Source organism: Lygodium microphyllum, chromosome 3, assembly GCF_053477565.2.
Source record: "Lygodium microphyllum isolate KBCC chromosome 3, Lygodium_microphyllum_v1.1.10, whole genome shotgun sequence".
NCBI lineage: Eukaryota > Viridiplantae > Streptophyta > Polypodiopsida > Schizaeales > Lygodiaceae > Lygodium > Lygodium microphyllum.
The window spans coordinates 18,290,340-18,362,428 of record NC_141137.1 but is presented as its reverse complement, the minus strand read 5'-3'; the positions used below and the strand labels follow the sequence as shown (position 1 = coordinate 18,362,428).

The window sequence follows — 72,089 nt, the reverse complement described above, 5'->3', positions numbered from 1 at the left end:
TCCTTCTACAATTGCAAAGCCACCGATAGAGACCCCTACGGCCACGCCTATAACCAAGCCTAGGGAGAAGGGTTGTGATATCTCACCCCATGCTCAAATTGCTAGAACCAAGCCCACCAAGACCATTCACAAGGCCAAGGAGTCCACGCTCATATGGGTGCCAAAATGACAAGGGCCACCTCCTTGTAAACCACAAAAGCGTGCTTCTAAATGCAAAAACTATCAGTCACAGCCTAAGAGGTAGCTCAGACACTATCGATGTAGGTGCACGACCATGCGGCGATGGATCCCCAAAGATATCTTGTGAGCATAAGGATACTATGAGGGCAACCCCTGGATATGGGTGCCTAAGAGTGGACATTCAAGGGGCTCAACTCTAAGCAACCTCACTCCAACTAGAGAGGCTTGCACATATGGAGCCCAGGCTGCTAAGCAAGCTAAACCAACACCGGTTGTGATTAATGAATCCCAACTCATTTATCATCCAAAGCTAGATGCTCCAGAATTATCCAAGTCAAAGGAGCTGAGCACCGCCATGTCGGCTGAGATAGAATGCAGAACACCTCCTATGCCACTGGAGCCCCCTACAGCATCTCAAAGTGCTTCTGAGTGCAAAGTCCCATGTGTGACACCATCAATGGAGTCACCACTGTCCATCCCAATTGCACCATCACCACCATCAGGTCTTAGGCCTTCATATGAAAGACGATCTTTCCTTTTAGTGGCCAAGGATCTTGCTGAGACCTTGAGAGATGACGTAGTGACATGCATCAAGGTGTTAGATAACACCTTCACCACATTCTCTAGGAGCTATGAGAGGCTTGACCTAGGACTTCTCGATGAACTCCTTGCTTCTTATGTTCGTGTGTTGCCATGCACTTGGGAAGACTACGAATTTATGACCATCAAATTCCCCAAAATTGCCACCGAATTAATCACTAATGGAGAAATCTCAAAAGAGCAAGCCATTCTCAGAAGACTAATTACCTCGTACCGCAAGCCTGCTCGCTCTGCACCCTGAACAAGAACTAGAGGAGCTCACGCAGCTTGCCAGCTCTGATTCTTCGTTCTTACAATTGTGGTATGCCTTGCGACTCCAATGGGAGAAAAAAGGCTGCTGCATCATGACCAATGCCGAGCAAAGAAGGGCAATCAAAACAATTAAACACGACTCTACTTATGTAGCACCTCTTTTGTTTAGGGTTTTGGCCATTACACACAACATACACTCAGATGACCATGTGTTAAGCCCACCCTTACATTGACCAATTCCTTATGGAAGAGGAATTGCACGTTGCTAGCTGCCTCAACTCCGGGGACATCTTTCATGATGTCTTGACCTATATCACCCAAGCTTCCATACGACCATGTGAACTTGATCATCATGCCCAGCTTGAATATAACCCTAACCTCTATACTTGGCTGTTGACCAAGTAACTCACCCCACAAAGTCCATGTGAGTCCTCCTTCTTCCCTTGCTAATCCTAGGAAGGATTCCTTTAAAACTTAAGGAAGGGGGGGGAGCAAACTGAGAGCCAAGTGATGTAGCAAGGTGTAGTGATGGATGAAAATGATCAACTAAATTTAAATAGGAAAGAATGCAAGGAGGAAATAGATGTTGCTTTTGAATTATTTCCAAGTTTTATACCTTTGAAGCAGCACGAAAAATTGTCACACGCATTCTTTCTTGGGTTTTTGTTAGTGATGAGTCAATTCATAACGCTAATATTGGCATGGTGTAATGACATGCACCTACCATGGCAGGACAAGAAAAGGGGGGTAAACTTCCATTCACTGAAGAGGAGCTGACAAAGTATGGGATCAGTGTTGAGACACATGCATTTAGCCAGTTCATGTTCAAATGTACCCTGAATTTAGACAATGCCATCTTGGAAGAGCCGTCAGTGAAGGAGTTGGTGGATAAATGCAACCTCCGAAAGTATGTGGAAAAGGTCGAATAGGCTGTAGATTACAGCATGTGCGCTCACTTTTTAAGGAGCTTTGATGAAGGTAGGAGCTGTGTCACGGCCACAGTAAGGACTAGTGACCAGGAAAGAAGGGTGCAAGTGCCCCTTAATGCAGCTATTGTCGAGAAAGCCCTGGGGCTTGTGTCCAAGAAGGAGAGGCACCCAAGAAGAGATGTATATACCATGATGGGAGTCAAAAAACATGACGTGCATACAGTGGATGGAATCAATTTGGCTGATATTCTAGACCCCGCAACAAAGATGCAAGCTAAAATGGTCCATGCCCTTTTCTCAGGACAGAGATACAACGCTTTAATGAACAGAATCAGGGTGCCATTACTAGAGAGCATCGCTGCAGGAGTTCTAGAGGAGGTGGATTGGAATGGTTTTGTGTAGAAAACTATCAAGAGTTCAGTCGCGCTCCTAGCTCCAGCCACAGCACCAGTTGGTGGGGAGTCTCTTGCTTCTATTTCATGATCCACAAGGAAAAAGCGTGCCTCGAAAGCCTCCACAATTAGATATGGCGGTGTCTTGACGGCAATCATCCATGAGGCTATCAAGGATGCTGGTGTAGATGAAGAGCAAGCTGTGCATCAAAGTCACCTCACCACAAGGAAGAAGGCTTGAGTGAAAGGACAATAAGCGACAAAGGAGATCCGGAGGTACCACCTACTCAAGCAACTAAACCACAGGAGCAAAAGAAGAGTGACAAGAGCCATAAGGAGAAGAAAGAAAGACTGATCAAAGAAGAGCGAGCCAAGATGAAGAGGGCTCAAAGAGAGCCAAGAAGGGTGGAGGAGGAACGAAGGAAAAAATAAGAGGAAGAACTCGAAAAAATTAGAGAAGAATCAAAGAGGGAAGAAGAAGAGAGGTAAAGAAGGGCAGAGGAGGAAGCCGAAGAACTAAGAATGAAAGAACTTGCTGAATTGGCAGAGGCCACTCATAGATCTATCAAAGAAACCCATGGGGGAGGAGAGATCGACCCTTTGAGTCCCCACCATGAAGCTGAAGCAAGTGGCAGTGTGAAAACGGCCCCAGTAGTTGTAGGCAAGGGCAAGTCACTGCTGCACCCCGTGCCTTGCTTCTTTGTGCCAATACCAACCGACACCACAACCACAACCACCCTGCAACCCACACCCTCTCTAGACACAGCCCAATTGATGAACATGATGTAGCTACTTGTCAGTAAAGTGGTTGAAATTGTACCAAAAGCTGGAGCAAAAAGGCCCACTACCATAGATGCCGAGTCTAGGCAAGATCCAAAACAACATAAGCTAGAGGCATCAACCACTACAGCCCCTACTCCCATGCCATCTGGTGCCGATTATGACGCTTATGTGGCTGAGCTTCTAGCACAATTGGACAAGGCAAAAGAAGAAAATAAGATAGTCCTGGTGGAGTTAGAGAAAGAAAAGGAAACTTCGGCAACCTTAAGGCTAGAAGTTTCAAAGCAAGGAGCCGACCGAAGAAGGGAAGTGAAAACTCTACAAGATCAATTGGAAGCAAAGACCAAGGAAGCCGAGGACAATGAGAGCTGCCTAAGACAAAGGCTGGAAGATGAAGAGCAAAACCTGGTGGCAAAATAGCAAACCTTGAAGTTACTAGTGCAGCAGTATGCTGACTTGCAACAACAAAGAGCTGCCGAACTGGAAAGGTACAGACAGATAGAAGATCAGGAGGGTGAGCCAAGTGAGCAACAAGAAGATGCCATAGCTTTTCAGCTATAGTATGAACTTGAAGAACAAGATATATTGGAGAGGGAAATAGAGTTCCTAGAACAGGAAAGGCCGGGAGTTCCCGCAACAGAAGCACAAAGGCTGCAAAATGAGGCACAACGACTACAAGATGCATTGGAGATTACCAAGGGAGACATAAAGGCCCTCATGGCCATGGCCTTCACCCAAAGAAGATTGCACTTTGCAGATATCCAAAGCCACAAGCAGCTTGTGCAAGAAAATTCAGAGCTATTTGCTGAGGCAGAAAAAAGATTCAGCATTGCAAACCAGGCAAAAGAAATTGCTGAAGAACAGCTGACTCGAAAATCTAGGAAAGAAACCAACTTTGGTTCTTAATGAATGAGCAGCAGGTTGTGACAACCTTGGCAAGTGAGCTGGAGGAGGGAAGAAAGAAGAGAGCCAGTGAGTGGGAAAGAAACAATCTTGAAAGGGTTAGGGATTTAACAGAATGCTTGGCAGTCACTGAGTGCGAGAGAGTGCTTGCGGAGTCCAGGGCAGAAGCTGCTGATGTATGTGCCAACACAAAAGGCAAGCCTTCCTCAGCACAGTACTACACGTCACCCATGCAGAGGGCAATGATTCAGTGGAGAAGGTAAGAAGGAAGCTAGAACTGACCACCCGAGCACTAAAGTATGGCCTTCAAGAACGGGAGCTTCCAACAGGCACATGAATCACAAAAGAGCAGCAATTTCACTACCTACGTCGTGTCGGCCTCTCCACTGTTGAGCTTAAGGAACTTGGGTTTGAAGAGCATGAGCAGCCACCACCACCACCACAAGCAGTTCCATCAGTTGTCGAACAAAAATCGAAGAGGGTCCGAACTTTGAGCAGGATGCTTAAGAAGAGCAACAAAGAATGCCTAGTCTACCTCTACCAGACCTCCCACCTGAATAGCCCGAAGATGCCCATATGCCCGAGTGCATTGTGGTAGCCAAAAGAAGAAGATAAGAACTAGCAGAGGAAGCCTAATACAGAGCATGATCACTACCAAGACAATTCCCTGAAGAGCCTGTGCCACTACGGGGGGATCCCCATCCTATCGATTGGCCTCAAGAATTGGTCATATGGCATCAACGGGAGTTCCAGACGAGGCCGTTTGAACTTTCATTTGCTTATCCACGCTCTCTAGACCGCGCTTTGCCTCTAGGTATTCTAGCCAAGATCAAGGATCTGGCTAATGGTCTTGCAAACGGGTGGATAGAGGAAAGAAGCCTCATAATAACCAAATGGAGGCAAGAGCCTGAAGACTACTGGTAAGACAAGGTAAACAAGGTTCCCAAAACTGTCCAAGGCTACGAGGCACAGTCGAAGTGATGGAAAATGATTTAGGATACCAATTTTGATGCTGCCTGGACCGCCTTCTGCAGCTCGCTTCCTGAAGAACGCAACAACCCCATCTACATGCCCTACCCCCGTAGCCATGGAGTTGACTATGATCGAAATATTCATGGCGATTTTGACTTTCCTAAGATATATAATGTTAATGCCCGAAGCACCGAGGAATGCCTAGTCTTTAGGTTAGAGGATCTCCTCCCATCTATCAACCGCTTCCTCTCGCAGATTTTTCTTCTTGCCCAGATCCAACCTTCTTAACTACCTGTAATTATCTTAGGCTTATAAAGTTCCTACTAATGCAGAGACCCACAACCGAGGAAGCCCACCTCCCTCCACTCTTTTTTGACATCAACTTAGGGATAGATAGTAGAGCCATGACTAGACTAATGATGAGGGCAACCTTGCTTCCCTCCTTTTGCCTAGAAATCTTAGAGGATATGAGTGATACCTGCTTCACGAGGTGCAATCATCCTTTCTTGTCATCCACACCTCTAAAGGCCCGGGCTAGTATTAAAGAATATCTACAAAGTCATGCATTCCTATCCCAATGCTTACGACCGCCTTGTAATCCAGCTGAAGGTGATAGGCATTAGCCAAGACATCTTCCTTGTATGCAATCCTTCAAAAAAAAAAAGAGAGAAGAAGAAGAAGAAAAAGAAAAAAAAGAAAAGAAAAAAGCATGAGGGCTCACTTCACTCACTACACCTAGGGTTTACACCTAGCCCCTCCCCCACTTCACGCTTAGGGCACATCAAGGGCAGGACTTCCAGACCTGTCACGCTAAGTTTTGCACTGCACCTCCAACAACACACGAACTGGGTCCTCAAGTGTGGGACATTACCAAGGGCTTACCCAAGGTTAGACAATCTCCCAGTTCCACTACACAGGCACTTACACCACACCGTGAGACAGACACACCCCTTAGGGAGTGCACAACTTTTTGTTGGAGGCTATGATCGTGACTCAGTGAATGGCTACCCAGCTAAAGAAGATCATCCACAACATCCGCTAATGACCAAGAATTTTTCCCTGAGTCGGATAGGACAACACTATAGCAACTTAAGGAGCTTTTGCATACTTTGATGGTTGGATGGACCAACATGCTTGATGTAGCCAACCATCTGCCTGTTGATGGCTACTATGACTGAACCAAATCAAGCAGAAGGAAAACTCAGTGATGGACCCACCATTGGCATAGATTTTGGAACGTCATGCAGTCACAATGCAAAGGAATTCTCATACATCTTCATGTGTACTTCTTCTCAATATGGAAACTTTGCTTCATCCACACATTGTTACGAGAAACCAGTCCGCGATCTTCTAACTACGTAATATCTAAGTATGCATGAGCACTCACATAATATCTGCACCAAAATATATACATAGTTTGGGTCCTTAAGTGCAGGACAATACTCTCAGCTTGCTTAGAGTTACACCTATCTCCCCAACTAATTGAACTATGTCTTGTGCACGATAGAGAAGACTAGCACTACCCCTAAGGAGAGACCACCTATGAGAGGTTTTCAATCGCAGGTATTGATGACTCCAACGAAAGTGTTGTTCACTCTTCATCAACACCCACTCTAAATTCTTATCCTTTGTCATCCTGCAAGCCCACCAAGAATCATCATGTGCACAATCCCCAACAAACCAACACTTGTGTTGGCCATTAGTGCAATCCCCAACAAAGAACAGCCCTATCACCAAATCCAACAACCCTACCACCAGCTACCTAGGCCCCCAACAACCTTCCTCCACACCACCACCAACACTCCTCCACGGCAACCACCCATGTCCCTTCCACCCACGTCTTCAGTGCATGCCAAAGCCTACTACCTATGACGGTGAGTGGCATGGGACTGGCACTCGTCTAGGAGGGGGGTAATGTTAACCGGTAGACGAACAAGGTAGAAAATCTGGAAAAGCTAAAGCATAAGACAAAGGCCAAGGCAAAGTGAAACTGAAGACAAAGGTGCACAAGGAAAATCTAGAAACACAAGAAGTGCAGAAAATTCCTAAATAAGGGAGAAAGGTGCACAAGGAAAAGCACAAGTCAATACTTTTGTAAAAGAGCGCAAGCGCATCATGATTTAATTTAAGGAGCGCCGACCTCTCACCCGTGCAATTTGTAAAGGTAGATGGGCGGTAGGAAGGAAGCTAGGAAGATAGGAGGACAATGGAAAAAAGGGCCTAGGCCACGACCGGCCATGTAAAAAAGGCAATAAGGGGATGATCGCCCAAAAGGGATTTATGGTTTTGTATATAAAGTTGAAAAGTGAATGAGAAGCTCATTCTTGTGTGTGGCCAAAGCTTCTTCTTCTTCTTCTCTTGTTTCTTGCCTTCTTGCTTGTGCTTGAGTGAGCGATTGAGGGAGTGTGAGGGAGTGAGGGAGTGAGTGTGTGAGAGTGAGGGATCGTGGAGAAGAAGCTCCCCATCTTCTCTCTTCATCTTCTCTTCTTCTCTTCTCTTCTCTTTTCTTGCGCGGCTATGGAGGATGGAGCTTGATGGAGAGGGCTTGAGCTTGCTTGAGCTTGCCGCAAGGATCGTGGAGCTACCGGAGTGCAAGAGAGAGGAGGGAACTCAATCGAGCATCAAGGTAAGCTCACTACACCCATAAGGTAGGCATTGCGCTTCAGCTATGTGAGATGCAGCCATGGCCGCTCGACTTGAAACACTTGATCAATAAGCGGTCCATAAGTCTCGGGGTAGAGCTCCGTAACTCCCCTTCAAAGATCCTCTAGGGCATCAAGCAAGTGAATAGGGGCTACCTCAAGTCCGTGTTGACATAGCCATTCGTTGGCTTCTTTGTACTCCCCCTCCTTGGTGAATGCAGGCTCCAAGATGGCAAGAATATGAAGCTAGTCTTGCTCATCCTTGAGGCATGGAACATATTTGTTCAAGGGCTTCTATATTGGGGGATAGATTGTGCCACCATGCAACAAGTGAGAAATAGCATCCAAATCGACTAGGTAGTCTTTTAGCTATTCATTTCAATGTGCACAGCCTTAGTTCAGTTTTCCAAAAAGACTAGATCATTGCCCCAATCTTCAATGAGTTGAGTATTACTCATATAAGGTTAGCTGAGTAGCAATAAGTCATAGTCAACTCCTTTCATGACTACAAATGTGACATAGGATTGGACACTAGCGATCTTGAATGGCCAATCCTTTAGCACACCCAAGGGTGCACTTTAGAGCCATTGGTGACTATAAGGTCAAAATAAACAAGCTCAATGAGAGGGTTGCCCCATTTTTTAAGCACTGCCTAATTCACGATACTCGCACTAGTGTATGTATCTATTAGACCTTGTCATGTGGAGTCGCCAAGGGCATTCATAGGCATAACTACGTATTGGTCAACACCCTCCCAAAATGTGGCAACTCCAAGAGCACCAAGGACTAGGGTAGGAGGGGAACTAGACACTTGGTGGAGTGAAGTCTCCTCAATTGGCTAGGTCTCATCACATCCTTTAACCCAAGTCTTGAAAGTTGTCCAAATGGTAGGATTATTCTCGATGAGCATACCCAATAGTATTGAGACACTCATAGAGGCCAAGACAACTAAAAGCCTTGGGTCTACTTCTTGATACTACAATGGCCTTGGAGGACTGTAAGCATGTAGTTGTGCTCCTAGGTTAGTAGTAGGTCTTCCAAATGTGTTAGGATGAATTCATAAGTCCATAGGTAGTGTGCTATCAATTCCATTAGTTGTAAATTATCCCAAGGCTTCATGTAGTATCCTAACTAGGTCTCCCATGCCTAATATCCAAAAGGTCCAAGCCACAAACATTGATCCAGAAGATGAAGAGCTAATTCTTGTTGCATATCTTAGGGTCAAAGTAACTACCAAGCGAGTGCTCATCATTGACGCTCTCATAGATGAAGGTTTAGATTACAACATCTTGACCTTGAGGTATGGACTGAACTCATCCTGACTAATGCAGCTATCAAGCCGTATGGAGAGTCAGCATATTCCCTCTTAGGATGATGCAAAATTCTCTTAACTATTGAGATTGAAAGCATGCCCACAGTGTTTAATGCGCTTCCAAATCGAGAAGATATGGGAAATGAAGTATTGCTTGGAAGACCATTCAAGCATGCAACCACATCCATTGTGGACTACGAAGCACATGATATATATCTAAGCTTACCACACGTGGAGATAGTCATTAATTTCAGCAAAGGGGACCTTGTCTCTTCTCTAGAGAAGGGCAAGAATCTTGTCTCAGAATCACATCAAATGTCTAGAGAGGATAGTCAAAGAGTTCTTAATGAACTACTCAAGACACATGAGAACAAGAGAGAACCACTTAGTAGGAATCCTCTTGGAGCCAAAGGAAAGACCATAGCTACTAGAAACACTACCATAGCTTCTCAAGTTGTTGGGAACAGAATTGCATCTAGAAGGGGGAAGAGATTTAGGGTGAGTAATCAGAAGCGTCGATGGAGAGCTAGCGCAAGGCCGTGATGGGTGCCCAAAGAGTTGCTCCTTGCTTAAGGGTTTTATGTAGGAATTTGTTGGATTTGGTTACCAAAACCACCCATAAAGCCACCTCTAGTGACCACTAACCAAGTCCCATCCAAATCCAAGAGAAAGCAAAAAAGACCCACACACAAATCTAGGTCATGGACCAAGATACTTGAGGAGACAACACTAGATAAGTTAGTGACTGATGAGCTAGTTCCTATGACACTTAAGCCCACAATTCGAAAAGAGCAACCACTTGAAGTTGCTAATAATCCACACGAGAAATTGGTAGTGTCTAAAAAGTCATCGAGCAAGGAGGAAAAGCTAGAGCCAAAGTAGCCACTTCCATGTGAGGCTACTCACGCTGAAATGGAAAGTCCAATGATAGATGAGATAAAGCCCTCAAGTGTTGATAACCAACAACCCTAGGTTGTTGTTGGTTCTTCAAAACAACCAAAGTCTCCTCAAAACCAAGAACCTTTCTCACCCAAACCAAAATAGAAAATCTGGCAGAGCAGTAGCCTAGTGTAGCTACTCAATCTAAGGAAAAGGATCCGCAAGGGAACAAATTTGGAACTACCAAGACCATGAATACTTCCACTCAGTTTGAGGATCCAAGTGCGCAGTCATCTTTGACTGTCATGATTGACCACTCCATTGAATCAAAAGTTACTACTTCCAATTCTGAAATGGAATCCACACAATCACAGCCATTGGCTCTAACCAAGACTATCACTTCATGTGAAGAAAAAGCCTTTAGTACTTTAGTCTCACCCAAGGATAAGAATCTAGTGCAGCGAGCATAATGAACCCATTGATTTACAAGTCATGTTCTTCTCAAACAATAGCTCCAATACACTTGAAACCAGCTCAACGATCGATCATGGGGATGTTAGAAAAGAGGGGGAAATACAAAGATCAATCAAAAGCTACGAGTTCTCAGGAACTAGATGAAATGCTCTTGACTTTACTTGTATATGTTCATGCCAACCTTGGATCTGCTAAGCATTAGAAACTCTTAGAAAAGTCTTTGACATGGTCCGAGCAATCACAAATTTGTTGGATTTACCCAACAACCACTCGTGGGAGAAATTATCAAGAAAATGACCAAGGTAGAGTAGGAGAAGCATCGCTTAATTCTTGTGTTCTACATTGGGAAGCACACATCAAGTTGGGAAGATGTTGCAGCATTGGCCAAGAAAGCAGAAGGACAAAGTGAGTTTGAATGAAAATGGTATTCTAGTTGAGGGTTAGCTACTCGATATGGTAGCCGCCTAATGACTATTATTGAGCAAAGAAAGGCACTTTAGACTTCAATGCAATATCCTACATATGTTGCTCCTACATCTCACCGAGTGCTTGTACTTGTTCGTGATGTCAACATTTCTAAATTGGCTAAACTTGATCCCTTGTGTGACAAACTTCTTTCAAAGGACGAGCTACACAAATCAAGTCAATTAGGACAATGAGACATGATGATTGATGTCACTAGATATATATTTTGTCTCACCCATGACCTGCAACTTCCTGATGACCATGCTTCATTAGAGTACAATCCTAATTTCTATGAATGGTTTATTCCAAGGTTGAGTGCCACATCACCAAATCTTACCTCTACTTCTAGTACTACAATGATTGAATCTTCATCAAATGATGTGAAGCAGAGTGATGTACATAAACCTTCTACTAACCTAGACACAATGGTTAGAAGAGGTATGCTTGCAACTCTAGATCCTAGGCACAACGCCATTGATGTCCCTACTAAATCACCCCACCAATTAGTCCTAATTGAGCCATTTGAACCCCAGGATGCTCCATAGGAGGTTGCTCAAAAACATCTCCAAATTAGCCCTACTAAACTTGACCCCCCTTCTAGCATCAAGCCTTTGCTAGTATGTCGACCATTGAGTATCATGGCTGCTCATTTGGCAAAGAAATTCAATTCCTCTGAAATACAATGCCTACTCCAATTTGAGGCCTTATACACTACTTATGCCAAGTTATTTACAATGATTCATCTAGGCCTTGCTAATGATAAGGTAGTTCAAGTTGCTTCTACATGGCATTCTACTTGGGAGGACAATGAACATCTTTTCAATAAAAGCCTCTTGATTTAAAAGAAATATATTAGGACTCTCCCTCAGGAGCACTTGCTATGCCAATTTATTCCTTCTTATGCTTCTATGACCAAAATCCAAGACCAATCAGTACTTGATGAGCTTGAGTAGAATTGTCATTCCTTAAGTCCATTCTTACACAAGTGGTTTTCTCATTGACTTGAGATTGCTTGCGATGGCAATCGTCTTATGACCAAAGCTAAGCAATGTTGTATAGATAGTACACTTCAAACTAACCCAACTTACTATGAGACTACTTCATTGTGCTCTATCATCCTAGCTTGGAATATCGCCTTACCACGAAATTTGATATATCACCCATTGCTTGATAAGATCCTGATTGAAGAGGAACTACACATTGCCAGTCACTTTGCAGTACCCTCTTTGCTTGGTGATTTGATTACTTACATTTCTAGACTAGATACTAAACCACCTAACTTAGATGCTTTTGCCAAATTGGAGTACAATCAAAATGTCTATGACTGGTGGATCCCAAAAACTACTAACTCTTTGTCCTTTTTAGTCTTAGTTTCTTTGTACATATTTTTTTAAAGCTCAATTTGTTGCACTGACAAGAACAAAAGTCCCTTCGACTTTAGAAATAACTATACATCTTATGCGAGGGCACAAAAAAAGAGAGGTACAAGCTCAAACCCTTTCACTCCTCGTGTGATGGTGAAATTCAAGGAAGAAGAAAGTTGTTCATAATTCTTTCTATCTTTTTCCCTTGAATCCACTGCATGGTACTCTCAAAGTTTCACTAAGTGAATGCATGAAAACAATAGTTGACAAAGTAATGCAATGAACCTCAAGGTATGAAGACAATATCATTGGCAATAGAAGCTTTCCATGAATATCCTAAACTGTAGCAACATGAAATACTTGAAGCTGACACTAGCATCAGAACCTTCCTAAAGATCTCAAGCTCGAGAGGCATGATGTCAAGACATCAAAGGCTAATCAAGACAACAAGTTTATCTTGGAGCCTCACTAAAGAAACACAGAACTTAAAGAACCATCAACAATGAGGTTCCTCTTTCTTCAATGACACCATACCTTTACTACAACATCTAATGGTTATCTACTTCCTTAGGAGCAGTTACAAATTGCTTCATCAATGAGCATGCCAGTCTTCATCAACAATAAGTTTAGGTTCTTCTTCAATAGCAACTTCATCAACAATGCGGGAATGTGCTTAAATGTCCAAGCTCAATGTTCAAATCTTCATTGTACACACCTCAGTGCACCAATCATCTTGTGCACCAAGTTCTATTATTTGCACTCAGCCTTTTGATCTCATACTTCCATTTGTCCTTATAACGTAGCATGCCTTATTGTACATCACTGTTGTTACTGGACTTGCTAAAAGAAAAGAAAAAGAGAAAGATAAAAAAACATAAAAGAAAAAGAAATATGCATGCATGTGCACTGCACTGCACCTAGGGGTCCTCAAGTTCAATACATCCACCAGTGGCTTTGATTAGCTGACTCCGTCTCTAACCCCCCTAGCCCTTTTCCCATTTTCCCACACCCTTACTTAGGGCACATGAACGTTAGGACATACCTAGGGAGTCTTGGCTCACCTTGGTTGACCTGTCTCCCTGAGTCACTCACACATTTCATCCCTTCATTCGATTTACCTAGTTTCATTAATCCTTACTTTTTAAAAAGGTGAAGAAGGTTCTTCAACGTAAAGCCAACAATTGCATCAGTTACCATGTGTGGTTGATCCCATAGAGACCCATGTTCTTCAAGAGCTTATTGGATTGAACACTTGCTCTTGTCCATCCCACATTGATGTCTCCCTAGCATTTTCATCAATAACTACCTTTTCCCTCAACACCCACAATTCTTCCCATCTTCATTAGATCAAGATCCCTTACTTCATCAAGCACTAATCATCACTCATAGAATCCATGAAGTAGTCTTCTAACTATGTATTAGACTATGTATGTGTGTGCACTCACTATAGTATTTGCACAATAACATATTCACAATTTTGGATCCTCAAGTGTGGGACAACACTTCAAGCTTGCTTGGAGTTTGACCCATCTCCCAAATCAAGAACATCATATGTCATGTGCACAAATAGCAGACTAGCACTTTCCCCTAGGAAGTGATTGCACATGAGGTTTACTTTGCAAGTACAATAGTTCATGGAGGGTCATGAGCCATCACTTCTACATCAACATTGAATCTTCCATTTTCAACAATCTCCCATTCAACTTCAAGGGCCATTCTAGCTATCTCCATTAGAAGAACCATTAGTCAAGTATATCTTTCGTACAATCAACATCTATAGGATTTCTCACTAGTAACGACATTAGTTATCATCTACCATAGTGTGAGCAACATAATTTATAACCACCTCCACAGGAAGAAAATCATCCTCTTTAGCAGTAACAAGTTCTTCATCAACAACATTCATTTCTCCTTATCAAGACTACTTCTTCAATCGACTGTTCCTAATATTCCATGTCTTCAATGCAAGCTACAGCATGCTACCTACGACGTGAGTGCCATGGGATTAGCAATTGTCTAGGGGGTAAATAATGTTAACAGTGTTTTGAGAAGACTGCAAAAGTGGAAGTGCTGACTACTATTTTTTGGTGGATATTATTTTTGTGGAGCTTCAGTGCCTTATTTTTGGGCACTGGGATTATATTTAACTTGATGGATATCACCACATTATCATGAATGTATTACTTTGTGAGAGCCGGGCTCACCCCCATGCACATGGTATTCACCACCCATAGTTGTATTTTTCACATCCGCAAGTGTTGCATGGGTTGCATGCATGTATTTGTGATTAGAATACATTAGGCTTGGTCTAATTAGGCTAAGATTGAAGCATGCAATGATGATTGACCAGCCTAGAGCCCACTAAATGCGTAGGATGTCCAAGAAAGGATGCAAACCCTAAACGCAAAAGGGACGCAAACGCTAAATGCAAAACACAAAAGGGGCACAAATCCTAACCATAACCCTAGTTCTTGGTCTATATAAGGATGGGAGGTCTCAGTTGTATTCACCCCTTTTAGCACATCCATGTTGTGGAAGCTCTATCAATGTGACTACTTAAGCTTTCTATTCAATCTTTCTTGTCTATCATCTTACTTCCATTGTGTTAAGAGCGACAAAGAGGGAGAGAATGAGAGGTGTGCTGAGCGAGGGATCGAGGGAAGGTGAAGCTCTTTGCCATTGTCTTGCTCTTCTCGTCTTCTCTACTAGACCTGTTGATGTGCTTGGTTGTGGATGCGAAGGAGTGACATCATTGGATCATGTTGGTCATGGTCATAGAACCATCTTCGAGCCTTCGAGTCATCAAACACACAAAGGTAAGTTAGATGAGTTCACTACAACTCGAGCTAGTCTTGTGTTCTTTCTTTCTTGGGTTGGAGAGGAGGATGCTTGGTTACTTAGAGTGGAGTGTTGAGAGACAAGGTGAGAGATTGTCGCCACAATGAGTTGCAGCTTCTAAAACAATAGACGTCCATCCAAAGTCTCGACTGCTGGTGCATTAGGCTCAACACCATTAGGTTATTGGACTACACATAACATGTCTCTCATTCTCCTCCACTTATTTAGGTCCAAACACCTCATGGCATTGAGTGCTTTGAGCACTTCTAGCATAATGGGTCTTGACCCAACCCAATGATTAGGCTCAATACCATTAGGTTATTGGACTACTCATAATGCATCTCTCATTCTCCTCCACTTATTTAGGTCCAAACACCTCATGACATAGAGTGCTTTGAGCACTTCTAGCATAATAGGCCTTGATCCAATCAAATTTGACTCCACCAAAGAGTAATTAGTCATGTCAAAGACAAAATAGTGCTTTGAGATGTACATGAGGGGGTTTGGCATACAAGGCGGTGGTATTTTGATCCCATCATTATACTCGTCCTCATGTGGTGTGTCCTCACAATGGACATATCATCATATGACGTCTAATCTATACCATCAATCGAAGCATCAATACCCACAAGGCTACAAGAAAAATGGAAATCCATAAAATTCCAACCACGCAGAGAGCACTTGTTTATGCTTCTACTCATGTGACCAATTGAAAAAGTGAGCATAATAGTGTGCCATGCTCCATGCTACATAATATGATATTGGGGTGCTAACATAAGGACCATGAGCTATGGACAGTGCAAGGGTTGCTAATCTAACATTGCCCAAATGATAAGTAGCCACTTATGACTTTATAGCCAAGCAATCCATATCATAGCTAGAGTGTTTGCAAGTCATGTTCATAGGAACACCCATTCACCATATTCAAGATGCATTTCAATGCCTTGTATCTAGATGCTCCATGCACATGCCATGCATTGCAACTGCATGCACTACAACATTGCAAAGATCGAATGAATGACACAATTGAACAAACTCTCACCCTTTGGCCGATGAAATTGGATTGCATGGTTGATTCAACTCAATGGGAATGGCTCTCCAATACTACATGGTACTCCTCATATGGTTCTCAATGCTTGCAACGTGCTCCATGAATAGTGGTAGATTCAAGTCCCACATATGCTTGTAATCTGACATGCTACGCCATCCAAACTTGCTTAGCAAGTAATGTCAAGCTTCACCATGGCAATGAAATCAAACAAAAAACTAGAAAGATGAATTTTCCATGTCAAAAGTGAGACCTTCACTTTAGGGTTACTAGTTTATATTGGGTTAGTTCATGCCATGACATCTTAAATCCCACATGCCCCAAACTAAGGTGAGGGGATTTTAAATTTGAAACACTATCGACATTGGAAAACTCAAAAATTAAGTCATTTAATCACAAGCCATAAAGTGACCACATTAAATGTAACCACCTTTTTAGGGTACTTATGTATATTGGGTTACTTTGATCAAGGTGGATGGTCAAATGTCTCTCAAAGCCCATGTGCCAATCCTAGATTTTTGATCCCCTCTCCTTGAGGGAGATTTGTGTTACATAGTGATGACCTCCCACCCCCTTTTTGTGGCCCCCCTGCTCCCAAAAAAAAGAGAGACTCACCCTCCTTCTTAGTGCAATGCACAATGCAGTGTCGATGCTAAGTCACCATGTTCTTTAAAAATACTTTTTAAAATTTAAAGTTTTAAAACTTATAACTAAACCTTAAAATATTAAGCTTTTGGAAAGAAACATGGCACTGCTCATCAATACTAAAGTCTAACAGTGATTCATTCAAAAAAAAGATGGCTAGAACAATGAGATTTTAACAAGAAATATTGGTTTTGACATCAGTTCAACATGATGATCAAATTGATGTGGCTGCAGATCTCAATGATTTTTTGTATTTAAAAAATCACTTTAATTGAATAAAACTAACATTGTAGTCATTTAAACTTTGATCAGATGTTTAGTACTAGAGTACTTTGTATAGTCTCCTCACATTCAAAATTAAAGAAAAGAATGATAGACTTTCAATCCATAGGCAAGTCCATAGGGCAAAGCTTTTGTATATCAGTTAGTGGAGTGATGCCTTGTATGTGTTAATAATGATGCCTTCTTAATTACGCCCTCTTGATATTGATGTACAAACCAATCACCTTGCTTGTAGCCCTTCACTATACAATAAGATTTATTGACAAGAAATTGAGAGAATAGATCAATTGAAATGTAACGTGTCCGCTCGTCCACTCGTGGGACACGTCTTAGCAGCCCATCGAGAGGAGGGTCTAGAAAGCTCCGCGTGGCACTCGCAAGGAATGCCACAGGGTTTGCGATCTAGGTCTTCCTGAGTCTACCCCAAGTGGAAGTGTCCGACCATTCCCACTTAGGATCAACCTGAAGTCAGGATTCCTTTCCTATCAACAAGGTCTCTAGGAAGTAGCTAGCGTCGAGCTATCTTTGTGTAGGAACATCAGAGTCGAAGCAGATTCATGCTGCACTTGGTTCATGGAGAATGGGAAACGAGAGGGATGCGAAGCTCAACCTCTCTGCCCATAAGGCATAGTCCCATTCCGTTCGCCTAAAACAACATAAATCAGGATTCTAACTCCACTGATGCTAGGTCTTCATAGTCTCGTTATCTCATCTTTTGAGAAAAATTCCCAGCTAATTGGGACCACCCTTCCATAGGACGGACCCAAGTCACGTCCACCGCACTTTCCTCAGTTTGCTTAGTTATCTAATTACTTACCACATTACGTTTGACATGCAAAAGTAGCTTCCTTAATTAATCAATTTAATCACTGGTCCCTTTACGTAACTTAGGCGCTGACACAAAAACAATGTCAAGAAAGTTCATTTTTCTCAAATATCTATTCTTTATTTATCATAATCCCGAAGTACATCAAGTATCATGCCCAAAGGCTATCCCAGCAATCTATAGGATTATTGCTCTAAGTTCCGCCCGTAGACTAGTACACGGGCCTTGAGATCCCATCTCGAGTCACGTCGGCCTCTTGTACGGGATCCATAGGCAAGGAATTTATAGCCAAAGCCTCCCCTAGCACCCAAGCGTCCTCTCGCTCTAAGCAGCACCCACGGAGAGACCTCTTGTGGTGAGTTAGGTCCATATACTCGGTGCGGCTAATGACCCCCTTGGATAGGGCCTGGCAGACAATCGGAGGTAACTGATCTTGCCTCTCCCTCCAGGCTTTTAACCTGAAGCATTAAGTGTTTTTCTTGAATTAGTTCCTTGAACAAAGGAGATCAAATAATGTACCTAAGTGTACAATCACGAACATTTCGGAGGCCGTTTGTACAACCAACTACTAAGGTGTGATTCCTTTTTCCCGGATGCTCCCAATATCTGATCCTGAATCTTTTTCCCGGATGCTCCCAGCGTCCGATCCTGGATCGTTCGTGACTTGGCGAGATCCCAATAATCTCAAACAAGATCATGCAAGCAAATGTTCTTAGTAAGTTAACTTATTTTGACTTGCTCTTCCCCTTGGGTTTTACCTTATGGTATCTTAACCCTAACCCAAAGCATTAACTGGTCAACCAAGGCAATGTACATGCCTTATTCGCAACCCAACCAAGGGTCTTTTATTCATCCAGTTATTTACTCATCTCCCTCCAACCAAGTTCAATTAATACACTTGGCAACGCAAGACTCTTCATCTAGGCCTTCAGGATATAGTCTAGATGTATGTGCCCCTTCCATCTCTCTTAGTGCGGTACTATGCAGAGTTTTCCAATCAAACTTACCCATCATGCACATGGTGCATTTAATATATTAGTATATCCTAAACAACCTTTAACTCTCTTCATGCCTGGCAATGAATACTTAACCCTAATGCACCGGATCTCATGTGATGCGTATATGAAAGTCTAGGTTTCTATCCATCGGTACAATTGCATCCTATGAACGGAAACTAACATTTCATGTGCTTGTTTTAATCATGACTGCGAAGAATGAATTCTAGATGGCTATTCATGCACTGAACTAGTTTAAAAACTATTATTTTATGTGAAATAATGTGAAACCCTTATCATTCTATGTGTCTAAAAGCTATCATTCTATGCTCATAAACTTATGCAAACTCCATGCTCTACCATTTCATGCATGCAACCTATCACTTGGAGTAAACACAAAAATCCTAAGGCTCGTTCTTGTTCCATGCATGTAGCTACCCCTTTATTCCTTCTTCTTGAAATAATACAGAATATGCTTAACCAACATTAATTATAAAGCTTGGGATATCAAAAGAACCTGGGTTTGATTCGTGATCATAGGGACATTTGTTGCGTTGGTCGCTCCGCTCGCCTCTCCCACATTATCGGTACCATTGGTAGCTTTGGCACTTACAATTCCCGCAACTCTCTTTTTGGGAGCCATTTACCACGTGGAGTTTGGATAGTCCTGACCTTAACAGGCCTTCAAGATAACATGCTTGGGAAAGGGAAGGTTGTGAGAAGGTGACCTTCGCCGATGAGGGGGTGGCTTGAAAAAAAATGGCTTCACGAACACGGCTCCTCAACACAGCCCTTGACACCTTCTCTAGTCACCAACTCTCTCTCTCTCTCTCTCTCTCTCTCTCTCTCTCTCTCTCTCTCTCTCTCTCTCTCTCTCTCTCTCTCTCTCTCTCTCTCTCTCTCTCTCTCCTTCTTCGACCTTCCCTTTCCCAAGCCTGTCGTCTTGAAGGCCCATTAAGGTCAGGACTATCCAAACTCTGCATGGTAAATGGCTCCCAAAAAGAGAGTTGCGGGAAGTGTAAGTGCCAAAGCTACCAATGGTACCAGCAATGTGGGAGAGGTGAGTGGAGCGACCAACACAACAAATGCCCCTATGATCACAAATCAAACCTAGGTTCTTTTGATATCCTAGGCTTTATAATTAATGTTTGTTAAGCATATTCTGTATTATTTCAAGAAGAAGGAATAAAGGGGTAGCTACATGCATGGAACAAGAACGAGCCTTAGGATTTTTGTGTTTACTCCAAGTGATAGGTTGCATGCATGAAATGGTAGAGCATGGAGTTCGCATAAGTTTATGAGCATAGAATGATAGCTTTTAGACACATAGAATGATAAGGGTTTCCCATTATTTCACATAAAATAATAGTTTTTAAACCAGTTCAGTGCATGAATAGCCATCTAGAATTCATGCTTCGCAGTCATGATTAAAATAAACACATGAAATGTTAGTTTCCGTTCATAGGATGCAATTGTACCGATGGATAGAAACCTAGACTTTCATATATGCAAGTCACATGAGATCCGGTGCATTAGGGTTAAGTATTCGTTGCCAGGTATGAAGAGAGTTAAAGGTCGTTTAGGCTGTACTAATATATTAAACGCACCATGTGCATGATGGGTAAGCTTGATTGGAAAACTCTGCATAGTACTGCAGATGCTGGGAGCATCTGGGAAAAAGATCCAGGATCGGATGCTGGGAGCATCCGGGAAAAAGGAATCACACCTTAGCAATTGGTCGTATAAACGGCCTCTGAAATGTTCATGATTGTACACTTAGGTACATTATTTGATCTCCTTTGTTCAAGGAACTAATTCAAGGAAAAACACTTAATGCTTCAGGTTAAAAGCATGGAGGGAGAGGCAAGATCAGTTACCTCTCATTGTCTACCTGGCCCTATCCAAGGGGGTTGTTAGCCGCACTGGGTATATGGGCCTACCTCAATGCGAGAGGTCTCTCCGTGGGTGCTGCTTGGAGCGGGAGGATGCTTGGGTGCTACGGGAGGCTCTGGCTCTGTAAATTCCTTGCCTCCAGATCCCGTACAAGAGGCCGACATGACTCGAGATGGGATCTCGAGGCCCGTGTACTAGTCAATGAGCAGAACTTGGAGTAGCAATCCTATAGATTGCTGGGATAGCCTTCGGGCATGATACTTGATGTACTCCGGGATTATGATAAATAAAAAATAGATATTTGGGAAAAAGAAACTTTCTTGTCTTTGTTTTTGTGTCAGCACCTAAGTTACGTGAAGAAACCAGTGATTAAATTGATTAATTAAGGAAGTTGCTTTTGTATGTCAACCATAATGTGGTAGGTAATTAGATAACTAAGCAAACTGAGGAAAGTGTGGTGGATGTGACTTGGGTCCATCCTACGGAAGGGTGGTCTCGATTAGCTGGGAACTTTTCTCAAAAGACGAGATAACGAGACTATGAAGACCTAGCATCAGTGGAGTTAGAATCCTGATTTATGTTGTTTTAGGGGAACGGAATGGGACTATGCCTTATGGGCAGAGGGGTTGAGCTTTGCATCCCTCTCATTTTCCATTCTCCATGAACCAAGTGCAGCATGAATCTGCTTCGACTCTGATGTTCCTATGCAAAGTGGTTCATCTGGAGCTCGGTGCTAGCTACTTCCTAGAGACCTTGTTGATAGGAAAGGAACCTTGACTTCAGGTCGATCCTAAGTGGGAACGGCCGGACACTTCCGCTCGAGGCAGACTCAAGAAGACCTAGATCACAAACCCTATGACATTCCTTGCGAGTGCCAGGCGGAGCTTTCTAGACCCTCCTCCCGATGGGTTGTTAAGACGTGTCCCACAAGCGGACGAGCGGACACGTTACAGTTGCTATCAGAGCGAACCAACAGGATCTAAGATTACAAGGGAACTTAATGGAGGAAAATAAAGGGATAGTCAGGGGAAGGTGAATGGAATAGAGCAGTGTTTTCTGTTGAAAACATTTCTTTACTCACTTATGGATGCTGGGTTGCAGAGTCACGAAGCATGGAGCAAGTTCTTGGTGTTGCAAGTCATGTTCATGACTGCAATGCGTGCTTTGGATTATCGTCAAAGGCTAGGCATGATGAATATTCTGGACCGCATCTATAATCCTTCACCCATGTAGGCGGAGCAGAGATGGATGGGAGATTCAGGAATATACCACATAGCAGCCCACCGACTCGTGTACCTTCAAACCAACTTGAAGAGAATCAAGTGGATGGAGGATTTAAAGATCGTGAAGCTGTTCATCTTTGTCAAAGTTCACGCAAACGCAACTTTGCATGTTAGCAGTTGGCAAGTCAAGCAGAACAAGTATGTCTATGAAGAAGTGACCCAGGCGATCTCTGCTGATAGGATCAAAGTGTTAGGGCGCTATGAGAAGAATGGGTATCAAAGGAAGGGATACCCCAAGCTTCCTATGACTTACCGTTTCCTGAAAATCCATGACCCCACTCCACATTATTATTTCATCCCTGTAGCCGAATGTAACACACTCCTATTTTCCCCAAGCTGATGTATCAATCAACTTGTTCTACTTATCCAAAATAAATGTACTCAAAGGGTTATGCCCTCATAAATGAATAAGACTTTTTACAATTGTCTATCTTGATCGTAAATGTTAGCTATGGTGTTAAGTGATTAAATCACTTGGCTAAAAGCTGTGCTAGTCATATTAACATAATATGGGGAATGTTTGATAAGATGTTAACATAAAGAATCTTATTGTCCAAATGCAACCCCAAGCGCATGTTCCAAGTCTGACTCTTGCACTAAGTACAGTTGTGGTTCAAGAGAAGAAGTTTCTTCTCAAACAAATTAAGCCACCCGAGTTTGATGGCAAGGGAAGGACTGTTCAAGCCGACGCCGAGATCTGGATTGAGTCCATGGAGGACTATTTTGAGGCAGCAGGAACTGCACCTGCTAACCAAGCCATGCTCACCAAACTTAAGCTTATAGGAGAAGCGAGACTTTGATGGAAACAGTGGTGTAGAGACCAAGCAATCTTGGAGGGGACAGTCACTTGGGATAAGCTTAAGGAAGTTGTGCGAGGGAGGTATCTGCCACCTGCCTACCGCACACAAAAGATGAATGAATTCTATGACTTGAAGCAGCTAGGGTTATCCTTGGAAGCATATTATTCAAAGTTCGTTTCACTCCTAAATTACACGCTTCCAATGGATATGACACAATAGGTGTCAAAATTTTGTGCTGGGTTGAATCCACCCATAAACACCCGATTGGAATCAATGCGCCCAACGGACCTACAAGATGCACTCATTCGAGCTGCTCCAATAATACAGGAGGTGCAGACCAAACCAAGGAATAACAGGGTTTGGCCTTACAAATATTAGAATAAGGGTATGTTTAAGGCTTAGACCAAGAGAGCGCAGAGTCAGAATCAAGGCCAAAGAAAGAAAGCTAGGGCCAATGCTGTCAATAACTTTGTTCCTACACAAAGTAATAATCGCCACCCACGTTGCTTCCATTGCAACGAGCCCAGACACTTCAAGAGGGAATGTCCCAAGCTTAGTAGAGGACATTGCCAAGGGCAATTCCAGGTCAAAATAGAGCCGCTCATGGCCAAGGAACCACCGTCATGACCAGAGGGAGAACCTCCAGTGTTTCCAACAAAGAGCTACACAGTGAAGAAGATCCATCCATGGATGCCGACTTTGAGAGGGCAATGGTTCACGCCGCTCTTCACAAGAAGGGTCCAAATCGCTAATTCTCGGTGATTCAAACTCCATCAGATCATCAAGGTAAAAGCTTCAAAACCCTAATTGACTGTGGCAGCACACACTCCTTCATTTCATCAATCTGTGCAAAAAGATTAGGGATAGCCACAATAGATGCACCTACCTTACTTGTGGAACTAGCAAATGGTCATGAGGTCACTTGTACTAGGCAAACTGCTAAGGTGAAATTCTTACTGGGTGGGAAGCCAACTTCGGTGAGATTCAGGGTAATGAACCTAGGTGTCCACGAATGTTTACTTGGAATGGATTGGCTAATACCCAATGATGCCCACATCCACTTTGGGAAGGGCCAAGTCTCCTTTCGAAATTCTGAAGGGGAACTAGTCACAACTCAAGGAGAGGGTAAGCCAAAAATACAGTTGGCAAAAGCAACACGAATAATAAAAGGTGTTAGAAAGGGCCTACCTGTCTATCTAATTAAACGGAATAAGCTAGATCAGGATCAGGAATCTAGGGAAGAACCTTCATGGTTAAAGGAATGTGTAGACGTATTTCCTGAAGATCTGACATTTTTTCCTCCTCAAAGGGAAGTCGACCATGAAATCAAACTTGTGCCAGGAGCTGCACCAGTTCGCAAAGAGGCCGTACAAGATGTCCATTCCGGAAGCTATCGAACTGAAAGAGCAACTCAAGCAACTATTAGACCAAGGCTACATCCGTCCTAGCAGTTCACCATGGGGAGCTCCAGTGCTGTTCCAAAAGAAGAAAGATGGAACGCTTCATCTATGCATTGACTGCAAAGGGTTGAATCAATCAACCATAAAAAATAAATACCCCATTCCAAGAATAGATGAATTACTTGACCGCCTTCAAGGAGCGAAGATCTTCTCTAAGATAGATCTCAGATCTGGATATTATCAGATAAGGATCAAGGAAGAAGATATCGCGAAGACTGCATTCAGTACAAGGTATGGACACTTCGAATTCCTAGTGGTGTCATTCGGGCTGACGAATGCTCTGGCTACCTTCAACAGGTTAATGTAGGATATCTTTAGGCCCTATCTTCATGACTTCGTACTCGTCTTCTTTGACGATACCCTAGTCTACTCAAAATAGGAAAAAGATCATGAACCCCAGCTTCGCATTGTTCTTGAAACAATGAGGGCACACAAGCTTTATGCCAAAAAGAAGAAGTGCGCATTTTTCAAGAGACAAATTGAATATCCGGGATTCATTGTATCAACGAAAGGAATTTCAGTAGATTCAGCCAAGGTCAGATACGTTCTGGAATGGCCAACACCAACTTCTATCAAAGAAATACGTAGTTTTCTTGGGTTGACAGGATGGTACAGGATTTTCATCAAAGATTATGCTTTGATTGCAGCACCTCTGACTGGTCTACTAAAGAAGCAAGTAGCAATTGTATGGTCACCTGCTGAACAGACCAGCTTTGACAAACTAAAGCAAAGCTTAGTATCAACACCCATCCTGAAACTTCCTGATCTTAGTAAGGAGTTTGAAGTGGTAACTGATGCTAGTGTACTTGCTTTAGGATGTGTACTTATGCAAGAAGGTCATCCCGTATCAAGAAAATTGAAGAGCCATTAAAGGAATTATGCCACCCACGATCTGGAGCTGTTGGCTGTCATCCATGCTCTCAAACTTTGGAGACATTACTTGCTAGGTAACAAATTTTCCTTAGTAACGGACCACAAGAGTCTTAAATGGATTTTCACTCAGAATGAGCTCAATATGAGGCAACGTCAATGGATCGAAGTGTTGGAAGAATATGATTTTGAAATCAAATATAGACCTGGAAAAGAGAATGTGGTTGCCGATACACTCAGTCACAAGGCATTTCTAAATTCTCTTATTTTGCAAGATCCATCAACAGCAAGATCGCTAGCCACAAAGGTATCAATGCCAAATAACCTGATTCTTGAGCTAGCGAAAGAAGGGGCATATCATGACCCAATCTATCAGAAAATGCTAAGGGAGATCCCCATCAAGGATCAAAACCCGAAGCTAAAGACCAAGTATCAAGAATTCTCTGTCAGTAGTGGACTTGTCTACTTTAGGACAAGATTATGTATCCCTGCAGGCCAAACTCTCAAGCAGAAGATACTGTGGGAAGCCCATGACTCCCCTTTCTCAGGACATCCTGGTTATGCCAAGACCCTTAATGCGGTCAGAAAGAGCTATTATTGGGAAAGGCTCAAGGGTGGCATTCTCAAATATGTCATGGAATGTTTATCTTGTCAATGCATTAAGGCAGAACATGTTAAAATGCCTGGGAAATTGCAACCACTTGACATTCCACAAATGAAATGGGAGTTCATTAGTATGGACTTCATTGTTGGCCTACCCCAAGTTTAGGGAGGATATAACTCTATTATGGTTGTAGTAGATATGCTCACCAAGGTCGCACATCTCATCCCTATCAAGACAAACTATAAAGCTTCAGACATCGCAAGATTATTCTTCAAGGAAATATTCAAACTTCATGGGTTACCCAGAAGAATCATTAGTGATCATGACTCTCTATTCACATCACACTTCTGGAGGGCTATCTTTGAGGCTATTGGAACTCAACTATGTTTCAGTACAGCTTACCATCCCCAAATAGATGGTCAAACAGAATGAGTCAATCAAGTCATTGAAGATATGCTTAGGGCATACTGCTATTGCGAACCCAAAAAGTGGATTCAATACTTACCACTGGTTGAGTTTGCCTACAATGCTTCTTACCAACAGGGTATTCAGATGACCCTTTTTCAAGCATTGTATGGGCACGATTGTCATACCCCTTTGAGCTTCTTGGATCCAACTTTGAGGGTAGAAGCTTCAAGGCAGATGCAGGAAGACATGGATGATCAAATCAAATCAATAAGACAAGACATTCAAGCTGCCAAGGATAGACATAAGGCTTACGCTGACTTGAAACGGCAAGACAGATCCTTCGTCGAAGGTGATATGGTCTTCGTCTGCGTACACCCTAAAAAGAGTTCTCTGTCCTTGGGGGAGTACAAGAAGCTAAGTCCAAGGTATTGTGGACCTTATAAGATCACTAAGTGCCTAGGGCCTAATGCTTACAGACTACAGCTACCTGCAACCCTAAAGATTCATAATGTATTCCACGTTAGCCTATTGAAAAAGTATCTACCTAATCCAAATCATGTACTTGATGACCAGCAAATTGTAATGCCTAGCCAAGGAGTCCTTGAGCTACGGCCTGATAGAGTCCTAGATGTCAGGGAGAGGCAATTGAGATCAAGGACCTTGAGGGAATACCTCATCCAGTGGAAAGATTATCTCGAAGAGGATGCCACCTGGATAGATGAAGATACTCTCAATCAACAATACCCCCAGGTCTTCTTGAGATGAGGACATCTCGATTCCTTTAAGGGGGAGAGGATGTAACATGTCCCCCCTTAACAAAATTTTTTTAATTTTTAAGCAAATTTTTTTGTTCCTCTCTCGCTTCCCGCGCCGACAGCAAGTTGGGGAGAGAGAGAGAGGGAGTGAAGTGAAAGTAATAGGGGGCACGTAGTCCCCCAAGTGGGAGGGGTGGCTGCCATACCATCCTCCTCCCCCTCCTATAAAGGGGAGCTTCCCCCCCTCCCTCGTCTACACAGCACCCCCCCTCGTGCTTCGCCACCTTTCCCCCCCTCTATTGCTGCAACAGCAGGAAACCCCCCCTGGGCTTTCGCCAGGACCCCCCCTCCCCCGCGTGAAGAGAGAGAGTGAAGGAGAGAAGGAGGGAGAGAGGGAAGGAGAAGAAGAGAGAGGGAAGGAGAAGAAGAGAAAAAGAAGAAGAAGAGGAAGAAGAGAGAGAATGAAGAAGAGAAGGAGGGAGAGAGGGAAGAAGAAGAAGAGGAAGAAGAGAGAGAGTGAAGAAGAGAAGGAGAGAGAGAGAGGGAAGGAGAAGAAGAGAAAAAGAAGAAGAAGAGGAAGAAGAGAGAGAGAGAGAAGAAGGGAAGGAGAGAGAGAGAGAGAAGGAGAAGAAGAAGAGAAGAAGAAGAGAAGAAGAAGAAGAAGAGGGAGAGAGAGAATAGGAGGAGAGAAGAAAAGAAGAAGAAGAAGGAGAGAAGTGACCTTCGCCGATGAGGGGGGTGACTTGAAAAAAAATGGCTTCACAAACGCGGCTCCTCAACACGGCCCTCGACACCTTCTCTACTCAGCAACTCTCTCTCTCTCTCTCTCTCTCTCCTTCTTCTCCTCTCCCTCACACTCTCTCCCTCGTCTTCTTCTTTTCTTCTCTCCTTCTCCTATTCTCTCTCTCCCTCTTCTTCTTCTTCTTCTTCTCTTCTTCTTCTCCTTCTCTCTCTCCCTCTCCTTCTCTTCTTCTCTCTCTCTCTTCTTCCTCTTCTTCTTTTTCTCTTCTTCTCCTTCCCTCTCTCTCTCTCTCCTTCTCTTCTTCACTCTCTCTCTTCTTCCTCTTCTTCTTCTTTTTCTCTTCTTCTCCTTCCCTCTCTCCCTCTTTCTCTTCTTCTCTCTCTCTCTTCTTCTCCTTCCCTCTCTCCCTCCTTCTCTTCTTCACTCTCTCTCTTCATGGGGGGGGGGTCCTAACCTAAGCACGAGGGGGGGGGGGAGGACCTGCCTGCGGACGACCAGGGGGGTGCTGTGTAGATGAGGGAGGGGGGGAAGCTCCCCTTTATAGGAGGGGGAGGAGGATGGTATGGCCGCCACCCCTCCCACCTGGGGGGCTGCATGCCCCCTATTACTTTCACTTCACTCCCTTTGTCTCCCTCTCCCCGACGTGCTGTCGGTGGGGAGAGAGAGAGGGACAAAAAAATTTGCTTGAAAATTAAAATTTTTTTGTTAAGGGGGGGGGGCATATTACATGCAAGAAGAGAGAAAATAGAAGAATAGTGCATGACACAAGCATTGGGTATAATCTCCCCCCTAGCATGGGCAAACAAGCACCTTTGCCATGCATGTATTTATGGATTTTGCACTATCTTTTTGTGCATTGAAAAAGTGTCATTTTTTTGGGCTATTACTTTCTTTTCTTAAATGCCATGCTTTTGGCCTAATGATATCTAACTCTTGTCTAATAAATCTATTTTTTGGTTTACAAAAATAATTGTCTAGCCATTTAGGCTTCACATAGATTATGTCACAAACACAAAAACAATGTCAAAGCAATCTTTTGAAAGTAGTTAACAAACAATGTGCTTGTTCCGTACCTTCTCCAAGGTATAATGCCAACCTGGCATTCTATCCCTTAATTTGGGACTCGTATCTAATCTCAGGCACATGATCCACCAATTTGCCCTTATCTAGTATCAACACCTTCCAGGAAGTCCATCCTAAGTTATGCAAGAGTTAGGTCCAAACCCAAGGTATTTATAGCTAGAGTCCCCCCTAGCACCCTTGTCACCTCTTAACTTAACATCCTCCCTACGGAGAGACATCTCACATCTAGGGTTAGTCCTAATCTCTAGTGTAGTCAAAGAGCCCCTTGGTGACGGGCTCCTACCAGTAACCTTTGGGGAGGTTTAGTGAATAACTATAAATCTCCCCATGAGGGCATAAGAACTTTTGTGCAAACACAATCAAGTAATCAACTTATCATCAACAATACCTAGGAAAACATTCCTTTTTCACCTAGAAATACAATACTTCCATGTTAATGAAGAACCCAACAATAATAAATCCTAACATATTAAAATGCCCCCAGTCAAAATATTTATTTCTTATAACTTTGTATAATAATCTACATACCACAACATAAAACACATTAGTTCTCTGCCATCTATCTACTACTCAAAATGTGACTATTGCTACATATGGCTCCACACATAACAAGTCATTATCATGCAGTAAATAGACAAATGAAAATCCACAAATCAATAAATATTAAATTGTCAAACTTTCATAGAAATTATCATAATCATTGATTGGGTGTTTGCCTTATTATCAAACATTCCCTTTTCAAAATCATGTACATATACAATGTAGAGTGTTGATAACCATATTTGTCACAAAAATTACCATATTGTAATGCTAAATATATTTATGCTTGCAAGTCCATATTATTATCAATGTATGTTCAAGATATAGGCTTGCATATTTTTGAGAGCCCACTTAATGTGCTATGTTTTAGTGAAATCAAGGTTTACCTTCTAACTCAAGTCCTATCCTTTCCCTTCTCTATGAGATATCCACAATAGAGATTTGTCTAGCACATCTTTTGTTTTGCCATGACCACATTGTTTACAAGCTTGGAAATATGTATAAATTATGTGCTTGATGTCATGCTCATTGAGTCATTACTTGTTGGTGCAAATGGATTTGCCTTTGGGTGCAGTGGTCTATATATCACCATATTGAACCAATGCTATTCAATGCATGGTTTCATGCAAGACCAAGGTTTGCACAAATGGACATGTATGCTACTAAACATGACCTTCAAAATAGAATGTTAGCCATGTCAAATCTCAATTCAACAATCTTAGTTGCATTGTAAACAATGATGCATACATATAATCCCTTTTGGTTAGCTGCTAAGTGCTTGCTTGAGTTGTTATAGAATCCGAGATACATGCTCGACTTTCTTATATGCTTAAAATATATATGGCGAATATTATGTTGGCACAGAGGGAGAATAGATGAGAGAAAAGAAAGATGTAGAGAGAGAGGTAGAGGAATTGGCAACACACTAGGGATTGGAAGATGGGCCAGTCCCCCCCCTTGTGGAGTTATATTATTGACAAGGAGTAAGCTCCTCCATTACACATAAGCCACTTCTTACTTGTAGATCTTGGAAACAAAATCGCGGTTCCTTGCACGGTATACAACCGGCTAACACTTGCACAACTTGGAAGTTGGCACCTTTTGATTCTTCTTGAGTCTCCTTCTCTCCTACACAATACATGTAGGGCTCTCCTCTTGGCGCTTGATTTCAGCAGAGCTTCTAGAGCACTTGCACCTTCTCTTCTCCTCTTGGAACTTGATTTCAATAGAGCTTCCGTAGCACTTGATTTCAGCAGGGCTTCTGCAGCACTTGCACTATCTCTTCTCCTCTTGGATACATGCAAAGTGATGCTTCCTTCACCTCTCCCTTACACCCAAGGAGAGCCTCCTCTTTTATAGGCTTTCAAGAGCTTCACTTCTTGGAGAGAGAGTGGAGTTGATCTTCATGCAAGATGTGGTTGTTCCACTCTGCAACACTAATTTCGAGATATCTCTTTGTGCATTGTTTGGATGAAAACATGTCCAACGTGAAAGTTGTAGATCTCGTTGTTTCCGATAACCTTCAAGGCCTGTTTTTAGAGATCATTTTTCTATTGCGAGATATTTTAAAAATGGATTTTCCAAAAAACAACTTTTTAAACTATACTCTTAACTTGTGGTCCATGCAACCACCTTGAGTCATAGATAAGGGGAGTTCATTAGATTGCATTGGGCCTCAACCTTAAGATTGAATTCCACACAAAAGCTTGTGTCATTTTAGACCTTAGAAAGAGAAAATCACTTCTCTCCTCACTTCTAGAGGATCACGTCTCTCGACTTTCTTAGTGAGAGAATTCCCTCGCTCGTCTTTCTTAATGAAAGAAAATACCTTAAACCTTGACTTGTAGGGGAGAGGATGACCCTAAATGAATGCAATGCTCATTATACACAAGTAAACATTCCTAGGCATCCCTGGATGCACACATAAATACATATACACAATGCTAATGCACCTCCTCTTCTTAGAACTCAATCCATCTTCATTTATGTGTAACTCCTTGGTTCTTGTGTACACTCTTATACTTGGCAGACACTTCTTTTGCCCCTTCATAACTTGTATTGGTTGTACCAGATATCCCCGTCATAGTGCTCTGATCACCCCATTAAGTGATGCACTAGGAATACTGGTTTCTAAATGGTCTCATGGCCATGATAGATCATCATCAACACTTAAAGAAAAGCGAGTCATTAATTTATTAAATAGAGAATGCATAATAAGCAATCAATTTAGTGACATGAGCCTTGGAGTGGAGATAAGGATGACCATTGTAGAAGGCTACACCACATCTACACAAACTTTGTTTCTACTAGGAATGAGATCACTGCTTTTATGCTTAGGATGTGAAGCCCATGCATGAAAAATAAGGATTTTTTAGATGACCTTTCCAAAATTATACTCCTATGGTGTTGTTCTTATTGGGCTTTATTCAAGCCCACTTTCATATTGTAGTGCTTTATTTTGTAAGTTTGTCTTTAAATTATTATAATAGAGTTATGTTTTTAATCATACACTTCTTTAAGTTGAGTTGCACTATGAACTTGTGGAAAGTGCAATATTTTACCATCAAGAAAGAAATCATTTTCAAGAATGAAATTGAGGGTTTTTCTATATCACATTCACAAAGTATACTCCTTTTGTGTTGCCTTTATTAGGCCTTACTCAAGCTTATTTTCCCATTGTAGTGCATTAGTTTTAGCGCAACTTTAAATAATTGCAAATGAATTATTTATCATGTAGGATGAGTTGCATTTTCATGCAAGGTCTATTCTTTGGCTATTGAGGGGGGGGGGGGGGGAAATGATATTTAAGTTCTTATAAGCAAGATCATTATGCCTATTGTGATTGTTGGGCTTTGCATATGATTACATGCATACCATGTATATGCACCATTCATAGGCAAAGCCTTGCCATCTTTGAACAAAGTGTGGTTAGTAGGCTTTGCATATGATTACATGCATACCATGTATATGCACCATTCATAGGCAAAGCCTCACCATCTTTGAACAAAGTGTGGTTAGTAGGCTTGGATGAGTAGCCTTAAGTTGAATGGGTAAACAAGGGTGCATGGGGTCCATATTACATTACTCAAAACAAGCTAATCAGATTATCTACTAGCAAGCATACAATAAAAACTAGCTAGGACTACTATGCCTATTACGATTGTCGGATTTTGCATATGATTACATGCATACCATGTCTATGCATCATTTACAAGCAAAGCCTCACCAACTTTGCACAAAATGGTCAATGGGCTTGGCCAACTAGTAGTCTTAAGTTGCATGAGTAAACAAGGATGTATGGGGTCCACATAGCATTGCTGGAAATAAGCTAATTTGATTATCTACTAGTAAGTATACAATAAAAACTAGCCAAGACGGATGTTTATACCTCCAAGTGCACAATGTACTCTAGACAAAATCACAAAGAGATCATGCAATAGAGTCAACAAACAAAAGTGCATAGAAAGAATGATCTCATCAACACCATTATTTTTTATAAGGATTTTCAACATGACAAGAGGAGAGGTTGATGTATCACAACTTGTATAATGGCAGCTGATGCGTGATCTAGTTGACATTCTTCATATCTTAGAAGATGCACAAAAATAGTGCTTCATTTGGTATAATCATAAAAAAGGGGACTCTTGGAGAGCAACCATGTTGGATCATGTGTATGTTAATCAAGATTCTTGGTGATTGACCCAAAATACAATTGTTGATGGAAATTACACGCTCTCATCATATCGATATGGACCCAAAATACAATTCATATTAAGCCCTTTGAAATACCCAAGTGCTACCTTTGGTCTATGGTGGAGTACTCCAAATAGTTAGGAAAGGGTTGTGCTATAGATAGAAGACAAGCTCTCTTTGCTACCACTTATTACTGCTCTACTATACTTAGTGCTTGTATTGTTTAGTCTAATGATGTTTATCTTGTGTATATCTTACGGGGATGATGATTACATTAAAGCTCAAGAAAGATACTAAGTTGATGATATTAAGGTATGTGCCAAATATGATATGGAAGGGGAATCATCTTTGCTAGGTATCTTTCAAGCTTTGAAAGCTAAAAAGCATAGGCAAAGCATTACTAGTATTAAAGATGCTAATGAGGACACCCACAATGACAATGTATCTATCTTAAAGGCTTTTGTACAACATCTATCTTGCTTTATGGGTGAGCCTTTTGATTGCTCCTCAAGCTACTCTGAGGTTTGGAATGTGGTTGGTTACACACTAAAATGATAGACGCCCAACCCCTCCCCAAAGTGTGGGCATGTGATTTTTGAAATTGAACACATACATAGGCACAAAGCCTTTACACACTAACAGGACACATTTTGTAAACAAGTGAAAAATAATATGTCTATTATTTTTTTGATTGGTTGCAAATGCAAAAAGTGCATCCTTGTTTGTCACTTTACGAAGGGGGGTGACTCCATGTCCAAAAGTGGGTGGCAAATGTCAATTGCTCACTAGCTTGCCCCATTTCAATTGAAGGGTTGGAATCTGTAGTGAGTAAGATGAAGAAAGGGAAGTCCCAATGCCTGAATGGATTGTCAATGGAATTCCTTTGCTATTTGGGATGTATGGGGGACTTGATTTATGTGCATATGCCAATTACTTCACGAAAGTTGGTCTCCTTCCAAATTTTGTTAAGCATGGGACAATGAAGTTAACACTAAAGTCCATAGGGACCAATATGGTCCATGGATGCATATTCATGATGTGATTCTCAACTTACTTCTTATAGTAGATCTTGCTCTCAATAGAGGAGGGGAGTGTGTGTTAAAGAGGCTCTAGCTATTCTCCATCCACTCAGAGAGAAGGGTTATGGATATATAGTTAGTTGTAGGATGCTCGAGAAGGTGTGTGGTAGCCTCATAACATCCATATGACACAATTGTAATTCTCTATCGATAGTAATATCATATTTCATTCACATTAAATAAAAGCACAAAGAGAAGGGAACAAAGAACTGCTCGTGTAATGTAAGGGGAGTTTAGTTAAGAAGCTAGTGTGATTCAAATGCTGCGTCCCCCAATCCCATGTCTATGGCATATGCCCTAACGTTCAATGCTAAGAATCAGTCTATGAGCCCTGTACAGAAGTTGTCGTTTCCTTTCAACTTTTAAGTAACAGGTGCCTTTTCGCAGTTCAGGACGCTACCGATGGCTATGGAGGATTCCCGGGTGCATCGACCAGTATATCGCCGTCACAAAGCCAGGGTTTGCAATTTTCCTCCCTTGTTCCTAATCTTTGTTGTGCTTTTCAACGTCATCCCTCTTCTCCTTACATGTATTATCATTGTCTCCTGCGCAAGCAAAGTGTGCGGCACCTCCTGTTGCTAGGACCTACCAAGATCCTGTATTAGATCACAGTTTTCGTTTCAGATTGGTGCGATTTGCTCCACATAGAAGCATTTACCCTTTGATTTAAAGAGAGCTTAAGCGCATCATAACTAACGTTTTTACTCCTGTTGATTACAGGATGCTGCTAGTTCAGGGCAGACTGAATGTCGAGTCTTCATGCTGATGGAGTATACTAAATTAGCATCATGAGCGGGCGGAAACTGCTCCTGTCTTTGAGCAGGAGACGACCAACAGTTCTTCAGCCAGTGTTTTCCTGCAAATGCAGGAACTACACTTGTGCTTATGCATACACAGGCAGGGAGGCTTCGGAAAGCTCTGGATTTCTAAGTACTTCAGTGGGGTTGCACAATCCCTGCTCTAGGGATGTAAGGCCATTGTCGAGTTTTAACCATTACAATTTACTAAGTTCTGATGCATGCCTTGACTCAACATTTTTATACGGCGAAGTGTCCGTTGACCTTTGTGGCAAAAAGCAGAACACTTTACCCGAGGCATCTGCAGGGAGCATTGATGAAAATGGTGAGGTTACAGAACTAAATAAAAGCAAGCGGTCTAAGTGCTGTAAAGTTCCTAAAAACTTGAAAGGAAAAGACAAAAGAAAAGCTCATAACTCTGCTTTAACCAATAATGAGGGTATCCGTGGTGGCCACACCTCAGTAAAGAAAGAGAGCTCGTCACACGAAATAGACTCTCATGATGCACAAGTAGATATACTAGCATCAAATGGACGCCTGCAAGGTATATCAAATGCTGTCAGACATACTCAGATGTCAATTATGGAAGGACCAAGTGATGAATTAGAGGATGGCAAACAAGGATCTCAAAATGGGACAGGTGCTGCCCAAAAACAGCCACTACCAGATGATATGGGATCTGATGGCACTTGGAAACACAGTAGAAGGGCTTCTAAAGCAAAGATTCAGCCAAAATTTGACCTTTCTGATCCTCTGCAAGTGTTTCAAGAACTTTTGTCTTCTGAACCCACAGGTTCTATGTCAAAATGTGAGAGGGATAGATTGGTAAGGGTTTTCAGGCATTTTCTTGATGATGGTTGGGCATTGGAGCAAGCAGCATCCCATTGTTTCATCAGCTCAATGGTCTTTCCTATTGCAGTATCTCGCTTTCGTAAATTCTTTTTGGCCAGATGCACATCAGAATTAAGAGCGCACCTGTTGATGCTGGGACCTTCACCTTGTGGGGATCAGTACCTTCTCCCCTTGTTTTCAGAATTTTGCAATAGGGAGTTTCCTGGGGAAATTGCAAGATATCGGGCACTGCTTGAGACTGCCGATCTGACAAAACCCCACACTTGGTTTCCATTTGCACGAGCAATGAAACGGAAGATAGTGTATCATGTCGGGCCCACCAATAGTGGCAAGACGTATAATGCTTTACAAAGATTTAAGGAGGCATCCTCTGGTGTTTATTGCAGTCCTCTTCGCCTGCTAGCCATGGAGGTGTATGATGGTGCTAATGCCAGTGGAGTCTACTGTACTCTTCACACGGGGCAAGAGAAGAGGGAAGTTCCTTTTGCTAATCACATTGCATGCACTGTAGAGATGGTCCCAATACACAAAGCTTGGGATGTGGCAGTAATCGATGAGATTCAAATGCTTACAGACGACTTTAGAGGCTGGGCCTGGACTCGAGCATTCCTTGGCTTGCTTGCAGATGAGGTTCATGTATGCGGGGATCCTAGTGTACTTTTGCTGGTTAAGGATTTGTGTAATGTTACCGGGGATGATTTGGAGGAGCACTTCTATGATCGTTTTGAGCCACTTTCCATAGATGAGCGGTCCCTACAAGGAAAGTACAAATGTATACAACCTGGGGATTGCATTGTATCATTTTCTCGCAAGGAGATATTCAGCATAAAAAGGGCAGTTGAACTGGAAACACCAAATCGCTGCTGTGTAGTATATGGGGCCTTGCCTCCGGAAACAAGGTCTCATCAAGCTAAGCTTTTTAATGATCCAAATAGTGGGTACGACATTTTAGTTGCCACAGATGCAGTTGGTATGGGCCTCAACTTGAACATTCGAAGAGTTATATTTCACACGCTTGAAAAGTATAATGGTGAGACAATGGTGAAAGTTCCGCCTTCACAGGTAAAGCAGATAGCTGGAAGAGCTGGCCGAAGGGGAAGCATCTATCAGACAGGAATAGTGACAACCTTTTACGCACAGGATATGACATACTTACTAAAGTGTTTGAATGAGCCCTTCACTGAGAGCAGGAGTGCTGGTCTCTTTCCAACTTATGAGCAAATGGAACTTTTTGCTACTCAACTACCTGGGGCTACCTTTTCAAAGCTTCTCGATCGCTTTGCAGAAAACTGTCAGATGGATGGTTCCTACTTCCTTTGCCGCAACGACAACCTTAAGAAGGTGGCTAGCATTATTGACAAGGTGAAGGGTTTAACATTGGAGGACAAGATGAAGTTCATTCTTGCACCAGTGAACACAAGAGACCAAAAAGTCATGGGAGCATTACTTAGTTTTGCTCTTGCATATAGCAAAAAGTTTCCAGTTCATCTTTCTGTGGCAACGCCCACTGGGTCTGCCAAGAATGATTTGCAGCTCATGGACCTGGAGGCTAGACATCAAGTGCTATCACTGTATCTATGGCTAAGCCAACATTTTTCTGAGGAATATTTTCCGCATACAGAGGAAGCAGAGAAAGTAGCTTCTGAAGTTGCACTTTTGCTTGGGGAATCTCTAGTACAAACAAACATACGGATCATTCAAAGTGATAAACGTGGTTCCATCAGAAAGAGGGCCTGCATTATTCAGAGACAGCCTTCACGATTGAGAACTTCATGCTCACAATAATGAACTACAAGAGACATTTCAATTGTATCTTACATGATTTACTACGGCTATTCAAAATCTTGTAGGTCAACTCGTACGACCACTCAATTTAGCATGTAAAATAGTGGGCTCTCTGTAGAACTAGTGCTTTGTGATTTGAACCAGGATGTTTGTGCTGGGTTTTGAGTATCTAGGGCTGGTCAAGGCACCATCAATTGATCAGAGAATTTTGTTTTTTATATATTAAAGGTTTTGTTTAGGCAATGGGTTTGTATTTCACATTTGTGGCAGTATGCTTAGTACTCCTTTCACAACTTGATAATTGGACATGCTTTTCTAGTTTATTCATGTCATGTGGATCGATAGACACTCCAAGGCATCCTTGGATATTATCAACAATAGAAGGGGGTGGGGGGGGGGGGCGTGGGGGTTGGTGGGGGGGTAGGGGTATCTTTAACAGAATGTTTAGCCCCACTTTCAAGAAGACGACCTTTGCAATGGCCCTTGTGACCTCGACAAAATTGTACGGGATCTTTACAACAATTATTACTATTGCCCATTGTTGAGGATGGTTGAGGGAATCTTGTAGAAATTAAGAAATGGTAAATAAGAGAAAATTTTGATTTCTGTCACTAAAATTGGCCCAAATTAGATGTTGCCTTTGCCATATCAACTTGATTAGTTGTCACCAAAACCTCTAGGAGCTTGAAATGTTCTCGGTTGTGCCATTGTAGGCCTCTATTTGATGTTGCTTGTTGTTTTGACTACCTTTTGGGATTGTCACTCAATTGCCGCCTAGGGCCTTCTGATGAACTAGCACCTAATTCTAGGTCAACCTTTGGTAGCTGCTCTCTCTCTCTCTCTCTCTCTCTTTCTCGTAATCTCTCTCTCTCTCTCTCTCTCTCTCTCTCTCTCTCTCTCTCTCTCTATTTTTCTCTTATATGCTCTCCTAGAATGACTTCCCATAGGTACAACCATTAGTTTACATGGCCAAGTGCCCTCACAAACTTCCAAGTGATAGCTTCCGAATTGAAACTTATCTCTAGACTTGATAAAAAAGTAATTATTCTCTTGTCCTCTACTCAATAATTGGTTGGTTCCCATTCACATTGAATTTGCTAAGGTTTCATTTGGCCTTAGCTAACATTAAATGCTTAATTTTTGCCACATGTAAGACGGCTGCTCTCAAGAAGACCATAAAGCCAGAGGAAAATCAGTCATAAGAAATGAGCACGAGCCATTCTTTCACCTCTCAGCCTTGGCTAGTTTATTGCTGGCCAGACCCATTGTGATCCGATTGCCAGCCGTCAAACCTTGGTGAGTCCTACTATTCTTGGACTCTCTTTGGTTCTAGGCTCCCCTAAACCCCGTTTGGGCGCCTAAGACCCCGAACGGTCATCCTCGTGCATGTTTCCCTTGATTTACCTTAATATCACATGTCACATTAATGTCACATTTCCTTAATATCACATTGTCACATTTCCTTAATATCACATTTAATGTCACATTTACTTAATATCACATTGTCACATTTCCTTAATATCACATTTAATGTCACATTTCCTTCCCCTTAAGAATCGGTTTCGTCCTCGAAAACGATACTTGAAAGGTCTAACTGTAAATTGGGAAACCTTTTCTTTAAAGTACTTACTTGCTCCCATGTCGAGCTTTCTTCTGAACAATCTTTCCACTTAACCAAACATTCTTGATAAATAGTATTCCTTGTTCGTCTATTACGAACATTTAATATTCTTTCTGGTTCATGTGGATTAGATTGGTCATTTAATAGCTCCTCAATGTCATCATTTAAAATTAGATTATACAAATCACCCAGCTTCTTCCTTAATTTACTTACATGAAAAACTGGATGTATTTTACTACCAGCAGGTAGTTGGAGCTTGTAAGCCAATTCTTCCACCTTTTTAAGTATTATGAAAGGACCACAATACCTCGGTGAAAGCTTTGGACATTGTCCCTTTTTCATAGTTTTAGTTTGTTCAGGCACCTTAAGATAGACCAATTCTCCTTTAAAGGAGATGTCTCTTCGGTGAGGATCTGCATATGCTCTAGTTCGATTTTGAGCCTTTTTAATATTTTCTTGAGCAAATTTTAACATACTATTCATATCCTCCAAAAAGTCTTTAGCTGCCTGAACCTTTTCCTTATGCAGTTCTATTGCAAAAGGAACTCTGGGCTGAAACCCATACATTAACATAAATGGACTATATCCAGTGGAAGAGTGCTTGGCACTATTATATGCAAAATCTGCTATTGGTAAATACTCTTCCCAATTAGTTTGCCTTTTACTTACATATGCCCTAAGCATAGCTTCAAGGATTTGGTTAACCCTTTCAGTTTGCCCATCTGTTTGTGGGTGATCTGCCGTACTCATGCTAGGTTTAGTATCCAATTTCCTAAATACCGCACGCCAAAATTGGCTATCAAATTTTCTATCCCAATCATGAACTATATTTGCCGGAAGGCCATACAATCGGTATATGTTCTCTACGAACAATCTAGCCAATTCTGGTGTTTTAACATCAGTTGAAGTTGGAATGAACCTAGCCATTTTGGTTAACCTATCCACAATCACCCACACAGAGTCGTGCCCTCTTTGTGTTCTAGGTAAAGCAACAATAAAGTCCATGGAGATACTCTCTCATTTTCCCAAAGGAATCTCTAGTGGATGGAGAAGTCCTCCCATTTTCAATCTTTCAGCTTTATTAACTTGGCATTTATTACATTTGACCACATAGTCAAGGACGTCCTTATTCATTCCAGGCCAATAGAACTGCCTTTTAATAAGACTATAAGTCTTATTAACTCCTGGATGTCCCACGCTAGGGGTATCATGACACTCAAAGAGTATCTGGCGCCTTATTTTTGTATCTTTCGGGACACATACCCTACCTTTGTAGAGTAAATAACCATTATCAATGGTAAAATTCTTCCACTTGAATCCGGTTTGAGCAACCCCTGATGCTCCATTTCCTTGTTGAACATTGTCATATATTCCTTCCTCAGTAGAAGCACTTTCATTTGGATCCCCATTTTTTATTGCTTCCCATATGTTGGAATATGTCGGATCAACCTGGCATTTCCCTTTTAAAGATTCAAGCAAGTTGGAAGTGAACTGAGTAAAACTCAATTCATTAATGATGGGCATTCTGCTGAGTGCATCAGCTACTATATTATACTTTCCTTTTCTATATCTTATCTCATAGTCGAACTCTTGGAGGAGTTCGGCCCATCTGGCTTTACGCCTGTGTAAATCCGGTTGATCATTAAGCCACTTAATGCTTTCATGATTCGATAAAATCAAAAGTTTGGCACCGTACAGATAGTGCCTCCATTTCTTCATTGCATGTACTATTGCATACAGCTCCCTCTCATAAACAGAATAATTCTGTTTTGCACGGTCTAATTTCTTGCTTTCAAAAGCAACTAGTCGACCTTCTTGTAATAAGACCATGCCTATCGCCTTATCACTGGCATCAGCTTCAACCACAAATGGTTTATTGGGATCCACAATTAATAGTACTGGAGCTGTAGCAATAGCTACCTTAAGTTTTTGAAAGCTTTCATTTTGGTCTGTTTCCCAATTAAAACTCTTTCCTTTCGAATGAATCTACGATAAAATCCAAATAAACCTAGGAAGATCTGTAGCTCTTCCAGGTTCCTTGGAGATGGCCATTCAATAATTGCCCTTACTTTTTTTTGGATCCATGTTGATTCCCTCTTTCGAGATAATATGCCCCAAATATTTGACCTCTTGTGCAAAGAATTCACATTTAGTTTTCTTCGCATAAAGGGAATGTGTTCTTAACAGTTGGAATACTAATCGTAAGTGTTCCAAATGTTCTTCTCTTGATTTACTAAAGATCAAGATATCATCCAAGAAGACTACTACAAAATGTCCTAGATAGGGCTGTAAAACACTATTCATCAGCTTCATAAAGGTAGCTGGTGCATTAGTGAGGCCAAAAGGCATCACCAAAAAATCATAATGCCCGTATCTAGTATGAAATGCTGTCTTGGGAACATCTTGCGCCTTAATTCTTACTTGGTGATAGCCTGATCTTAAATCTATCTTTGTGAAGAATTTTGCCCCTTGTAATTGATCAAAAAGATCTTCCATTCTGGGCATAGGAAATTTATTCTTCACCGTTATTTTATTAAGTGCTCTATAGTCAACACAAAGTCGCATAGAACCATCTTTTTTCTTTACTAATAAAATTCGTGAAGCCCAAGGTGAATTACTGGGTTGTATAAACCCTTTATCAAGGTAATCCTTAATTTGTCTTTCAACTTCTTGATGTTGTGTTTCACTTAACCTATAGGGTGGTTTAGAAATAGGGTGTGTATCCTTATTTGTGTCAATTGGGTGATTTATATCACCCCTATCTGGTGGAAGGCCACTTGGTAGATCAGAAGGAAACACATCTTTAAAATCATCTAACAAACTACTTAATTCATTATTTACATTCAACTCACAAACATAAGAAAATTGTTGCTTTATATTACAAAAAGTGAAAGTATTCTGTACAGGAAGAGACCATAACATATATACCTCATAGACTTCCTTCTTTATTAGCTCTGAACTTCAGTAGAACATAGCAAAGGATTATCAGATACTTCATGTTCACCTTGAATGACAAAAGTCTTACCATCCCTTTCTAATTCCAGTGTATTATGATGGTAACTACGTTTTAAGGATGGTTCCAATCCCCATAGCCACTCCCTCCCTAGAGCAATATCAGCTCGTTCCATGTTCATAATTTGGAAATCAAGTTTATCTTTATATCCTTGAATCTCAATTTCCAAATTGGATACCATTGTATCCCATATTTTATTGTCTTGGGCTTGCATCATACGAACAACATATTGATGCCCACTCTTTTGTTGGGGAAGTTTCAATTTTTTGACAAGTCCATAATTTATAAAATTATGTGTAGCAGAGTCATCAATCATGACTTTAACCCTCTTTCCAGCTATCAATCCATGTACTCTAACTAAATCATGTGGGCCAAAGATAGGCTGGCACATAGAAGTTGACATACAACACGTGTTGTACATCCATGTGCAAGACCTCTAAAGATTTATACCTTTCATGCCCCTTTAATTCTAAGGTCTGCACTACATGGATTTGTTTTTCTTTTCCCTTGCCCTTGTCCTTATCCTTTCCTTTGTCTTCCCCCTTTTTCTTTTGAGGGCAATTCCAAGCAGCATGGTTAGGGGATAGGCAATTGAAACACAACTTTTCTTTTTTGGCCTTATCAAAGTCATTAGGACTTAACTTTGGCCTCACATATTGTTTCTTTTCAAAAGGTTGTTTTTTACCCTTAAAAAATGGCATTTTTCTTTTAAATTTTCCCACAAATTTTGAGGTTTCCAATTCCTTAGACTTGGGCTCCATATCAGTGAGACTAGTGAGTGTACCTGGACGCATACGGGCTCTGTATCAGTGAGACTAGTGAGTGTACCTGGACGCATGCTATCTTCATTAACTAATTCACATTTAATTGCCTCTTCCAGTGTCTTAGGTGAACTCCTTTTTACTTCCTTTTTACAGGCTTTATCTAGTCCCCTAATGAATCCTCTTGTTTTTTGAAATTCATGTCAGCAGGGGTCTTCCCTTTTGTTTGACATAATCCCAATCTTCCCAATTTCTTTCCATTTCATTTTCAGGAAGGAATTCTTTCAAAAAGACAGATTCAAATTGAGCCCAAGTTTCAGGTATTTTATTTGCCTCCTTTAAAGTTCTCCACCATTTATATGCTTTGGGCCCCAAAGTTAAACTAGCCTCCAGTGCTTGGAGATGTGGTGGAGTATTTTTAAGTTTATGTAAATCTTCCCATTTTTGGAGGAAATTAAAGATTGTATCTTTATTTCTATCTTTTTCCTCCCTGTGAAACTAAGGGGGTTTCATATCCTTTAGAACTGGATTATCCCTCAACTTGTGGTGGGGTTCCTTAGGATCTTGCATAGTCACATCTAAATCTTTCGATGAAGATGGGACATCCGAGGTTTCTATCTTATTTTTATCTCTTTCTAACAATAAAGTTAATTGAGATTTTATTTCAGTGAGTGTTTGAGTTAAAAATTCCATTTGAACCCCCTGAGCCTGTACACGAGCAGTAAGATCATCAAATTGTTCTCGTGTAGCAAAAAATTCTTCCCACTGTTCTTCTTGCATCTGTGGTTCACGGGGATCTACCATAGGGTGGTCCCCAGAACTAGAACCTTCCATTACTCCCTCTTTCCCTTTTTCTGCCATTAATACACTGGAATTGGAAAGCAAAGATAATAAATTTGCATACAAAGTAAAGTACTTCCCTGATTATAATGGCAGGTAACTGTTGCTGGTTTCGTAAATAAACCCGAAGAGTAAGGAACAAATTTTGCCTTCCCGGACTAGAGCAGTGAAGCAGTCATGCTGGAAATGAAGTTTCCTGACTTCAGTCGTGTATCATCTGACATTTTTTCGTCCATCCCATGACGTTTTTCTGTCCGTCCCACAACAGTCGCCTCGCACACAGAAATCGTCTCACGTTTCTGGTGCACAACAGTCGCCTCACATTTTTGGCGCCTTTTTTTTTAAACGTTTCATCTCAGTTGACCACCGTCAGATCACGTTTCTCCTCAGCCTTTCCTCTACCCGCAATGTGTCACACTTACGTGACGTGGCACGTCTCACGCCTTTCACTTTCCTTCACAGCTTGTCACGCTTTCACGGCGTCTCCCTTTTCACACACCCTTCCAGTCTTGTCGCGCACCCCGCCAGCGCTCTCCCTTTCGACCAGTACTAACATATGACGGGTGACATATCCGTCATTTCGCCTAGCCACAGACGTATCCGTCGATTCACCTAGGTTCACTTGAAAAGAACTTCACGAATGGCTTTGATACCAATGTAAGACGGCTGCTCTCAAGAAGACCATAAAGCCAGAGGAAAATCAGTCCTCAGAAGAAATGAGCACGATCCATTCTTTCACCTCCTAGCCTTGCCTAGTTTATTGCTGGCCAGACCCATCGTGATTCGATTGCCAGTCGTCAAACCTTGGTGAGTCCTACTATTCTTGGACTCTCTTTGGTTCTAGGCTCCCATAGACCCCGTTCGGGCGCCCAAGACCCTGGACGGTCATCCTCGTGCATGTTTCCCTTGATTTACCTTAATATCACATGTCACATTAATGTCACGTTTCCTTAATATCACATTTAATGTCACATTAATGTCACATTGTCACATTTCCTTAATATCACATTTAATGTCACATTTAATGTCACACCACATGAGACTATAGGTCATTTTAAAGGCCATTAAATGCCCTAGATGCAAACTGACACCAAGAACCCACAAACACTTGTCTAGCATAACTTACAACTTTTTCGAATGTCTCCCAATGCACACATTGTACTTTGGATCTATCACCATGCCTTAACTAACTTACACTTCACATGTACACCTCACATACACAACTTAATAATGCCAAAGCTAAACATTCAAAATACACTTCTCGGTGAGAGATCTCCCCCTCAAAATCCTTGCAATCATTCTCAATTGCATTACAATGTGACAAAAGAAAAAGTACTTAACTAGAAAAAGCGCAATGAATCATAGTCAAATCGCATAAGCCACTAGTGTTTAACTATGCTACCAAACATATGCTAAAATTTTAGCCAACAAAACTAATTTACAACTCTCCGAAATGAATCATAACTATTGTTAGGACCACATGGGATACATCCATTAACTTTGAATCAAAAGTTTTTTGACTACGTAACCAAAACAAAGCATAAACTAAGCAAATACCATGGTTATACTTCCATTGGTATTACATAACACTATTGTCAAGTAGAACTCAGCTAAAAACCATTGATAATTAATATAAATGTATAGTCTTAGAGTTGTAGTAAAACTATATTCATTTTCATACCAACTACAATGAGGAGCACATTGAATAATGACCTCATGGCAAACATACTGCGAGCAAATATAGTACCTCCAACTACAGTGACTAGTACACTTAATATTGACCTCACGATGAACATATTGTCACCAAATAGTACCTTGGAAGCACGCCAAACACATTCGTAATCCACTATAAACATGAGGTTTCCACCACTAGAGGAGTGAAAGTGCTACCTTGCCCTCGAGCATCAAGTAGTGCTCTTGACCTCTTGCTCTACTGAGCTTGAAGAAGCCCAATCTAAAGTCAACTTAAAGTAAAATCATCAAGGTAAAGTTGCAACAACAAAGGGTGTTCTACCAAGTCATCTTCATTTTGCATCCATAGGTGAATAATTCTAAAACTTCACCAAATAGTGCTTGAAATTTTTACCTCTTATTTTCCTCTCTTTATGTACCAAAATTTGCTAAGGTACCAAAATCTCATGTAGCTCCTCAACCTTTGGTTGAATTTTAGTAGATACATCCTCTAGCATACCTCCATGAAAAGGTCTTAGCACACTCATATGAAAATTATTATGTATCTTCTAATGCTAAGGCAATTTCAACCTATCAACAACATCACTTAACTTTTCCCATAGTTGGAAGTGCCCATAGTGGCATATATCCACCTTAGGATAGAAATGCTCCTTGCCTTTTATATTTTTCAGTCTTGCCTTTCCATAACGTAGTAGTACCCAATTGCTTTATGTAAACTCTAGGGCATGTCTATGGCCATTAAGTGCTCTTTTATGCTTCTCTTGAGATCTTTGAAGCTCTTATTTGACATTTTGATAGGCTATATCCATGCTCTCAAAATGGATATATTAGCCTCAAATATCTTGTCCTTTGTATGCAAGATTAGTGGAACTTTCCTTTCACCCTTAACAATCTCAAAAGGAGCCTTTCTAGTGGAGCTATATACATTATGGTGTTGTGAGAAAACTCAACTAAGGGAAAATGATGTTTCCACTATGTATTATTCTTTGAAATGTAATATTGCAAGCTCTTTCGACTATCCATCAATTTGTGGATGGAAGGATGAAGAAAATTTCAATGTGAAACCATGTTTTCAAATAGCCCCTTCCAAAAAAAATTGCTCATCCAATGATCCTAATCATTAATGATTGAATCTAGCATGCCATTGACTTAAGATATATGTTGCATGAAAATGCATTCCATATGATTAGCCTCGGTCTTTTTACTATAGGAATACAAATGAGACTGCTTTCTAAACCTGCATATGATAGTTCATATCCAATTATTCCCTATAAGTGTCCTTGAAAGATGAAAAATAACATTCGAGAAACACCCTACCAATGTCTATTAGGTATACAAATAGAGTGCAAAAAGCATGGAACCTTTTTCCTATTATACTTGACCTTTTGCATAATTTCTCAAATGCTAAAATTTTCACTGCTACCCATCTCAAAATAACACCCTTCTTTTGCAAAGCATGCAATGGAGAAGATAATTCAGGTGTTGTTCAGAGGGCTACTTTCAAGGATCAAATCCATGCCATGATCCTCATGCCTTTCAGGTGGTAATTATCCCAAAAATGACTCTAAAAAGAAATCATTATATATTAGATATATTTTCCATGCTTTCACTATCATATTTATCCTTTTCTCAAATGGGGGGGGGGGGGGGGTTTACTCATGAATATATGTATATATAATGTGAGTTCAAAATAAGGGGTTTTTAAAACACCATTTTTTACATACAGAAGGGTGTCATATAAAGGGGTTACTTACAGATTGAATAGAAAAGGGTTGTGTTTTACTCAAGAAAAATTCACAGATTAGGATATTTATAAAAAGGCCATGAACACACGTTATATAGAGAATATATATATAGTGAACCCCTTCACATCCTTTGCAAATACTAAGTAAGCTGAAAGAAGATTTTTCATTACTCTTGATATGACAAAAGTAAATATAACAAGGGCAGATTTCCCTTTCAATTTTACATCTAGAGTATGGGCCAAGCCCTTATATTGAAGTGTTACAACTTTGACATGGGTATCTATAACTATGTGCACACGATGGAACCAAGACATTCCAAGCAATCACAACCCTCCAATGGAGCATAAAGAACTCTTTGTTGTCCATATAACTTCAAAATGTGTAAATGAAGCTTTTCGATGATGGATGTGGTAGGCTTTGCATGCCCCTTTCATGGCATACCAATGTCTCCCATGGGACCCATCTAATCCTTTTTGTGCTAAGATGGGAAATCATGTTTGTAGAGAGAAAATTTTCTCATGCACCAAAATCAAAGAAGATCAATGCACGTTGATCTCTTACTTTCCCCATGACCTATAAAGTTCTATTGTATCATCATTGGGATGATCATAACCACATGAAGAACCAAATCGGCTAAGATTTTCAGATTTCCCCCCTTAGGATCACCATTATTTTTAGCATTATTAGCTTGCTGCCTTTCTAGACACAATGCTTTGCCTTGTGCCCTCCTGTTTACAAAGAAAACCTTGGTTGTTAACCACCATTAATTCCCTTCATTGGGCAACATTCCCCCAACTTTCTTCTTGCTATTCTTGCCTTTTAACAATCCTATTTTTAGACCCACCTCTCTTTTCAATCGTGGAAGCATTCTTTTTAGTCTTTTTATCATTGGTGTTGAAGCTTCTAGACTTACCATGGAGCAAAGAATCTTTTGTACACATCTCTATCAATTGTGGCATGCTTGTCATTGTGGTCTTAATGCAAAAATTATGAATCTCCTTGGACAATCCATACCAATACTTGTCTATTTGCTCTAAAAGAGGACAATATGATAGGAAGTGATGCGGGAAACAATGCCTCCCAAAAATTCTTGTGATATTGCTCAAGATAATTACATTGAGATGCATCTAGTCAAGCGGTCAAGACATCCATCTCAAAGGTAGTCATCAACAAAGATGAAGCAAAAAATTTCCTAAAATGAACCCAAGTTGACAGTGCTCTACCTTGCATTGAGAGTGATGGCCTTGATTGCAATGCATTCTCCTTCAAGAAAGTGGTTGCCCTTTCAAATCTTAGATGACTCAATGAAGTTTCCTTTGAGTAGACCACATCAAACTATTGAACTCAAAGCTTTCAATCTATCTTATGCACCACTTTACACTTTTTCACCTTCATCATAGTCTTTTGCTTTGCCCTTCCATGCCAACTTGTCACAAATAGATGGCTATATTTTTCACATGACCAATACTATATGGAGCATTTGCATGACCAACATTAATACCATGAGCACTTAACACACCAAGATTAGCAAATGCATTACCAAACATGCCACTTTATGCCTCGAGACCATGTCAACTGTGGGATTTTCAATTCCACATGCCATACCTAGATACATTCAGTCTTGCATTCCATGCATTGCCTACTGCATACCATGAGGATTTGGGCCATACCTACCCATAGATGGCCCTTGACCAGCAATTGCATGGAAAATAGACAAGATTGTGCATTGCATCTACCAATGCTCATGGATCCTTCAGAATGTGAAGCATCACCATCACTAGAATCCATATAACTTGGGTATGGTGTCATGCTTGTCGATTTCTGTTGGGGGTAAAGGCACCTATGCTTATGTTGCCCTATGCTTACTCCACACATCGTGACCACACACCTATACACTACAGGTAGCAAGCACCCATCACTATCAATTTATTCTTTATTCTTTCCATGACCATAAAATAAGGGAAGACTAGTCACACATTGTGATTGTTGGAGTTCCCACATGCAGTGTCTCTCTCTCTTAAGAGCTTTCTTGCTCCATTTGCCATAGCTCTTGCTTTGCTCTTGCTTCCACTTGTGTGCTTCCAAAGGTTTCATGGTAGCCGTTTTTTCTTCTTCCCAAGGTATGCATTGAGTCTTTCCCTCTTCTGGCTTATTCCAACTTGCTCCCGACTTATCGAGGAGTTTGGTAGTGCTTACTTGAGCATTTTTGAGTGCTTATTGAGCTGAGGGGTTGGCATTCTATCCATTCTGAGTGGATATAGAGCATGCTATAAAAGTTGTGGATAGCTATGGCAGCTAGACAATACTGTCATATTTTGGCCATAACTTTTGCATATGGTATCAGCTTCATGCATTTTATAGCTAGAAAAAAAGAGTGTGATGAGATCTATAGTTTTTGAGCGCTCATAGAGCTAACTTTGTGTAGATTTCTATTCTCTATTTCACATAGAATAGAACAATTCTAGTTTGGACAACAAATAGTAAATTTCATAATGCATGTTTGATGCTTTAGGGATGCTATTTTGGTGTTTGAATGGTATAGTTATGATTTTGGGATGCTATTTGGATTTTTTAGAGCTTGATTAGTTGAGTTTTGGAGAGGTTAATTGTTGTCATTACAATTTGGATAGTAAGCACACAACAGTGGGCTTCATGCTTTGAATGCCTATTGTGTCTACACAATATTTTGGATATGCTACATGTCTAAGGTGATGTCTAGCATTAATATATAAGCCCATAAATGGTTATGATATCCTTTGACACTTGGATTTGGGCTACATTTGATGTACCTGGGATTTGATCAGTTGCTTTGAGATTTTATGCTTACTTACATATATTGAAGCTTCATTTGATACTTATGCTCCTGGATGTATTTGTGATGCGCTTGGGCTTTCCAGATATTTTGATGTATATGACTTGAGCTTTACTTTCTCACTTTGCATTTCAGATTTACTTCCAATGGGAGACGCTTGTACTTACTTGGCAGAGCTTAGTTCTTTGAGATAATGGGACTCTTGGTTTGTGCATATGCTCTCTTATATGCAATTGGATGCAGTTATCTCCACTTGTGGGTGGATTTGATTTTGTATGCTTCAGACATCAATACTTACCTCTGTTAGCAGTTTGTCAATGTTGGATATGCTTATGGAATGTATGGCTTACTCATGAAAATTTGAGTTTGTGACACTCTTTGGTACCAGTGGTCTATGCTTAGTCACTGCTAGTTGTACTCTTTGTATCTCGGTTGCTACTCGGATATCCCTAGCAATGAAAGATTTCTTTCTTGGCTATTTTTCCATAGTTGGATCGACATATATAGTTGTCTTTATTTCAACATTGCTGTAATTACAGTTTTTAACGTTGTCTTAGAGAGTAGACATTGTACTTTGACATATATAGCTTAGCATTGCTGTAATTACAAATTTTAATATTTTCTTAGAGAGTAGACATTGTACTTTGGTAGTCTATTGCTTGTAGTGGTGGACATCTCTATACTTTGGTATTCCCTCATGTTTTGCCCTTGTTTTGATTGAAATTTTGGGGGATGATTTGCAGTCATTTACATCACTCCATTCTACATTGCTATACTATCATTATGGCTAGTTCTTCAAATGATAGTACTATTTTTAACGTTGAAAAGATTGATGACACAACTTCACTTATTGGAAGATGTAGATATGGTAGATACTAGTTCAAAAGAAGTAGGTTAGGCCTTTGAAAACCAAGAGTGTAAAGCTCAAATACATTGATCAAGATACTTGGGATGAGGTAGATAAGCTATGTAAATCCCCTATCATATTATCATTATTAAAACATATAAGCTATATAAATACCCTATTATATTGTTAATATTATTAAAATAATTTTATTTTAATATTGTGGTACCTAAGTATAATGCTTGGCAATTATGGGAGAATATATGTAATATTTATGATAAGAAAATTCTTGCTTTGTAGATGTATTGATTGAAATAGCTCATGGATCTTTGCATGAAGGAAGGGACTAGTGTGTCCACACATTTGAATGAGTTTCACTCAATTTTCAACTAGTTGACTTCATAGGGTATTGAGTTTAAGGATAATCTTCCTTCCTTGTTCTTGCTTGTGACACTTCCTGAGTCATGGGACACATTTTGTACTGCCACGTGTGCTAATATGCCTAACAATGGTTGAAAACTCTAGGATGTTGAGGGTGCCTTACTCACAGAGAATATAAACACAAAGAATGTGGATGCAGCTATACTCCTCACGCATTGAATGTTGGGGTAGACATAAGGGTAAGAGAGATAATGACCATCATAGTAGAGACTCATAGAGGTCTCAGTCTTGTGGGCAGTCTCGCAGTAAGTCCTGTGATCATAAGGCCTCTCTTACATGCCATTATTGTGGGAAGCAAGGTCATATTAGGCCACAATGCCATAAGCTCCACGATGATAAGCACAAGAAGAAAGGAAAGGGTAAAGTTCAAGATAAGTTTGATGATTGTACTATTATTCCTAGTAAGTCCATCATGAAAATTGAGGAGATAAATGCCTCGAAGCTTGAATCTAATGATGATTACATCTTGGCAGCTTTTTCTCTTAATGCTAGTCAGTTGGTGGATGCCCCCTCTATACTTTTTCTCATTGTTGTTGGCTACTTGATTTAGGGGCTTCTTTTCATATTATCCCACATAAGGATTGGTTTCATTCCTATTGCAATATGACAAGTTTTTTGAAACTAGGAAATGACTTGGTATTGGATATTATTGGCATTGGGGATATAAGAGTGTAGTTTGTTTCATATAATACTTTTTTTCTTACATGATGTATGTTATGTTTCAGCTTGACCAAAACCCTACTCTTTTCTAGTAGATAGTTGGATGATGTAGGGTATCATGTATCTTTTGGTGATTTCATGTGGATGATTAGCCATGGGAATCTTGTCTTTCCTTGAGGTGCCAAGGTTGGTAGCCTCTATCCTTTGCTTGTATTTGGGTCTATTGGAGCATGTTTTGATTGTGGTTGATATACCACATGTATCTTTATGGCATCGTCACCTTGGGCATATGTTATTAAAAGGAATGATAATGCTTTCTCGTTTGCAGTATCTTTCACCCCTTGGCTACAAATGTTTTGATTCATTTGACCTTTGTCTTTATGGCAGGTAGACATGCATTTCTCATAAGAAGTTTGGCATTATGCGCATGGGTGAGCCTCTCGCTCTTTTTTATTCAGATGTATGTGGCCCCATGCCCTATCAATCATTAGGTGGTGCGAAGTACTTTGTGACTTTCATTAATGATTATTTGCATAAGATCTGGGCATATCCCATAAAATAGAATCGGATGTATTGGCTACCTTTCAATGGTGGCTCTCTTGTTGAGAATCAGTTTGGGTATAGGTTGAGATACCTAAGGTTAGATAATGGGGGTGAATATGTATCTAAAGCATTTGAGCAATTTTGTGATAGCAACTTGAAAGATATTAAGCATTAGTTGACTGCCCCTTACACCCCACCACACAATGGTATTGCAAAGCACATGCATAGGAAAATTCAAGAGAGAGTCCATATTATGCTTAGCTAGGTAGGCTTACCACAACATTTTTAGGCTAGGATAATTACTAGTACTATATACGTGATAAAGAGATCCCCATGCACTACTATTAGTTGTTAGGTTACAAAGGAGGTATGGTCTGGAAAACTTTCCATCGTATTCTCATTTGTGTGTCTTTGGATGTGAGGCTTTTTTCCATGTTTCCAAGGACAAATGCAATATATTGGATCCTAAATTAGTGAAATATATCTTTCTTAGTTAGGGGGATGCAAGTGAGATGGGCTATCATCTATGTGATCTACAAGCTAGCAAGGCTATACATAGCCATGATGCCATTTTCCATGAGGAGAAGATACATAAGCAACTTGAGTAGGTAGTTGAGATATGTAGAGTGATATTTCAAGAGGAGCCTCTTATTACCATACAACCAACTAGACATCTTGTAGTTGATGTTCCAATAGCCCATGATCATGATGTTGGATAGGATTTACAGGCCCCACAACTTGTTTTGTGACGGTCTACTAGAGAGAGACATTAGTGTGATCAATTTGCACCCTCCATGGACTATATTATGGTGAGAGATGTTGTGAAACTCTTACCTATGATGAGACCATGTGCCAAGGTGATAGTCACTTTTGGGAGAGGCCCATACAATTAGAGTATGACTCATCATTGAAAAATCATACATAGGATTTGACTCCTTTTGTTGGGATAAAAGGCCCTTGGGCCTGCTCGTGCACAGTGACCGCCCATATTCTTTATTCATATATATATGAAAGTACAATAAGGTTGCCATAACATTGTTGACATCACCTACATTGTGTGTGCTCTTCTCTCCCGCGTCTCCCGCATCCCTTTCAACTAGTATCAAAGCCACTCCTTCGCGAGCTCTTCTCGGCATCTACACGAGGTATGAGAGCTTGCTTCTCACTTAGTTCTCAACCATTCTTTGACATGAATAGTAGGGTTTCATGAAGAGGCATCCATAGCTTCCATCATTGAAGATTGTTCTCTTCACCTCTTGCTTGGACTTGTCCTAGGCTTGTGTAGGCCTATTGTAGGCCTTCATTGGGCTCTTGATTATCCCCTATCCCCCTTGATTTGGCCCCTCAAGTACAGCAACATACTCACATTTTATTTGCCCTTGTTTGAAAAAATGGCTCAAAAATCACTCTTTTTGTCATATCTCGAGCATTTGAAATCTGATTCAGGCAATGTAAGAGTCTAAGTTGGGGTTTTGGCACGCTCCGGACGTGATGATGATGTTGGATTTGCCAAATTTTTATGATAGAATATTTTGCAACAAATTTGAGGTCTGAGACATCATGTATTTGTATGCTTATGGCTTATGTGATGCTTCTACTGATGTCTATTGATACCAAATCACTTGTGGATGTTATGCCTCTTATGTGAGATGCATTTGGAGCTGATTTAGCTTAGTCATTGACTATTTTGAACAGCCCTAGATCTATCCAAAATAGGGCAGCCACTTGTTACTTCAATTTTATGCTTACAGGTCTTGGCATTTGATGCCCAATTATGCCCAGTTGGTGCATATACATACGGGAATGTATGCCTATGGTTTGCCTATGGATTTGAGCTTGGATTGAGAATTGATTTGCTTGGTGTTAAGAGGTTATATGCTGTTAGAAAATTCAGGGCTGAAGCTATTTAATGATTTTCCAGGTTATGCCTATTACGTACGGGGTGCTCCCGACTACTTGGGTTGATGTATTCACGCGTTTGGATGATGCCACATGGTTCTTCTATGCTCTGAAATTATTTTGACATGAGATTTGAGCTCGATTTAGGTTTGACTGTCACTTCTTTGCAGTTGGCATTTCATCTATGACATGGTTTATGCCTAGGTTACCCAGTATGAGTTATGATGTCTTGGTGAATGCTTTATGCTTTGGCTATGGATGATAGTTATTTGAGCTCGTCTCATATTCATTTGAGTATTCCCTTGAGCAGTTGGACATTGACTTGGATTTTTCCATTACGACCTTGGATGCTATATGGGATTTGATGCTTTGATTATGGATATTGGCTATTACTTGGATGTACTTACATGTATTGAGCAGTGAATTGCTCCCTTGTTTTGGCAGTTGCCTATTGAGCTATGATTGCTCGTTTGCATTTGATATGCGGGATACTTACTGATCAGTGGACTTGGATAGTGCTTGGGATTTATAGTTATGGCCGTCCTGCTTCTCTGTTGTATGGGATCTATGCTATTTGGGCTGCTAATGCTTGTGTATGTTAAGGAGCAATTGATCTTTATGGCCACCTGTGTATGCAATAGTCTGCTACTATGTATTTTATAGAGCCTCTTACTTGGATGCTTTTACATAGATATTTGGGCTTTTATTGGAGCTTGATTCTTGCAGGTTTATTTGCCACCTGCCGTTCTTGGGTGGACATGTATGTCAGTACATGGTATGAGACACTGCAAAGTTATGTATATTCCTATGTTTCGGGGATGCTTATGCATTTATGGCTCCGAGGCATGCTTATGCTTTTATGGTTGCGAGCTACAGTGGTTGGATATGTCATGCTTTTGTCTGTTAGGCTTGTCCGTGTGGGAGCTTTTGCATTTGTGGTTGATGCCTTTGTGTTCTCCCCTTCTAGTTTGGATGAGTCCACAGTATGCTATGACAACTTTTAGCTCTTCTAGTCATGCAGATAGTCCTCTTGATGAGCCTGTTCTCTTTGATGAGAGTTCCCTTGATTCTTTGAGCTCCTTGGATGTATTGGACAGCCTTACTCATGCTATTACAAAGTAGCTGTCCTCTTCTATAGGTTTTACAGGTTCTGTTTGCTTTCATTGTGGAAAGATAGGGCATGTGAAGCATAAATGCTTCAAGTGGATTAGAGAGCAAAAAAGATTGTGCCACGCTAGATATGAGAGCAGAGTTAGTGATACAGTAGGTGAGACCACTGTTGATAGTGGTATGGTGCATGTAGTTACCCATGATGATGCAGCTGAGTCTAGACTCCTGGCATCGTGTTACCTTGCAGATTACTTGCTCAGTGATGTGGCCTATACCTTTGATTGGCTTTTAGATAGTATGGCATCTTGTCATGTTACTCTACATAGAGCTTGGTTCCCTTCTTACAGGGAGGTTGACGGATGTATTTCTTTGGGCCTTGAGCAGGATTGTCATGTTATTGGTTTAGGGGATATATGCTTGGCTTTGCCAAATGGGTCTTCTCTTATGCTGTGTGATGTCTTGCATATACCTATGCTAAGTAAGAGCCTCAGTCAGTTTCATGGTGCAAGATATTATGTCTCTCTTGGGGACACTTCATGGAAAATCTATTGTGGTTGCTTGGTATTCGCCAGAGGTGCTAGATATGGCAGTGATTATGTAGTGCATGTCTTTCATGTGGGAGATTCTATGGTTGCAATTACGCATATACCACATGCATTGTTATGGCATTGTCGCCTAGGCCATGTACGACACATTGAGATGGATGCTTCATGTGATATGGGCTTATTGCCTGCTCTTCCCCATGCTACTTGCCCTCATTGTAATCATGGTCCGTTCAGAGCCTCTTTGGCTTATGGCGATCGTGTGAGGCATGCTCCTCTAGATCTAGTCCATGTTGCAGTATATGGGCCTATGCCTTCCCAATCACTTGGTGGAGCATCGTATTTTGTGACCTTCATGGATCATGCTACCCACCGTGTTTGGGCTTACCCTTTGGTACAGATTGAGGATGCTGTTACTATGCTTGACAAATTTATGGATTCTGCTGGTAGCAGGCCTAGATGCTTGTAGATGGATTATGAGAGTCATGCTATCTCTCCCAGCTTACGGATCTCTTGTCAGCAATATGGCATTGATTTCTTATGGCCACGGTATTATGGGATTGCTCATGGCATGTGCCTAACTTTACATGCAAAGGTTGCTTCTATGCTTACCACAACTAGGTTATCTTATGGATTTTGGGCTAAGGCCCTTATGACGACAGTCTACTTGGTTAATTGGAAGTCGTGTTTCTCTTTGGATGTTATTACTCCACATGAGGCATGGAGTGGCATGAGACCCTCCTATGATCACTTGAGGATGTGTGGCTACCAGGCATCTGTCAATATGCCACATGAGCCTATGTCACGCATATGCATACTCCTTGGATATGGAGATGGTGACTTTACGGCTTACAGGTTTTGGGATTTAAATGCTCAGCAGGTTCTAGCAGCCATCATGCTGTCTTTTATGAGAGATAGACACCTCTCAAGCCTCTTGATGCGTGTTCAGTGCCCTTTATGGCTGATTCTACAGCCGTATGTTAGTCTTTCGCTTCGCTGAGGTCGCATACTGTCTTGAGACCCCGTCTGACTTGTGTCCGAGATGTTGGCCCTCTTTTAGTGATTGACTCTAGAGAATTTGGATGCTCTCCGCTGTCTTGTATCTGCCACGCTGATGCTATGCGCTACTCTGATGATGATGATGCATAGCCTTGCACTCATGAGTTGTGCTGGATTGCTCCGTTGTATGGAGTTGTGGGATTGCTTGCCTCCTGGATGTCTTGGACTTAGAGATTTCCGACACTTATTGCACAGTTCACTTTTCGATTGGGCGTTGGGTGAGATGTCATGATTCCTCACCTTATCTCTTTTCTTTTGTTTCATTTTTCACTCCCTGGCCCATTGGCCTTTTAGTGGGAGGTTGTTGGCACAAAGTAGTAGATATTGAGAGGCTAAATATTATTAGTATATTGCGATGCGCATAAACTTTATAGAGGGTATTTTTGGTAAGAGAGCTTGGAGTCATCTCAATTGGATTGATGGGGGATGACAATCACTATGAATTTAGAAAAATCGAGAAGAATCTCAATTCCACAAGGAAGTGGGGCAGAAGGGATGGAGGATTTGATTCCAAGAGCCCACGGAGTATCCACCTTGTCTTCATGAGAATTTCTATCCTCTTGCTCCACTCCTTCTTGCTCTATACTCTGGGAAGAGCCTCTCCTCTCTTACTCAGGCTCCCTTTGAACGACTCCTCTTGCCTTGTATTTATAGTTAAATTAAAGAAGAAGGGTTGTGGCCAAGAAGAGGAGCTCTTTGTGGGGAGTATCTTTGGTAAATCAACAATCTAATTGAATCAAAATTATTAAAGCATGATCCTTAACAAGTGTTGTCATTAAAGGATAGGATACATTGATAAATATTTGAGTTTTTGGAGAAGCAACTCACACATCTAGTTTATCAAGGGATGTATCTAGGTGACTCCATCATGAAGTCCCAAAGAGCTATCCAAACTATATGACCTAGAAACTCTTGAGTCTATCTCGTAGGGGAAGCTCCACCTCATCTTCTCTACAAGGATCTACCTAAAAAAGGGTTCTGAAATACCTCTAAGGTATCCTAACAAAAGATCTAGTGTCGTTTATGGATAGCTCCTTATGCAACAATCCTGAACTGAAGTAGTTTAGTATTTCACTTGGTTCAAAGATAGTGCCAAATAAGGGGAAGCTAGTCATGCCAAGCCCTCTACACATAGGGTAAGTCTTAATCTAGTCGCCTAAAACAACACTAAGTCAAATTCTAAAGAACAACACTCTAGCTCTTCCTATACCTTCCTAATCTAATGTTCTTGTGATGCTAGCACATTTAAGTGTGGTCCTTCCAATGATAGACAATGCATGAGCCTTGTAGTCATCACCTTGTGATAATGATGAAGTGTCCCCTATTGCCCTTTCCCCCAAGTGTGGTGATGACAACTTTTGATCCAAAAGATGGAGCATGATCTGAAAATGATAGAGTAAGAACTCCCATTCTTGATAAGGCAAAGCAAGAGATGTGATCTCGATGTGATATTTGCATCTCATCAATTGCAATGATACCCTTGGGAAGATGTGTCTCACTAATGGAAAGTGACATGTGCATGAAGGAGAGCATTTGTGGATCCATACAAATGTGACTAAGACACATCTTGGGCATGGGAAGAAGACTTGCACTTCATTGGATGTGCTAGTGCAAAGGACCAACCTTGCTCTTATGAGTTCACCTTGGGTCCCACACTAGAGAAGCCATGCCACTAGACTGGTGCACTAAGGCACAAGCATTAGCATGGCAAACAATATGTGCACTTCTTGAAACACAAACATATTTATTGCCACCATTTTTGCACACATACCCTTGTGATGGACCCAATGGTAAATTTCACATGCCATGCACTCCTTCCACCAAGTGAAAGGATGCTCCACTTGTGAGCTATAAGAATTCACTCAATGAGCTAATGGCACCATTTTTACCCTTGCTTGAGGGTGACTCTCACATACCACATATGATATGCCCTTCTTCCACTTAAGGGAAAGGATGTTCTGCTCATGAGCCATAAGAATCTTCTCAACAAGCTAGTGGCAATTATGACCAAGAGCAATGTGGCATCATCCACCAAATAATTGTGTCCTACCACCACCAAGATGATGACAAGGAGTGGAGCTTTGATGTGTCCCTTCCCAATTGAGATATGCAAATGTCAAAGCCTCTACCAGAATGCAAAATCCTTAGTGCCATGCTATCATGATTGTGATCTAGAATCCCCAAGGTGCTATACCATTGACCATGATTGTATTCTCAGGAGTTTGAGCACCATTTAAAATCACTTTCATTGTAAGAGACATTTATATGTTCATTGTACTTATAGTGTGGCATTTGATAATTATAAATGTAGATTATAGTTACATTGGGCATTTTTACACATAGTTTGGAAAATTCCTAAAAGTAATTAAAGTTCCTCAACCCACCAAATCTAGACACTTGAAAGCTAGTGCAAGTTCTTGTGCTTGTGCTTGGATTAATGATATGCTCTTATACTTAGATTTATTGCCTTGTTACCACGGTAACCCTTGTTGCATGTATTTCCTTGATAGAGTCCAAAGGATGCCATTACACTAACCCTTGCACTCTGAACTAACCCAACAAAGAGTGAATAGTATCATTACTAGTGTCAAACTTAGTAATCTATGCAACTTGAACTGGCCCATCAACCATGACAAGGGATAGTACCTTTGATTTCTAAACTAACCCATACGTGGGCAACAAGTGTAAAACTAGGAGCCCTTACTTCCTATCAATAATCCAATAGAGAGCACAAAATGTAACCTAGGTAACCTGTGAAGACAAAACTAACCTAGCATGCAACATAGGAAGAAAGGGTAGACAATCATACTGACTACACATAGGAAGCAAATGTAGACCTGCACACTGCACATCCCTTGTGTGATATTCTGAATTTATTTTCAATCTTCATGACTTCTCACAAATTAGATCTGAATAATTCTAGACCATTAAATAGAGAAAGTTTCGAGAAAAATAGTCCAAGATTTGTAACACGACACTTTATTGGGTTGATAAGGACTATAGCCATCCTTCACGGAAGTCACCACACGAACACGAGTCATAGACCATAAGTCAAAATTGATCAAACCCATTTAAAACTTAGCAAAGCAAGACAAGTCTAAAAGCTTTGAGCTTTCAAGCTTAAAATCTTTATAAAGAAAAAGAAGAAGAAGTGAAAACGATGACAAACAGGCTGTCCCCCCCTTTTTATTTAAAAAAAATGGTGCATAGTTCTCCCAAATTTTGAGATCTCGATTGTACAAGAAAAAGCCTAAATTCTCCTCATGTATCACAACATATAACTCTAGCAATCTCCCCCTCTTCTCAGTTTGTCGAGAGGCTTAGATTGAAGCAAGATCATCCAAGAGCTAGGTGAATCAGTCGTGGCATCTTTCACAACATCTCTAGACCTCAAAGATCAAATTGCCATCATCAGATTGCATCTTGAAAGCTTTCGCAATTAAAGACCATGGCCCCGAAGAAGAAAGTTATGAAGATCGTGGAGGCAGGAGCTACCAATAATGTTGTAGACACAATCACTACAAATAGAATGATGAGTACTAAGATTACAAATGTAGATGTGAATACCATCAACCAAGCACTCGTTCATGGATCCCCAGTGCTACATTTTTATAATAAAGGCAGCTAGCAGTCATGATTCCATGAATTGGCAACAAAAGCTGCATTTGTAAAATATGATTTTATTTATTTCTTGCATATAATCCTTTAAAGGAATTCTTAACTACAACTCCAAGGGGTAACTTGGGTTTGTACAAGATGTACTAAGGAGAGTACAAGGAAGGTAATGTGTCCCTAAAAAACTTAATATTTTGTATTTGTATTGATCTAACGAAACCTCTAATGGATAATCATGGATGCTAACTCTCGGGATATAAAAGACCTTGAGATGGAATTGTTGATTGAATACTTTTTGTAATAAAACTAACCAGGATTTTTTTATCATGGGCAAGGACTCATGAAACACCAAGGGAGTTATTCTCAAAAATAGAATTCTTGTTTAGATTCACTCCAAACTAGATCCCAACTACCCTTCGAATTTTAGACAATATCTTGGAAGTTCTAATACTAGTTGAGGAACGGAACTTGGAAAGAATAATACCTTCGGGTTGACATCACTCTATTTAGAATAGAAAACATTATAAAAAGTTATTTTTCTTAAAGAAACTATTGAGAAGGTATTGCTTTACTCTATTTTTGTGTCGTGAATTAAAGACGTGTAATGAATTTGTATCAAGAGATAATTCAAAGAAGTTATTTTTATATGTTTAACCTAAGGTAGTAGGTAATTAGATAATTTAAACACCCTCTCAAGGGAAGCGGGAGGATGGCCAATGGTAGATCCAAACCTATGGTTGGGTGGTCTCAATGAGCCGAGAACTTTCCTAAGAAGGAATAAAAATCACATTTTTGATAGACCAGTAGAGATTAGAAAGTGTGACTTACATCACTTTAGGACCATGGATGGAAGGGATCAAAGTGCCACACTCCCCTTTGTCTCCCGTTCTCTTTGAACCTAGCCCACGCAAGCCCGTTTAAGTCAACAATTTTTTAATAAGGGATGGAGACTTGGACCATTGACACACTAATCAACTGTTAGAGGGTTGATTTGACCAAATAGACTTAGGTCAATCCTCATGGGAATGGCTGGAACTTCCATTGGGGGGTAGACTCAAGCAAGCCTAGTTAGCAAAATCCGAGGGTTTTAATCAAAAATCCTGGATGGCATTTTTTAGGACATCTCTTGATGGGCTACTAAGAACGTGCCACGAAGGAGTTAGCTTGGGGTGGTACGTTACAATCAATATTAGAGTGCATGTTGATATACAACATGACGCAAGTAAATAAAACTAGTATAAAACATATTTCCCTTAAGTAGTGAAAATATTCTCTTGCTAATATATGTTGGTTTCTAGAGCAGAAAGACAGTGTAACATCCTTGCGCAGCCCATAAACTCCCCCTTTGAAATTAAGAAAAAATGAAAAAAAATTGATTCCTTTTCCCCCCCTGCCATCGTCGATAGGTGGCAAGAGGGAGTAAGTTGACGTGGCGAGGAGAGAAGATGACAGCGAGGAGGATGTTGATGATGACGAGGAAGAAGTGGAGGAAGCTAAGACGTGGCATAGGGTGATGATGACACCGAGGAGGGAGGAGAGGAGGAAGTCGATGACAATGGTGGCGATAACATCGAGGGGGAGACCACGTGGCCAAACAACCCCGCTAACTCCTCGATCAGTCCACCATGCGGTGCGACAGGTGGTGGGTGGGAAAGGCCACCACCACCACTCCACATTCCCCCCTTTGAAACACCCCGCCCCACCCTCCCATCGAAAAAAGGGATAGAGATACCATCTCCCCCCCTTTGCTGTCGGCCCATGAGAGAGAGAGAGAGAGAGAGAGAGAGAGAGAGAGAGAGAGAGAGAGAGAGAGAGAGAGAGGGAAGGTTCTGGGAGATTCCTCCCTTCCCCTCCTTAGAGGGTGACCACACACTCCATCTCTTCCCCCGCAACTTATTTTCTTTTTCCATGGGTTAAACCCCTTTAAGATAGAGGAGATTCACCCTGACACACCATCTCTCCAACGAGAGAAAGGGAGAAAGAGATTTACAAGCCAAAAGTATGGCATCAAAACAGAGGATGACACGCACCAATGGAAATCCTATGTCTGACAGTGGAGCCACCACTTAGGGCATTACCATCAATACAAATGCAACGTTGGGTATAGTTAAGCCATCTCCAAATACCCAGGTACAAATTGCCATCTTCCCTATTCGTGAGTCATAGGCTATATCACTCCGGTATGCGCATGAATTCATACAAAGGAGTAGCTTGAACTTATTCCTATTATTATAATTTGGCATTCTGATTGTTCCTTTTAACCCAACTTAGTTACATTCAGCCTATTTGTTGATAGTGAAATTTAAGGAGGAATGTCAAGGGTTATGAATGGTATAGCCGTTAAAAGAAATGACATCAGAAGATTGTGCATACAAGTGCTAGGTTAAAGCATAGTCGAGGGTTACAACTAGCATAATTGCCAAAAGAATATGACATTAAGAATTGGGAATAGAAAGTTCTAGTTTAAAGTTTGGATACTTCAGAACTACTTAGCCTAAGAGCCCAAATATTAAGAAAAACTAGATTCTAGCTCAATGCACGGCTTGTGGGAGTCTAGTTACTTGGGATCATTTCGTTCTTATCTTATCAAGCATTTACACGTTAGGCCTATAACATGCTTGATATATGAGAAAAATTTCTTGTTTTGCTTCATGGCTTGGCTAATAGCTAGTATAATAAATTAATCATAAGGATTAAAGCTAAAATGTTTGGAGATTTGTCTGATAACTACGACTTTTACCAATCCAATTCGAGATTGGATTATCGATCAATGTAAGTAATCTATAGAACTTACGTCATGTACAATGTTTGAACCCTTAACACATGTTTTAGCCAAAGGAAGGGAGTGTTAAGTAAATTTTACATAGAATTGCTCTTTGATCCCCAAGGGGAAGAGCAGATATGCGATGGCAAGATTATCGCGACTATTCCTGCAATGTTAGAATACCATTGTTTTGTTGGTTGATCAAACAACATCCTAAATGCTTTTACATTCAATTGATTGTTGCATTGTGGTTTGGATGATTATTCCAAGTGATTGTGATTGTTCGAAAATTCATGACAGGGGTTTGTGATGACAAGTTGCCATGAGGAAATAAAGGAATGCTTTCTTAGAAGATGATATTAGACTGATTGCCTTGATTGTGCTTGATTCATAATTGGATTAGTTAAGGAAGGATATTTTGCGTGGGTGGATCTTCTCCAAGGTCACGCCGTGTTTCAACCTGGGAGGGAATTGTTTGATTCATGGGTGGAAGGTTGAGTGGTGAAAAGGCCAACCACGGAAGTTGTGTCTCACTTCTAGGTTGCTTGGGCTCAGTGGACCTTTGAACACCCCTTCCTAGTCCGAAACAAAGTTGAAGACTGCCGTGAGCCCAACGTCTAGGGCATTGGAAGTTCCTATTCTAGATACTGGATGGAAATTATGGTGTTATGTGATTTGGACCAGGTACTTCTATTGGATAGAAGGGATACATAATTTCTCTTGCATGGGTAGGAGACAAAGATTAACTTGAAGATAAGTTAAGGAACCTGCTTGTCAAAAGGACTGCTTGCTCTGTATTCATGTATGTGCCATAAATTACGCAAGCGAACCCCATTCCCTAAGAGGCCTAATTAAGGAAGCTAATTTTGAATGCCACACATAAATGTGATAGGACCTAATTAGAAAACTAAAGCTATCAAGGGAAGCAGGTGGGTGGAACCCTCGACCGGTCTATCCTACGGTAGGGTGGTCCTAGAGAACTAAGAGGCTTCTCACAAGGTTTTACCATCGTTCGACCTTCAGTCATTGCTAGGTTAGATTCCGATTCATGCCGTTTTAGGGGACAAGAATGGGACTAAGCCCTACAGGCAGAGAGCTTGAGCAGCACATCCCTCTCGTTTTCCATTCTCTTTGAACCAAGTGTGGCATGGGTCTGTTTCAGATTGGGTATCTCTACGTAAAGTAGGATGTCAAGACCTCAATGCTAGACTGCTGTCAGGGACTCAAGTTTTAGGTCAATCCTAGTGAGTTTGGTCACAAATGTTCCATTGTGAGGTGGACTCAAGAAACCCTAGGTGAGGAACACTGTGACATTCCATGGGAGTGCCAGGTGGCATCACTTAGACTCTCTCTCGATGGACCGCTAAAAACATGCTTGGACAGCCGATAGGCGGGCACATTACATACATACCTTGGGAACGATTCTTGATTTTCCAAGTTATGTTTATGTCAGCAATGCACTCCTCTAGTTTCAGTTGGGATAAACCAGATGATGCGAATACTAGATCAGATATATAATCCTTCACCCTTGTATTACGAAAGGTGATGGATGTTAAGCAAAGGGTATTGTTACATTCACGCAAACCATCTTGCTTACCTCCACAATAATTTAAAGAGGCTAAGGTGGGTGGAAACCCTTAAGGTTGCCAAGATTTATCTCTTCTATGAGGCCAAAGTAAACTCAAACATGTTCATTAGTGGACGACAAGTCAAATTAAACCGATACATCTATAAGGAGGTTACAAAGGCAATACCTGCTGATCGAGTCATGGTTGTAGGACGCTCCATTTGCCACAACTACAAGAAAAATGGATTACCTGATCTTCCCCTAAAATATAGATTTTTGGATATTCATTCCTAGAATCCTAATTACTATGCAATGGATGTATCGCAATGCCATGCCTAGATTGTGGTAGAAAAACCTTTTCCAAGAATAAAATGAGCTCCCAAACTACTCGAAAAATGTATTCCCTTCCTGTTGGAATGTAAATATCAAATTCCCAGGATAGACAAGTTGCTTGACAGATTCCAAGGAGCAAAGGTCTTTTCAAATATCGATCTCAGGCTATTATCAAATAAAAATTAAAAAGGAAGATATCCTTAAAATTTCTTTTTAACACAAGGTACGGTCATTATGAGTTTATTATGATGTCATTTGGATTAACAAATGCTCTTGCCACCTTCAATAGGTCAATGCAATACATTTTCTGACAACTTCGTCCTCATCTTCTTTGATGATATCTTAACATATTCCAAGAATGAAGAAGACCATGGACCACAACTACGAGTAGTTCTTGAAACAATGAGAGCCCACAAACTATATGCTAAAAAGAAGAAATGTGCATTCTTCAAGAAGCAGATTGAATATTTAGGATTCATAATATTGACAGATGGCATTTTAGTGGATCTGCCAAGGTTCGAGATGTACAAGATTGGCCGCCCCCAATAACGGTAAAGGAAGTGCAAAGCTTCTTAGGGCTAACGGGTTGGTATAGAGTCTTTATTAAAGACTATGCATCGATTGTCGTGCATCTCACCGACCTTCTCAAAAAAGCAAGTCTCCATTATATGGATGTCTACTGAATAATCTAGCTTTGAGAAGCTTAAGTTGAGTTTGGTAACCACCCCTATCTTAAGGCTACCTAATCTAAGCAAAGAATTTGAAATCATAATTGACACAAGCTCTCTTGCTTTGGGTTGCGTGCTTATGTAAGAAGGACATCTAGTAGCCTATGCTTCAAGAAAATTAAAGATCCACAAAAGAAACTATGCTATGCATGATCTAGAATTACTTGCTATAATTCATGCCCTTAAATTATGGAGTGTTGAGTGTTGAAATGACCTATTTTTTGGCTGATTTTTGTTGTTTTTGAGAGCTGAATGGTTGATTTTATGAGATGATTGATTGGTTTGGAGTGGTTTGACAGTGTTTTGGATGATATTGATTATGTTTTGGAAGTTCATGATGATTTTCAGTGGAGATATGAAGTTCTGATGATGTTCTGATAGGTTCTATATACCTTTTGTATAGCTTCTGTTTTGCTCTGATTGTCTTCTGTATGAAGCATGGATTGATGATTGATGAAGATTGAGATCTTGTGAAAGCTTATTAAATAGTTTTTGATAGTTTGGAATGGTTTGAGTATGAGTTATGAGGTTCTGTTGACCTTCTATAACCTTCTGTAGATCTTCTGTAGAGCTTCTGTCTCTGTACTGTCTCTGTACTGTAGCTGTTCTGGTACTGTTCTGTAGACCTTCTGTATGCTTCTGTATGTGTTCTGATGGATGAGAGTGTAGCTTGGGAAAGTTTTCTAGCCTTGGAAAGAGGTGAATACAAGTGCAAAAGAGCTAAAAGAAGTGAAAGAAGTAGCTGCTGAAGACTCAAGTAAAGACTGGAGTGAAGTGACAGTAATGAGCTGTGAAAGGACACTGTAGTGGCTCTGGTGACTCTTCATATCAGACATACCTCTTGGGAGGGGTATCCACAACCTAAGAAGGATTATTATGAGTGATTATGAGAGATTTTAGTGAGGATATGATGTATTATTGATGGAGGGAGAGAGAGAGAGTCAGAGATAGTCAATTCTACTAAAACAGAGTGATTGTATGTGAGAGATTGAGAGAGAAGACTATGAAGATATTGAAGATGAATAGTATGTGATGTATTTCCATTCAAAGATGGTATATTCCTTTTCCTTCTTTGTTCTATTGATGGATTTTATGAAGATATTGAAGAATATGGTTGATTCTATCAAATCTGTGGGAGATCTATATGATGCTGCATGAAGATTTGTTGTGCCTGGTGTTCTTTTCTTCATTGTGATCATATAAAACCTAATAAAAAATCTTGTTGATGTTACAAGATAGATTTTCTTGCAAGATAATTCCCTTTTCCTTGGTGTTCCTCTTGGGGCTCCATGTTTTTGGTGCGCAGCCGGGGAAACTTGCCATCAACAAGCACCAGAAGAGGCTGAAAATGAAGGAAATGACATTGCCAAGAAGAGAAGAATTCAATGGATGTTTGTAAAGTTCCTTCTTCCACTGAAGAGTTGGAATTTCTCATAATCAAAGCCGCTTTCCACAAGAAGTTCATCCCACAATGGCGGAAACACATCACCATCATGATGCATACTCTATGTGGTGGACAGTTTCCTCTTCCTGTTGAAGCAGCAAAAACTTGCATCTTGATGGCAAACTGTTTGGGAATAAACTGAAGAGCAGAAACAGAGAGAATGACCATCCATGGAAGATTTGGCATTCATTGAGAAGTTTCTAGACAATATCAAGTGGGAGATTGTGAAGAAGCTTTAGGAGTCTTGGTCTGTAGAGGTTCACAAAGACAAGAAGAAAAAGAGTTAGAATTTGTTCGTAGATACTCAACAGCAAGATACGTGGGATGCTTGGTGCACTGATAATCTTTTGTTTGTTCAATTGGCAATCCACTGGAAGTTGGTAGACAGAGTGTTTTTCACAACATACACTGTTGAAACCATCAGAAGCTGGCATTACTATGATGATGGCACCACCACAATGCTCAGACATATGCATTTTGACACCTTCAGAATCGAATACCTTCCTCTGTGCAGTGGCATGAAAGCAGAATTCAGAGACGTTGAAAATGAAGAAGTAGAAGAAATGTTGGCAAGAGAGTCCCTCAGAGTCTGAAGCCTTCTGTTAACCCTCTGTGGAGTACTAATAACATAGTGGAGCCAACCCCCTGATGAATGACGCAATAAAGAGGCAAGTGTTAGAACGAGTCCAGAGGTACGTGAGAAGAGAGAAAGCACAAATCAAAGCTGAGAATGAGCTCCAGCAGAAGCCGCCTTTGACGCCCTTGCGAAACTCTTTATAGAAGTCCCAATGGCACATCAAGCCCTTCCTCCTCCTGCCGGAGGTCCACTTCCAAGCCAGATCCATCCTGGAAATATTGATGACAGGCCAGCGAATGTAGTTCCATTGCCAGTTTTTAAGGGAGAGTACAATGAAGACCCCGATCTTCATGTAGTAGAGTTTATGGTAGCATGTGTGGCTAACAATGCCAGAACCCCTGAGCATTGGTTGGCAATATTCCCCGCCACATTTAAGGGCACGGCGTTTCAGTGGTATGAGAGAGAAGCAGCAAGAACTTTTGGCACATGGGACGACCTGAAGTTGGCATTCCTCACTAAATTCAGGCGTGAAGGTTTTGAAGAGCGGATGCGAGAGGAATTTATGAATTTAAGTCAGTCCTCTAGAGAAAGAGTAGAAGCTTATGTCTCACGAATGGAATCCATCCTGAAGAGATGGACTAACCATAATCTAGATGATGGCATTTAGAAGGGGGTGTTTCTTAGAGGATTACAACCAGAAGTCTGTAAGTTTGTGGAGCTGCAAAGACCAGCCACACTACAAGCTGCAATAGAAGGTGAAAGACTGTACGATGAAGTGGAAGCTAGATTGGCGATGAATCCAGGAAGAGGAGTCCTACCTCCTCTGATGTTAGGAATGATGTACCCAACAAATGTAGTCCCAGGGACAGTCCCCTACCCCTATCCACAGATGCCCCCAGTATCACAGTATAGTGCACCAAATCCACAGTGGCCACAATCCATGCCTCAAATGATGGTTCAACCACAACAACAATGGTCCCAACCAATTTTCCCAATGCCAAATTAGCAGCAACAGTGGAACCCTACCAACTGGAACCAACAGCCAACAATTCAAACAGGAGCTCTGAATCAGAACCAGAACAGAGATCCCTCTGTACCAGCCCAACTTGTTTATGCAGTGATTACAGAGACTCCTCAAAATCCTACTGCCAGTACCTCAGGAGGAGAAAGCTTGAAGGATTATTTATCCAACTCAGTTGCAAATATCAAAAAGGAGTTGATGGATGTGATTATAGAGCAGCTACAGACACTGAAAGTGAATACCGCCAGCATATCCAATGTGGCAGGAGCAGGAAGAGATGTGATGCAGTCAAATACTTGGTGTGGTAAGTATCATCAAGCATGCCATTTAGCCACTGAATGTACATGAAAGCCAACCATCCCTGGAGCCTTCTGTTCCTACTGTTTGCGAAAGAACCATACAGAGGATATTTGCTCTCTGAAGGAGATGCATGATAGGAGAAGGAAGGAAGAAGACACAAGATTCAACTTGTTAGAATCCAAAATGACAACACAGAATATTGGACCCAAGCCTAGAGAGTTTGGTCCTAATTTTGTTCCCAGAAGATTTCCCTCTCAAAGTTACAGAGGAAGACAGTCTGGCGGTGGTCAGAGATCAGAAGTGGAGTGTTACAGATGCGGAGAAAAGGGGCACATTTCACCAAATTGTCCAAATCCCTGAAGGTCAGTGGATTACAAGCCCTTATGCAGTCAATGCAAAGGAGAAGGCCACATTGCAAAAGACTGTCCAAGCCCAGCCCCAGTGAAAAACAGTGCTACTGATAGTCTGGCCAAGGCCCACGAGCCTACCTCCAATTTAGTGTAATTGGAAGTTGCTGACATCACACGTGCAAAGAAGAAGGAACCACCTATCCAGAAAGAAAATAATCCTCCTGCCAGAATAGTGAAGTTCAATCTTCCACCAGAAGAACAGAACAGAACAGAGCCTGACAGTGCTGTACAGAGCACCACAGTGCCATAGAGAGTCACAGAGACAGGACCAGAGGTCCAGGAGATAGAAGAGGAGGAAGTGCCACAAGTGGCAGAAGAAGTTCCCATGATGTCCCTGTTGGAAGAAACAAGGAAAATGAAAATGAGTGTTGCCCCATTTCCTAATCGGCTAGAGAAGCTAGTGGATCCTATTAAGGAATACGATCTGGTTAGAGATCTAGATACCTTTAAACCAAACCTCAGATGTCCCCCAGTTGCCGAAAAAGGTTCAAAATTATACTGACAAGAAGACGTGGCTTGAGGATTGCTCTCGCAACAGCAACAAAGTCCAACAAAGCTCTAGAGCCTGTAAAAGAAGTGGATGTGGCTAATGCCTTCCTAGATCCGGGTACCCCAGAGACTGGCGTGTGGATAGAAGGCTGTTTCATTACAAATGCACTGATTGATGGTGGGTCATTAGTGAACATTATGACGGATGTGACAATGAAGGATCTAGGCCTACAAGGTGTGCAACCAACCCAATGGCTCATCAGACTGGCGGATTAGAGCAGAATCAAGCCTTTGGGCATTCTCCCATATGTGAAGACTACAGTGGCTGGAAAAGATTATTGGCTAACCTATTTGGTGGTGAAGCCAAACTCTTATGGTACATCCTACCCTCTGTTACTAGGCAGACCATGGCTTTTTGAAGCCAGAGCAAGGACGGATTGGTTCAAAGGAACCTTGACCTTGGGTAGAGGACCCAACAAAGTAGTGCTGAAGCTATATGGTACTCAAAAGGGACATGGATCCACCTCCTTGGAATTATCTTCTGACTCCCCTAATGAGGCTACAGATGGAACATCAGCAGACGAAGATGCTGTCAAACAGATCCTTCCCAAGAAAACAGTGGCACGTTCCTTAACAGTGGATATTGTAAGCCAACTCCCAAACGATGCAAAGTCCCTGTCAATGGGTGAATATTTCCTGCCTGAACCAGGAACAATTTCCAAAATCACTTTTGACAGTGAGATAGAAGCATGGATGTACTGCTCTCCCTATTACATGGCCATAGCAGAGCCAGAGACAGAGGCAGAAGATGAAACATAGAACCTATTCTTCTCTTACAGAGCTCCTACAGAGACAGAGCCAGAGACAGAGACAGAGACAGAGCCAGAGACAGAGATAGAGCCAGAGACAGAGATAGAGCCATAGACAGAGACAGAGACAAAAGAGGATGGAGATGATATTGAAGAAGAGGGTTATGAAAGCGAGATGGAAGAGTCTATCCCACCTGAAGAGGATACATATGAAGAAGAAGTTCCAGAGGTATCAGAAGCAAATGAGCTCATGCTATGGGACAGAATGGCGAGGGTACCATTTGGTCTGGTAAATGGATCTTCTCATATGCAAAATCTTTATAAGAAATGGATAAAGAAGACCAAACCGTCTTTCAGCAGTGGCTCTTACCGTCCTCAACCATCCTTGCCAAAGAAAGATGATGATGATGCACCGTGCCAACAAGCACTAGTTCCACAAACCAAACAGGCATCAGAGGGTCCCTGTTATGTGACGTTCCTGGACTCGTCATCAGAAGATGAGTTTTCAAGCCAAGCGGTAATTAATCGTGAAACCAAACCCGAAACGGCTCCAATCCCATTTCAACATCTCAAGGAGCAACCTAAGTCTCCACCAAGAGAAGAAGTTGGTTCTAGTGGGACATCAGAAGAGGACACCACTCCCTTGAAGGAGTCGGATCTGTATTCAGAAGTAGTCCGTGGGACCTTCATCCGTGAAGTAGAAGGTGAAAGGTAGTTAACTTTTGTGGATGCAGATGGCACTGAACGCCATTTGAAGGTGGGTAGCAGCCTCCCAGAAGAGGAGTTGTCAACCTTGTACAACTTGTTGAAAGAGAATTTGGTTTGCATGGTCCTACAAAGACCTAAAGGGGATTGATCCTACAATATATCAATATCATATTGACTTGGAGCCTGATGCCAAGCTAGTATGGCAACGACAAAGGCAAATGAAGTCGAATTATTCCACATTGGTGAAAGCAGAGCTGCTGAAGCTTCTGGAAGCCGAGTTCATCTATTCAGTGGCAAATAGTGAATGGGTTTCACCCATC

At 41.2% G+C, this 72,089-nt stretch overlaps 1 protein-coding gene across 2 annotated transcripts; it reads left to right on the top strand.

The window, feature by feature from the left end:
- Positions 1 to 34,203: 34,203 nt before the first annotated feature.
- On the top strand, positions 34,204 to 37,565 carry LOC148038108 (ATP-dependent RNA helicase SUV3L, mitochondrial-like). 2 transcript variants are annotated; one of them, XM_087669066.1, is made up of 3 exons: positions 34,204 to 34,447; positions 34,548 to 34,616; positions 34,709 to 37,565. In XM_087669066.1, exon 3 carries the CDS (start codon positions 34,777 to 34,779, stop codon positions 37,420 to 37,422), a length of 2,646 nt encoding a protein of 881 aa, XP_087525192.1. In that variant the 5' UTR covers positions 34,204 to 34,447; positions 34,548 to 34,616; positions 34,709 to 34,776; the 3' UTR covers positions 37,423 to 37,565. The 2 variants fall into 2 exon arrangements, with proteins under 2 accessions (XP_087525192.1, XP_087525184.1); XM_087669058.1 differs by lacking the exon at positions 34,548 to 34,616.
- Positions 37,566 to 72,089: the final 34,524 nt, after the last annotated feature.

Bases quoted from the DNA above. Each gene is read 5' to 3' on its own strand.
- LOC148038108 (XM_087669058.1), top strand. From the start codon at position 34,777: ATGAGCGGGCGGAAACTGCTCCTGTCTTTGAGCAGGAGACGACCAACA.